General features: G+C 38.0%; 1 protein-coding gene across 2 annotated transcripts; it reads right to left on the bottom strand.

Annotated features, from left to right (window-relative positions):
- Positions 1–452: 452 nt before the first annotated feature.
- On the bottom strand, positions 453–55,208 carry PPP1R21 (protein phosphatase 1 regulatory subunit 21). 2 transcript variants are annotated; one of them, XM_084900881.1, is made up of 22 exons: positions 54,974–55,208; positions 47,576–47,644; positions 44,136–44,282; positions 41,853–41,954; positions 39,742–39,906; positions 39,505–39,563; positions 38,464–38,558; positions 37,757–37,809; positions 35,899–36,048; positions 33,178–33,279; positions 33,005–33,093; positions 29,721–29,857; positions 27,623–27,715; positions 23,881–24,008; positions 19,715–19,867; positions 17,803–17,895; positions 14,725–14,964; positions 11,955–11,987; positions 10,226–10,342; positions 5,057–5,155; positions 3,279–3,407; positions 453–1,164 (listed from the first exon to the last, which is right to left on the bottom strand). In XM_084900881.1, the coding sequence occupies exons 1-22, from the start codon at positions 55,028–55,030 to the stop codon at positions 1,135–1,137; spliced, it is 2,340 nt and encodes a 779-aa protein (XP_084757007.1). In that variant the 5' UTR covers positions 55,031–55,208; the 3' UTR covers positions 453–1,134. The 2 variants fall into 2 exon arrangements, with proteins under 2 accessions (XP_084757007.1, XP_084757008.1); XM_084900882.1 differs by lacking the exon at positions 54,974–55,208 and adding an exon at positions 50,956–51,059.
- Positions 55,209–60,948: the final 5,740 nt, after the last annotated feature.

Here is a 60,948-nt window from a genome sequence, read left to right as displayed (position 1 = left end):
AGGCAAATCATGATAAAGCGTTTTGGAGGGCGATTAGCAACTGCCAAGAGAAGAGGCTCAAGGGAGATGGAGCTGCAGGGAGGGTGGTTGGGAGATAGAGAGGAAGGGGATTCCGGAACATCTCTGCAGGAGATGAGGACTTGGACCAGGGGTGAAAAGGGCCTGTGCAAGCAACTCAGAAGAAAGGAGCAATCAATATATTGAGGGCCGGGGAGTGGATGTACAGGAGAGACACCCCTGAGGTATACACTGAAATAATAACAATGTTTATAAAATAAATTAAGTGGAGGTGAAAGGACTCAGGGTCCCAGCTTGGAGTATGGTTACAAGTACCTCTCAAAGCAAAACTCGAAGCCTTAAAAAAGGATTAGCCATACAATTATGGTAAATTTTGTAAGACCTACTCTAATAGGTTTCAGTTTCCTTTATCAAATTTTCATAGAGACTGGAGGTTTGACATAAGTACGAATTTATTGACATCAATTCCTTAAGCTATTATTCCAACACAGAGAGAGTACTGAAGAGCTGGAGACAATGATAATAAACCCACAAGATCTGAAATGTGCAAGGCCCACTCCCTCCGAGGGAGGGAGGGAGGGAGAGAGAGAGAGCGAGAGCGAGAGCGAGAGCGAGAGCGAGAGAGAGAGAGAAAGAGAGAGAGAGAGAGAAGTCTGTCTTCAAAAAGAATCTGGAAACTGCTTTCAATTATAGCAAGAAGTAATGAGTTTGACAATGTAAGCATTTTATCCAGAAACATATATCTATTCCATAGATACCAAATCGATTACCATATAATTGAGTTTGAAAATATACAAAATATTTGTTGTTCTTACATACTGAAATTAAAACCTAATTTTAAAAAGTGCACAGTAAAAACAGCGTAAGGAAACCTACAATATCCATGGTATGTGTATAGTTTTCCATTTTACTGTCGACATCCAATTCTGTATTTGCCTTACTGGTTACAAATATATTTTAAATGTTTCAAGGCCATGTACAACACTGACTAGTTTACTAGGTCCAACAACGCTCCAGCTTCCGGAAGGCGGCCAGCACTGGACGTGGAGGCGTGGCCCTGCAGCTCCTGCAGCAGTAGCAGCTCTGGAAAGAAGTCACCAACCAGGTATGTGTAAACTACCGACCCTTGTTCTTTTTAGAATTTCCCTGGGGGGAAGGAGGGATAAGAAAAGGAAGGGGGAAAAAATCAACAATAAGGTCACAAACTTCAAGAAAAATATTTCACATAGTTTTAACGACCAAGCTGTCTGGAAGCCATATTTCACTTTGGACAATTTTAGTTTCCAAGAGGAGAGATAACCTTGCATTACAAACTTTTATTCAGTAATCACAAAGTACTCCTTACTTAAGTTTATGAGCTCCATCCCCCTAGGGGCCGAGGACAGGCAAAAAAGAAAGAAAATAGAGTTATCTTGGATTTAGCAAACCTCAAATATTCCTTCTGTTCCGAAGACAAGGGAGTTTATGACTTCATGAAACTGAATAAAAATTTTAGCCTACACGTGTTTCTTTGTTGTTAAAAACAAATACCTTTAAAGGGTCTTAATAGATCAAATGTCAATGATTATCTGTCAAAAGGAAGTGCGGATACTGGTTGGAAACAAGCTAGAGGGGTAGATGTCTTATTCCCAATTCCCTCACAATACAGACATTTGGACTTCCCAGTTTTGCTTTCTGGGAGAAGTTCACTTTTTAGAAAAACATTCTCATTAAATTCCTATACTTAACTATTAAATATAAATACATTCTTTTCATGTAAGTGGGAAATGCTTGCAGAATACAAACAGTAAGAGCAAGATAATCGCAAGCAAATGGTTCCAGGATGTTTACTTGGTATCCAGTAGAGACAATGTCAACTCTGCCATAAGATAATGCCTTGGCAATCTGAATTACTAATGGATAGGGAGAGAAAAAAAGCAATAGGGATCATAGAATAATCAGAGAAAGGTTAACAACATATACTACAACGTGAAGGATCTCTAACTCAGTGTTTTATTAATGACAGGTATTTTAAGGGCTAGACTTAAAAGTTCTGAGAGGAGCTTGAAAATTCCCTAACCTCAAAGGTGGCTGCAAAGAGCTCTACTGTACTCAACAAGAACCCTTCTGCGTTCAGAACCACATGCCTTCCACCACTCTGGAGTCTGAAGTCCCCCTGCTACTTTCTTTCATGTGTAAGGTGCCAAACGGGCTTCCTCATATTACTCACACTAACGTATGTGCTTTCTACTTGACTAGCTATTGCCCTGCTGCAATAGCAAGAGGCCAAAAGGATTAAAGGAGGCATTCCTCAAGAGGACCAACCCCCACCCCCTATATCTCCAAGAGCTCAAGTTTCCTGAAGCACAAGTAACAGGAAAACCGTAATCAAAGCCACATTGGCTGGTTACAGTCATCACGTGATGTCCCAGAAAAGCATCATAGACACTCTGAGGTAGCCAGAGGCCATCACGAAACTACCCTGAGAACACAGACTCTACTACATTACAGTGATGTATTTCCCAAGGAGATGCTAACTAAGCAGAATGCTGCCCTGCACCACCACTAGCAGATGCTAAAGTGATGGTTTGTGCATCTCTATTTCCTACCCAGACCTAGCACATAGCAGGAACTCAGTAACTGCTTGTTACATCACTAAGGGAAGCCGTGAATTTCAAAGAGCACAAGCTGGAGACAGTACCAAGCTGGTGGTAGTACAGTATTGTCTGAGTTACCAAAATGTGCTAAGCATCTGAGATGATGCATGGTAGCAAGCCCTGGACCCCTGAACCCGACCTTTCATGATATGTGGATATGAGTTTCAACATAAAAATAATGCTAATATCCACTTGACCCCAGCCTGGAGGCTCTATGTGAAATTAATTCAAAGAAATATTTTGGAATTAAAAGGACAAGACATTCTTAGGCTATATAGATATAGATGAGAATAAATTTGGTAAAGAGTATTATTCTACAACAGCACCATTTTAGATTCATATAAAAAAGAGCAAGCCCTATCATAAACCTCCAAAGAGTCCCCTGAACTTACATAACAGTAGCAGAAATGCCAAAAAACAAAGGACACAGGGCCTTAGAAGGTCTTCTCTCAACTTAGAACTCAGTCAAAGAAGCTTAATTTTTTTTACTTTTAGATAAAAGGACAAGATATATATTTCTAAATACTTTAAATCTCTTAGCCCTTTCCTCCTGAAATGCACAGCAACGAAATACCTTATATGAAATATTCTATTGTAGAGAGCCTGCCCTCTCCCCTCCCTTACCTTACTGGACATCTTTAGTATGTCAATCTCTTCTCTTTGTTTAGACAGTGTCTCATTCATGCTGCACAGGTGGTCACTCATCATACTTAACTGACCCTCATAACTTCTCTTGGTAGTTGTCAGTTCATCCTAAATGGCAGAGGAACAAAAGAAACAAAAATTCAAAACATCATTAGTCATACCACTCTGGAGCTTTTGTAATTTATTTAAAATTTTTTGGAAAAAGCAACTTATCTATAATAAATGATCTATTATGATCAATTAATATGAAGTTTAAGCCAAAGGCTTAGTAACAAAAGAACAAAGTTAAAAGAAATGGGGAAAACGTTTTTCTCAGTCTTCCAAATGTTCCAAATGTCTTTACAAAAATAAAGGCATACCCTTCTATGCAAAGTATAAAATTGTCACACACACAAAAAGTGAGTTATTGCTCTTTTCAAGTTCCCTAAGGTTTTCCCAAGCCTTTGGTGATGTGAGGAGTCCATCTCTGGCACCATCCCAGAAGTGGATGGTCAGAGCCCTCTAGATAGGATGTTCCTTGAAAGAAGCACTTTCCTCTCTCTTCCCATCTCTCAGGCTCTCTTCAGCCCCTTAAACTCTAATCCTGAGCTCCCAGTTAATCTAATAAACTAATCTGAAACCAGAAGGAAGTGGGTGTTGCTGTGCTAATGTGTTTATTCTTTGCCTGTATCATGTTTATAGTTAATAAAAGTTTTCTGGAAACAAGGGTTTAAAACAAAGCAATAAGGAGAAATATTTTGCAGCCCTACTTTTTGGTTTAGATCAATTTTATGAAACAGTAAAGAGAATAAACAGAGTAAAAATAATGGGACAGGGATTAGTAAGGAGGAAGAGAGAAAGAACAATGGGTAAATAAGTAGTAAAAAAATGCTTTCATATTGACATGTGAATCATACCACCATATAAGTGGAATGAAAACATGAAATATGCTCAGTGCTTCTGTAAATACCAGAATTTTAATCCATAATTAGCAACTTGGACATAAGCAGATAAATATTCTGTTGACTCAGCGAAGGTGGCACTTTGTAACTAAAATATCCCAGCATTTATCATTTTCTTTGCAATTGTGTTGGAAGTTTTGGTAAGTTGAGAAATGTAAAGAAGTTACATGAAGGGTATAGAGAGATATAACTATTTGCGTTAACTATTTCATATACTTCATACTTCATTTAAAGCTGATAATGACAGATAATATTCGGCTAAAAGTGTTGTTTATATAATGAATTATCTTCTTATTTATAAAGTAAAAGTAATTTTACTTACCAAAGAAAGAAATGTTGACTACGAAACTATTTAAAATTAAAATCAAGTCAGAGAAACAAACACCACTACCACTTTTTACCTTACACAAGTAAAATGTTACTTTAAAATGAGTTAGAAACAGCCGAAACCGGTTTGGCTCAATGGATAGAGTGTCGGCCTGCGGACTGAAAGGTCCCAGGTTCAATTCCGGTCAAGGGCATGTACCGTGGTTGCGGCACATCCCCAGTAGGGGGTGTGCAAGAGGCAGCTGGTTGATGATTCTCTCATCGATGTTTCTAACTTTCTATCCCTCTTCCTTCCTCTCTGCAAAAAATCAATAAAATATATTTTAAAAATAAATAAATTAATTAATTAAATAAAATGAGTTAGAAACAAAGTGGTTAGGAAAATATGTGTCTAGAGGTCGAATGCCACTACTTTAGAAAAAATGCTGCCTGAGAACTTTGAATGAAATAAACCTATGAAAACTGCTTCGGTAGTACTTATGAACTCACCTGAAGTCTGCTGATGTTCTGACTGGCCACTTTCATCTCCTCTGTCAGGGTCTCCTTGGACTTTTCAGCCAAGGCCAGTCTTTTAGAGAGTGCTCGGCACTGTTCAATCAGAAAGCATTCCATTATCACAGGGAGCATTTCCCAAAAGCAAATTTACTTCAAACAAGATTATTATAAAAGAATCTCCCAAAGCAAAGCCCTACCTTCCTCCCTTCCTTCCCCAAATATCTGCAGAATACCTACAGGCCTTGTACCAGACACTAGAATACACATAAGGAAGATGTGGCCTGACTCTCGTCATTCTTAAATAACACTAAAAGCATTTATCACTGAATATTGTTTAAATGTAAAAAAATCCAGCAACCCTGAACAAGAAATGGAGATATGGCACCAAGAACCCATATCAGCAATGAAATAAGACATTACTACAGATTCCACAGATTTTTCTAGTGTCAATGGAAATATAAAAGGTGAACTGAGGCAAGCTCCAAGGACCAAAAATTGAGTCTCTTCGGGAACAACAGAGAAACTGCAATTCGGGACATGGAAACTATAGTAAGCTACAGGTGAGTTCACTAAGGATTTGGAGCAAAGAGGTAGTAGGAAGCTACAGTCCAAGCACAAACTTTATTTTCTTGAGGATGGGGAGAAGCTCTTGGTGGAGGTTCATTGATCGAATGTTGTTTTGTTTTCTATAAATCAGATGTTTATGGGAAATCACTCTTTCAGTCTTTAAATTTAGTTTACCTGACACCCATATGAGAGACTCCCCCTTTCATATCATCCAATTCTCTTTTAGAATGAAATCTTTTCACAATAAATATAAATGCACCTTATGAATAAAGAAGGTAATCCAATTTAGATAAATCGAACTAATATCCAAAATTTATTTTCTAAGACAGCCTCAAGAATAAATAGACTAATGTAGTTCCATTTGTTTATTTTGTTTTGTTTTGTTTCCTTTGCCCAAGGAGAGAGATCAGAAAAAATATTGCTAAGGTAACTTTCATCGTTTTAATAAGGAAACGGAATGTCTACTAACTCAAGCTCATCGATGTTTTTTCCTAGCTCTAATCCAACAACCAGTGGTTGCAAAAAACATAACAAGTTTTTACATTTACCCAGGATTCATTTATACTCAGACTGGACAAAAAGGAAGTGGTTATTTCAAACATTATCAATCATGTCTGACCAGGCAATATACATCCTAAGATGCTTTTCTTGTGTCTTAAGTTATTTATTAAAGACCACATTACAGGAACAATAAACGCTTTATAGCCCTGCTCTACAAATTATGCTCTATCCATATATATATATATATATATATATATATATATATATATAAAATAAAAGTGAAGGCAGGAATGTAAAAGTCCCAGTTGCTTTCTTTGTTTTCTTTTTCTTTTCTTTTTTTCTTTTTTTTACCAAACCTAAGCTATCCAGAGTCAGAAGATTAAAAAAAAAATAAATAAATAAAATAAAAATCAATTTCACTCTTTTTTAAGAGGGTCTACCATAAAAGGATCACTAAACTTTCTGATAAGGCCAAAAGACTGTCAAGGAGGATCTATTGAGACACATATGCATGCTGTGTAGACATCTGATGCTCAGAGGAATCATTCCAGTAAAGTCATAGGGGACACCACTTCCTGTTTACAAATGAGGAAAAACTAGGACAATTTAAAAATTCTTGTATCACAATTGTGCTGAAGACATCCACTAAAATAAGCAAGTTTCTGGGAAATAGAACAGCCTCAAAAACCCCCATTCATTTCAGGAAAGCTCAGCCAAACACCCTCTGTTAACCAAACATCTATGTGCTCAAGCACTAACCCTGCAAAAGAGGGAGAGAGTTTTACAAGATGGCTTCATGAAGATAACAATCAAGTCAGGGACACCAGCTCAGAAGTAATTAGGGATCCAAATAAGGACATGACTGTGTGTTGCACTGTGTGACTCAGGTGGCAAGTACTCCAGCAGTTCCCCTGTAAGCCATCCAGTCCGCTGCCCTCCCATTTTCTAGAGCCCTGCAAACTGTCCCTGTTGATCAAACAGGTATGTAATGGTTGTTTGTGAACAACACCGAGAGGCACATCATTTATTTTAGCAGGAAACAAAGAAGCCAGGCAAATGGCCGCCCATCAACTTCTCCATCTCCATAGTTAATGGTGAAAATCACAGTCAGTTCCATTAAAGGATGTCTTTTTTGGTAGTTTTTTTTTTTTTTTTTAAATTTTTACTGTTTCTTTAACAATTACAGCATTATAATTCCCTGTTTAACATCTATAGCTGACCTTTTAATATCAAGTTTCATATTGGAGACCTTACAGGCATTCTTTTTTTTTTTTTTTTAATAAATCTTTATTGTTCCTAGTATTACAAATATTCCTCATTTTTTCCCCCCTCCATTGCTCCCCTCCACCAGGTTCCCACCCCACCCTCTGCCCTTTCCCCACCTCCCATTGTCCTCATCCATAGGTGTACAGTTTATGTTCAGTCTCTTCCCACACCCCCCACTCCCCTTTTCCCCGAGAATCATCAGTTCACTCCCCTTCCATACCTCTAATTCTATTATATTCACCAGTTAATATTGTTCATCAGATTATTTAATTCCCTTGGTTTTTAGATTCACTTGTTGATAGTTACGTATTTGTTGATCATAATTTTTATCTTTATTTACTTTCTCTTCCGAAAGAACCCCCTTCAGCAATTCATATAATTCTGGTTTGGCGGTGATGAACTCCTTTAGCTTTTTTTTATTAGTGAAGCTCTTTATCTGGCCTTCGATTCTGAGTGATAGCTTTGCTGGGTAGAGTATTTTTGGCTGTAGGTTCTTACTATTCATCACCTTGAATATTTCTTGCCATTCCCATCTGGCCTGCATGATTTCTGTTGAGAAATCAGCTGACAATCATATGGGTGCTCCTTTATAGGTAACTACCTGCTTTTCTCTTGCTGCTTTTAATATTCTCTCTTTGTCTTTTGCTCTTGGAATTTTAATGATTATGTGTCTTGGTGTGGTCCTCTTTGGATTCCTTTTGTTTGGGGTTCTGCGGGCTTACGACTTGTAAGTCTAATTCTTTCCCCAGGTGGGGGAAGTATTCTGTCACTATTTCTTCCAGTATTCTTTTGGTATCTTGCTCTCTCTCTTCTTCTGGGATCCCTATAATTCTGATGTTGGTTCGCTTGAAATTATCCCAGAGGTTTCTTACACTATCTTCAACTTTCTCAATTCTCTTATCTTCTTGTTTCTGCAGAGGAGTGTTCTCTGGCTCTTTGTGTTCTAAATCTTTGTCTTGATTCTTGCGATCTTCCAATCTGTTTTTAGGACTCTGTGTAATATTTTTTATTTCAGACAATGTTTTCTTTATTTCTAGTTGATCCCTTTTTATTTCTAGTTGATCCCTTATTATTTCTAGTTGGTCCCTTTTCATATCCTCATAGGTCTCATTTATTTTATCGGCCTTTTTAAGGATATTATTGAAAAGCCTTATAACAGTGGTTTTGAACTCAATATCCATTCTTTTCTTTTCCTCCATCTCCTTCGTGTCCTGCCTCTTGTCTGCATTTTAGTTGTTTACTGATTTGATGGAATAGTTTTGTGTTAGGTGTTCTGATAGAGCCCAGTAGCACAGCCTTCCCAGTACCTGCGGCGGACAGTCTTGGCATAGCCCTTTGTGGGCTATGTGTGCAGTCTTGTTGTTTTAAGCCTTGCTTATCACTGGGAAGCGTTGATCTCCAAGCCAATTGGCTGTGAGGATCAGCAGTGTCTCAGCTAGGAGGGCTTCTGTACTCCGCTTGGATAGGGCAGAGTCTCGGGGTGGCACAGACAATCTTTGGTTCCCTGTCAGTCTCGCCTTAGAAAAGTCCTGTTCGAGGTGAGTCTCGCAAGATTGGTTGCAGGCTCGCGCACCTCTTTGGTAAAGGCACAGACAAGCTTTGGATTCCAGCCAGTCCCTCCTTAGAGAAAGCCAGCCTCTGGGAGAGCTTCTGTGCTCAGCTTGGATGGGGTAGAATCTCGGAGTGGTGCAGACAAGCTTTGTTTTCCCGTCGGCTCCTCCCCAAGTGGCTCCTCCCCAAGTCCCGCAGTAATGGCCGTTGGCTTTACACACCTCTGCGAGATCTCTGCCTGCTGCCTGACAGTCTGGCCTCTCCCTGACTGGGGCCGTCTATTAGAGCAATAGGGTGATTCTGTTTTCCTCTCGAACAAAAAAGCCAGCCGCACGTTAGCTGTGCGCCCTCTCGGCACGCCGGGAGTAAGCCAGTAGCGAACTTGGCCCAGCCCGCCCTCTTCGCACACCGGGAGTAAGCCAACACCTTTTCGCACACACAGTTCTCCGTACCTTCACAGTTTCTGAGGATCTGAGCGCCTTTTCTCTCCTTCCCAGATGGCAGAGCCTCCTCTCAGCTAGCTGTCCGGTGCTTCAGGGCAATGCCTTTCCTGTTTTCCAGTTCTAAATTCAAATTTGTTGTGGTAGGCTGCATTCAGGTGTCTACCCTATGCCGCCATCTTGGTTTCTCCCGGCATTCTTATATTCACTCTACCTTATCATTTGTTTCTTACTTTTTGATAGTGGTAGCTTCTTCCTTCATTTTCTCCCCTTCTAATCTATGAATTGTGTATAATTTTATTGATTATTTTACATAGTATTTTTCCAATTCTCTTTAAAAAATGAATTATTTAGTGAGGAAAGAAGAAACTATAACAAAAAGTAAGATTTCATACTTTTAAAGGTTGAAAAAAAGGTTATATTTTTATCACAGAAACTAATTTCAACAAAATTGGAAAGTACCTTTTAATAAAAGGAAAAAGGCATATTTTATTTTTTAATTTCCCTATATAAAAATTCTTTGGCCAATAGCTGTCTATAACTATCTAAAGCAAGTAATCTATAATAATAATATTCCAAAACATGCATGACCATCAGAAAAGCTACCTATCAGTCTCAATTATATTTTAGTAACTTGGAAATGACAAATCAGTCCTATATTTACTGAAATGAAAATTTTTGGTTGGTATGTAAACCAATCAATACGAACTCCAACCAAATTCATGGATGAATAGATACTGACGTCTCTCTTCTAGTGAACAACAGGAGACCAGGACCGTGACCTAATTCCTGAAAGGGTTAGGAACAATCCACCAAATCTCATTAACTCTCCACTCACCTCAGCATAAAAATGCACCGACTTGCTGTCCGCCAGCTGTAGCTGAGATGTCAGTTCCACTATCCTTGCCATGTAGTGATTTTTAATTAGGTCTTCGCGAGATTCCACATCTGGAACCTAAATAGAGCACACATAACTAAGTAAATGAATGCCAGTGAGATGAAGCAGTTCTAGAAAAAAAATAAATAAACATCACTTTAGGATACAGAAGAGACAATATTTTGTACATTGTCATTTGAAATTTGATGGAGGATCATAGTTTTTTTACCCCACAAAGAAACTTCAGACAGGGCAGGCAAATGAATACTCCAAATTTCCCTTTTTTTTTTTCCCCCCCAAATATATTTTTATTGATTTCAGAGAAGAAGGGAGAGAGTGAGAAATAGAAACATCAAAGATGAAAGAGAATCACTGCTTGGCTGCCTCCTGCATGCCCCACACTGGGGATCGAGCCGGAAACCCAGGCAGATGTCCTGACCAGGAATCAAACCATGACCTCCTGGTTCATAGGACTACACTCAACCTGTCAGCCAACACGGCCAGGCTCCAAATTACTTTTTCAACACCCTACCTATCTCAGAATGAAGCTATGGCTTCAAGAAAACAGAGCAGAAGTGAGGTATTGGGAAGCCCTGGCGCCATGTCCTTCCATCCCTTCATTAACCACAAACCTGACTTTTAAAATTTCCATCTGTCTGATTCCTATGTCCTCTTCTAACTGGAAGAAGGCAAGAAAAAGGGAACATGTATTGAAACCTCTAAAATCTGAACATTCTTGCCCTGACCGGTTTGGCTCAGTGGATAGAGCATCGGCCTGCAGACTGAAGGGTCCCAGGTTCGATTCCGGTCAAGGGCATGTACCTTGGTTGCGGGCACATCCCAGGTAGGGAATGTGCAGGAGGCAGCTGATGGATGTTTCTCTCTCATTGATGTTTCTAACTCTCTATTCCTCTCCTTTCCTCTCTGCAAAAATCAGTAAAATATATATTTTTAAAAATAAAATAAAATCTAAACATTCTTTCCTCCCCAACGTTATCTTAAATCAGGCTCTAATGCTCTTAAAAAGATGCTAACAAATTAAACTATTTCTATAATGAAGTTACGAGCCTTGTCCCAGACTAGTATTTCTTCTAGTTACTCTAGCAATGACACACTATTGGATTCAGTTAAAAAATATATGCAGAGGCTCTAGATTACCCAAAGTACAGAGCCAATAAGGAAAGCAAAGAATTTAACAACTTGAACTATATTTACCAGCTCACCATACTGAGTGGTAAGATGCTTATTTATAAAGTTACATCTTATGATATTTTAAAACTCTAATGTGCAAACCTCTGTGGCAAGCCAAGTCTGACCTGGGTTCACCCACTCAAGGGCTGGACACAGCTAGCAGGCACACTGTCCCTCAAGGCCTGCCCAGTGGGAGGGCTAAAGGCGCTCAGCCTCTCCCAGCATGCCAGCCAGCTAATGGCCACATCTTGTCAAACTGCCAAGTCAAGTCATTCAACGAGACATTAACAAAGCAGGCTGTAATTTGCTGGTGACAGTTAAAATAGAGCCAAAGAGAAAAGCCAAATGGATCCACTGATGGAGGGGGAAACACTGGTTCCAAATTTGCTAGAATGGTCAGAAAACACACTTAGACAAAGCTGATTGTTGTAAGACTTTGTCAACAAACATGCAGCCCAATATTTACTAACAAAACAACATGATGCCAAGCACACTTTACCTCACTGTCAGATGTCCTGGTTAAAATCCCAACCTAGAACACAAGGAAAAGAATTCTTTAGAATAGACTGTTTACATTTCAAACACAATTTAAAACAATGTAATATTTTCTCTTCTCAGTTCATACTTGTAAAGCACACTGGGCCTGGAGTACTAGGTCACTCTTGGATTGTGTTTTACTACAAGGAAGCAGTACCTGCAGACAGGTAACCACATTTGCTATTTCTGCCATGAGGTGGTAAAGAATGTTTATCACTATTTCCTTTAACAAATGCTGAAAACAATAAATTGGGAAGAGACAAGAGCTTCTGACTCCCCTTGTCATTTCTGTGCTTATTTCCAAAGCAGTAGCTGAGATGGTGACCATCATAATAGAATATTTCAAACAGAAAATACACACACACACACACACACACACACACACACACACACAACTGGCTGAAAATTCAAAAGAAGACGAAAGAAATACATGTTTGATACAAGTTGTTATATCAATAAATATTCATTTCATATTTAAATCAATGAAAATGTAATTTTAGACACATTAAAGTGCTGCCAGGCTTTTAAAGCTTGTGTTTTTATGGATTACGACTTCAAAAACAGATAGTCATGCCCTGGCTGGTGTGGCTAAGTGGACAGAGCAATGGTCCTCACACCAAAGAGTCACAGGTTCGATTCCCAGTCAAGGGGACGTATCTATATTGCAGGTTCAATCCCTTACCCTAGTCGTGTCTCTCTCATACTGATGTCTCTCTCTCTCTCAATCCCCAACCTACACACACTCCCTTCCACTCTCTCTAAAAATCAATGGAAAAAATAACCTCAGGTGAGTATAACAAGAAAATAACAACAAAAAAGATAGTCATTATTACTAGATTAAGGTTACTGTTCATGTGCTTGGGCACAATAACTTTAAAAAGCTACTGGAAACACAGTTTCAAAGGATTCTGCTCATCAGAGATGATACCCAATAAACAGTTTTCACAGATTCTAAATAATATCCTCAAGAGTATTACTCTGAAGAGTGCACAGTATATCAACTAAACTGAATGTGTGCTAATGAATATTATGCCCATCTAGCTCTAAAGGGTCTTTTATAAGACTTTTTTTTCTTAAAGAGTCATAAGTTTCTACTCACTGAAGCAGGAGTAGCAATTAGTTTCTCTCTTTCAGTTGAAAACTGTTTACAGTAACACGTCAATCATTTACTTTTATATAATCAAACTAGAGGCCCGGTGCATGAAATTCATGCACAGGGTGTGTCCCTCAGCCCAGCCTGAACCCTTTCCAATCTGGGACCCCTCCAGGGATGTCCAACTACCCATTTAGGCCCAATCCTTGTAGGAGGATTGGGCCTAAAAGGGCAGTTGGACATTCCTCTCATAATCTAGGACTGCTGGCTCCCAAATGCTCACCTGCCTGCCTTCATGATTGCCTCCAACTGCTTCTGCCTGCCAAACTGATCACCCCCTAACCACTCCCCTGCCAGCCTGATTGATGCCTAACTGCCCTCCCCTGCAGGCCTGATCACCCCTAACTACCCTTCCCTTTAGGCCTGATCCCCCCACAACTGCCCTCCCCTGCAGGCCTGGTCTCTCCCCACCCCCCCAAACTGCTCTCCCCTGCAGGCCTGGGTCCCCCCCACAACTGCCCTTCCCTGCAGACCCAGTAACCCCCAACTTCCCTCCTCTGCTGGCCTGATAAGCCCTAATTGCCCTCCCCTGCAGGCCGGGACCTTTCCAACTGCCCTCCCCTGCTGGCCATCTTGTGTCCACATGGAGGCAGCCACCTTTGACCACATGGGGGCAGCCATCTTGTGTGTTGGAGTGATGGTCAATTTGCATGTTATTCTTTTATTAGATACGATATGACTACATTTGGCATCCATTCCACTCTCTGCCCTCACCCTCTCACTCCTGAGTTATGGTTTGAGAATATGGGACTGCACACATAGCTCCTCTGTACAGATGTTTATCCAAGTTCCACAACTTTAGATTGAGAGCAACTAAAGGAAAGGAACAGATTCAATCATACGAAAAAAGAACAAAGGCCAACCATGTCCTGACCGTAAAAGACCATATCCAAAACCATGGAAAATGTGGTGGTAAATGTGGCAATCTCAACTGTACCTTAAATGAGAGGCGAGAATAAGAAAAGCTAAAAAGCAGAAACATAAGGAAGACAGAAAAATGCCGTGTCCTTTAAAAAAAAAAAAAAATTGATTGATTGATTTTAAAGAGGAAGGCAGAGAGAGAGAAACATCAATTTGTTGTTCTACTTATTTATGCATTCATTGGTTGATTCTTGTATGTGCCCAAACCAGGGATCAAACCTGCAATCTTGGCATATGGGCACAGTACTCTAACCAACTTTTTTTGCCAGGGCGAAAAAGCTCTCTCTTTTTATCTATCGTCTCCAGATCATTTTTGGTAGGAACCTGCTACGTGCAGAGGGAAAGACCCTTCTCTCAGCCTGAAATAGTCCTTTCTGGTTGGACTCCTGCTCATTTTTGAAACACACTCATGCTACCTCTTCCGTGAGGTCCTCCCGGAGACCTCCAGAGACTGTCTCTGTGATCCTATAGCACGCTGACACCACAGGTCAAGGCACTGCAGATGCTTTTTTGAAGGAGGCATCTGCTTATCTACCTGCTTTTTCTAAAGCACATGGATTATTCCTATTATAAACAAACATGTAATTTAGATGATTAACACTAAACACTAGGTTAGATCCTTCCCAATTAACATTGTTTTTAAAAAGACAGCACTTACCACACTGGTGCTGTGAACTGCCTCCGGCACAGCCTTAGCTGTTTCTTCCTGGTCTGAAGCATTCGCCACAGAGGCATTTTCCTGGGCCAGCCCAGCCACTTGCCCACTGCTCGTACTCTTCAGCTTATCTGCTATTCGCTGGTTTTCTTTCTCCAACTTGATTTTGGCTAACTGTGCTTCCAACATCCAATGTTCTTTTTCCTGCTCCAGTTTAGAAATCTTCTCCAAACTCTGCTGAACCTAGAAGGCAACAGAGAGTTTTGCACCTTAGAGGATAATGAGGGTAAAATTCAGCAGCCAAAAAAATACTTTACAGAATGTAAACCAAAACTACCCAAGTTTAAAAAAAAAAAAAAGCTTGACCCTGGAGTAAGAAAAGATTCATTCAACAGAATACATAAAGCACATCCATAAATTAAGAAATTGATGCTCAGTGGATAGAGCATCGGCCTGGAAACTGAAAGGTCACAGGTTCGAGTCTGGCCAAGGGCACATGCCTGGATTGCAGGCTTAATTCCCAGCAGGTGTGCAGGAGGCAGCCAACCAATGATTCTCACCCATTATTGATGTTTCTAACTCTCTCTCCCTCTCCTTTCTTCTCTGAAATCAATAAAATATATTTTGAAAAACATAAAGTAAGAAATTGAACTAGAGTAAAATAAAAAATTTCCCTTCATCAGAAGGTATCATTAAGAAAGTAAAAAGGAAAGCCAAAAGGTGGAAGAAGCAGGATGTATCCAATAGAGGACTAATATTCAGAACATATTAAAGCACTTCTACAAATCAATAAGAAAAAGACAGATAACCCCACAGAGAAATAGGATGGGGGGGGGGCACCTAAATAGACATTTGAATAAGACTGCAAACATAAAAAGAAGACATTCAATGTAACGATCAAAGGAAAGCAATTTAAAACCACCCAAATGAATACTAGTAAAATTTAAAGCCAAAAAAAGGTGAAGGGATGAAGCAGCATAAACTGGTAGTTATAGAATAGTCACGGCACTGTAGATTACAGCATAGGGAATACAGTCGATAACACTGTAATAACTATGTATGGGGCCAGATAGGTACTTGAGATATTGGAGACTACTTTATAAAGTATATGATTATCTTATCACTATGCTGTCTGTACATTTGAAGCAAATACAGAATAATACTGAATGTAAATTGTAATGCGGGGGCGGGAGAAAATACAAAGATGGGCATGTTTGTGGAGTAACTGTAATAATCATAAGCATAGTGCTGAGAGAAGTGGAATTTGGGACAAACACTGAAAAAACTGTTTGGCAGGATCTTTTAAAACTGAACATTATCGATGAGCCAGTAATTTCCTTCTAGGTATATACCCAATAGAAATGCATGCGTGTTTACCAAAAGACGTATAAGAATGTTCATAGCAGCACTATGATAGCCAAATACTTGAAACTACTCATAAGCATTAAAAGAATAAATAATATATATCCACACAATATTCAAAAGCAATAAAAAAGGAGAGGTTACAATTATATATAACACAGATGAATACTATAAATATAATGTTGAATGAAAGAAGCCAGATCTGAAAGAGTATATATTACATACTCTTATGTAATAAAAAGTTCAGTATCAGACAACAAACCTAATCTATGAATGCAGGGTAACAGTTATCTTTGGGAGAGAGGAGAATAGCAACTGGAAAGGGACATGAGGAAAGCTTCTGGGGTCCTAGTAACTTTTTTAAGGTATACCTTACAATAAATAAATATTTTTTAAATGTTTATCTAGGTTCTGGTTACATTAATTCATTGTGTATATATTAATAATTTGTATACTTTTCTTTAAGTGTATTATACTTTAATCAGAAGTTTAAAAAGTTAATTCTCAGGGCAAATAAAAGTTTGAGAATTACATCAAATAATTACAGTGGATTCCAAATGCTTTACCAACTATCATGATTGAGCAATCACCACGTACCAGCACTATTCATGGTACTTTCCTCCTGTTATCCCACTGAGGCCTCCTGACAGTCCTACAGTTTTCATTTCTCCAAGAGAACTAAAGCTCCCAACAGCTACACCACCTGCTGAGCCGGCAAATGGCAGAGCCAGGATTTGGGACCCCATCTGTCTTGCTCACAAGTCTGATTATTTTCACTACATCACACTGCCTCCCATTGGTTCATCCTTACAAGACCCTGAAAGGCAGATATTGTCCTCACTTTAGAGAGGCAGGAAGTGAGACCCAAAGTGTTTATCAGACTAGCCTGCAGTTGGTCAGTGGCTGAGTGGGAAAAGCAATAGCTTTGAAGTCACACAATTCTGTCCCTTAGTAGCTACTTTTGGTAAAAGCTGCTTCATTTCTTTGAGCCTTACTTTCTACACATAAAATCTAAAATAAGTTCTATAGGTATTCCACATTTTACTGTTTGTCTCAGGAATTGTTTTTCAGGAATCATTCTATTGTATGTATGAAATTTTTAGCATACAAATATCGAAAAGATAAGTGATATGTGTCCTATGAAAATAAGGTCAGCATAGATAAAATATTGCTGCAAATGAATTTGTGTTGTCTTTAAAATAAACATTTGCAAAACTCAAAGCAAGCCAGTGTTAAAGTGAATAAATCTCTGACAAAAGTTAAACTGCTGTCAGTTTGTACCAACTTGTACGAAGATAATATCTACTACTTCATTCTGCCTCCAATTCGATCAAACAATTGAATATTAAAATTTTTTCATTCCTGCTCATTTAAGAAATAAAACAACTCACTGAGTCTCTAGCCCCTCCCTCCTTTGCCTTGTTATTTCAGACATTTAAATCTAGTACCGAAAGAAAGAATTATCATGGCCAAAGTGTGTTGATACTAGTTTACTGGCAATTATAACACCGATTGAATCAAGATGACTTTAAATATAAAATACAAAGAAATGTCTTTCAATGCATTATGCTTATGGTGCCTTTTAGCATGTGTTAAACAGTTAACTTTACATGTTTACTTTATCGCCTTTTAAATCACCCTGTGTATGTTTAAAACCTTTCCTAAGGGATTTAACATTTATGCTCTTTAACAAGTACCATGATGTTGCAGGTGCCATACCTGTTGTGCGAGGCCTTCTCGGCTTTCCGTAGAGCTAAGAAGGACCCGGCGGTTCGCCAGTGCTTCTTCGTAAGGCACAGACTCCGAGAGGGGCTATGGGAAAGGCAGCATGAAAATGAAAGAAAAAGGTCATATTAGCTTCATGATCCGACATTTACAAATTAGAATGCTAAATGGGGTTTGATAATAAACTCAGATATATGCCAAGATAGACTATTTTCTTTAATACATATGAAAAGAAACCTCTTTTTAAAAAAAGGTAAATAATGAAGGTAAATATTATACCAGTTACAAACTACTATCAAAACCATATTGTCCCGCCAAAACCGGTTTGGCTCAGTGGATAGAGCGGCTTGCAGATTGAGGGGTCCCAGGTTCGATTCTGGTCAAGGGCATGTACCTTGGTTGCAGGCACAACCCCAGTGTGGGGTGTGCAGGAGGTAGCTGATCGATGTTTCTAACTCTCTATCTCTCTCCCTTCCTCTCTATAAAAAATCAATAAAATATATATTTTTTAAAAACACACAACATATTGTCCTGCACCAAAATAGAAAGATAAAGGAACAGGAGAGGCAATCTAGAAATAGACAAAAGCATATATAAAAATATATTATGTGACAAATGTTTCATTTTTAAGTCAATGATGAAAGGGTAGTCAAAATAAATGGTACAAGAACAACCAGCTAATAATTTAGAAAAATATGTAGTTAGATTACTGTATATACTCCTCATATCAAAATAAATAAACTTAAGATGGATTGGAAAGCTCAACCTAAAAATTTAGACCACAAAAATACTAGGGGAAAATATAGGTGACCATCTCAACTTTAAGAAGTACCCTGAGTTTCCAAGATCCCCCTAACTGAGAATCACCATGGTTAAGAAAAAGAATGGTTTGATGACATAAAAATTAAAACTTTTATTTAGAAAAATTAGTACAGCAAACGGAGGGGGAAATATTTATAATATAATAAGAAATGAATATCCTTAATATAGAGAGCTTTCTACCCTAATTAGGAACATTTATTTAAAAACAGATAAATAATTTGGACAGGGAACTGATAGCATATTCATAAATATTTATAAAATTTCATTAATATTTATGAAAGAATGTTCCACTTCAATAATAAGCAAAGAAATGCAAATTAAAATAACAATAAGAAACATCTTCTCTGAGGTTGACAAGTTATTGAATTTGTTAGTTAAATTTACACTCCATTGATCAACTATAAATCGATAATCTCCCTAAAGTGTCAAACTATGAAAATGTGTAAAAACATGAAATATTCATAGACTTTGAGCCAACAATTCCTTTTTTAGGAATTAATCTTAAAGGTATAACTAAAACAATTAGACAAATATAGAAAGATAGGTAGCCATATACATTGTTAAAAGTGTGTTTGTATGTACATGTGAGCGTGTGTATATACACACATTAAAATTTTTTTGGATACAGATATACTCTAGCAAAGTTAAGAGTAGCTAGCTTTGGGTGATAGGATTTGGGGTGACCATAATTGTCTTCATTTACAGCTCTCTCTTCTGATTTCTTTTTGCAATGACTGTATATTCTTATTAGATTCAGATAAAAATTATAAATGTATCCCAAATTATTTTTCTGTTTCTACAAGTTTAAGATTTCCTGAAGTTTGACACTGGCTGCCTCACCCTAAACAGTCTACCAGGTAATGGAGGCATGACTCCAACATGGCCTCTGCATATATCACATATTAGGTTTGGGTGTCTATTATGTCCTCCTCCTCAAATACCCACAACACTCACCAAACATCTGTGCCTCAAAATTGTGTAAAATTTAAACACTGTAGTATGGGTTGCAGAAAAACTCTTGCCATTCTCTGGAATTAATCCTGATTTTTTCCTCTGATTTAAATGTTAGCAGAAGTTCACAAACCTTTCTCAAAACCTTCATGTAGGCAGCAGCTTTTTTCTTGTACTGTAGCATGCATTCGGCGGCAAGAGGACTAATGAATCCACTTGCTACCTTAGGCCCATAGCTCAGTGAAGCAATGAAGTAGTCCACATTATTGCTGAAGAAAGATGCAATCTAAAAGAAGTGCAACAAGAAAATAGATTTTGTTTTCAAAAATATATCTATATCTTTATCTATCTATCTAATTATCTATCTATATAAAAAGCCAGCGACCAGAACACTGCAACGACCAGAAGGACCAGTCGCTATGACACCCACTGCAGCCAGTGAACCAGCGGGATCAGGGGGTGGGGCCGGCTGGCCCACTGCCCACAGCCCCTCCCCACAACAACCCCCACCCCCAATCGGCCCCCTCACTCCAATTGGAAACGGGGCCCACTGGCCAATCACCCACAGCCCCTCCCCTCAACCGGCCTAGCCCTGATTGGCCTATCAAAGTGGGGCAGGGCAAGGCCAGTTGGCCCACCTCCTGCTCTCCCCTCCTCACAACAGGCCCACCCCAATCTTTCTATTGGGGGTGGGCCAACTGGACCCTACCCATGCACAAATTCATGCACTAGGCCTCTAGTCTAATATATATATATATCCATCCTATATAATAAAGATGTAATATGCAAATGGTTGTTATGCCGTGAAGCCTAATGAGTGGATCATGGATCAAAAGGAGGGTGGGACAGCAAGCTACAAGCCAGCGACGGAGGGGGCAGGGCAGCAAGCTATGAGAGGGAGTGGGGGAGAGCTACACAAGGGCAGGGCAGTGGATAGAGAGCTACTGGAGGGTGGCAGCAAGCTACTGGTGCACAGATTCATGCACAGGGCATATACATATAATATATATATGTGTATATATATTAGCTTCCAAGCAAAATTAAAGACACTGAGAATGAAAATGAAATTTCAGCACCTGCCCAAAAGCCCACATTTTTTATTTGAGAATGCGTAGGCAATGATTTATATTTATTAAAAAGACAATGTCAGTATAAATATTGAGACTATCCTTCTGACAGGTCTTAATCTAGATAACTTTTATTCTTCCTAAAAACCAAAACTGATTCTGATTTATTCAGACTATTCCTAGATGATGTTCATGAGCTCTGGATCTCATTAATTCTGCCACTGCTCTCAAAAATAGACATATTTGAATTTATACATTCCCTTTGAATTTTAACTTTAAACATTTCATATTACAACATAACCCATGACATAGGCATCTTAAATATGCACTCTACTTAAATTTAATTCTGTAAATCTCAATCTATATATCACAAATATAATAGAAAAGACTGAAAATTAAGTAGATCATCGTTATTTACTGATTTAACCTTTATTAAATCTATATAAGAAGTCACAAAAATCTGTAACTTTGTTGGGCCATAATTTTGAATCTATAGTGCTATATGAAATTCTAGTATAAATAAAAATGTCTAAAGAAGTTCTTAGCTAGAAAATTTATTCCATTTTTATAAGGAAAAGGGACTTATGAAACAGAGTATTCTACACTGGCAAAAATTGCTCAAAAAGTAGGCAATTACTAATGATTTAAAAGATTATAATTTTCATAAATAATTTACCCTGTCAAATTAAATTCTCTATTAGACATTATTCAAAAAATGAGTATCTAAAACTTTTGAGCTATATGTTTCTTATGCATGACATAGATAATGATATACCCAGTGTTTGCATTTAGGTCATGGTAGTATACAGTGAGATTTATTTACTCTTTCCTATTCTTATGTCTATATTTTCCAAGTGTTCTTTCAAAAGCATGTTATACTTTTTAACTGGGTTTTTAAATAACAAACAAAATTTATTTTAATCAAGTCACATTAGCTACAAATTAAGCTACCATAGACTAACGTTAGTTCAGGTACTTATTATAGTTAAAAAACATTTATAAAAAATTCAGACTGAGCCAAAACCGGTTTAGCTCAGTGGATAGAGCATCTGTCTGCAGACTGAAAAGTCCCAAGTTCGATTCCAGTCAAGGGCATGTACATTGATTGCAGGCACATCCCCGGTAGGGGGTGTGCAGAAGGCAGCTGATGGATGTTTCTCTCTCATTGATGTTTCTAGCTTTCTATCTCTCTCTCTTCCTCTCTGTAAAAAAATCAATAAAATATATATTTTTTTAAAAAAAATTCAGACTGAAAATCAATTACCTTTTTTGAGACAAAACTTTAAAGTTTTAGGCAAGTCAAATCTAAAATAAGCTATGAGTATACAGGTATTTAATATTCCAGAGTTCTCAATAAAACAAAGTGGCAATTGCAGAGACCCTGTAAAATGCCAATATTCTCTTTTTCTGGAATTTGCCTTAATTGAATCAAAGTTAGAATTATCCTCAGAAAGCTTCCAGCATGCCTGTAGATAAAAGTATTAAAGCTGAGGCAGTGGAGATGGCTTTCTGTCTAAGGAATCCTATAGGCACAGATCTATGAATTGACAGAACCTAAAGAAAATACCTTTTAATTATGGCTCAAACTATAGCAAACCTGCACAAAGACAAGTCTGAGTTTGGGAAAAATAATACTGAAGATCTGACATAACCTATGGTCATTTCTGATTAACTTAAATCACTGGAAAAATTTGTTTCTATTATGGTCAACCTGTCAGAAAAATAATGGTATATAAATATAGAGATTAGCATTTCCTTGAGAAATTATGTTGTCTGTTGAAACAAATGGGCTAAGATAGTCCTAAACACAATCCTTTCAGCTTCATGCTAGTACATATGGGGAATTCTCATAAAAATCTTAACCTTTAAAGACATGAATTCTTAGAATGCGACTTCTGCTAAAACTAGGTATCCGAGATAGGATGAGTTTTTAAGAATCTGCACGTTAGCCATCCTATATAAGCCTAATATGCAAATCAACCGAACAATAGAACCACCACCAGGGGGCAAACATGCACTGACCACCAGGGGGCAGACACTTGATGGAGAGCTGCCCCAGGCCAGCCAAGGCAGGTGCCAGTGGGGCCCCCCCATCGCCCCTCCAGTCGCCCCACAAATTCGCCCTGATCGCCAGCCAGGCCCAGGAACCCTATCGTGCATGAATTTTGTGCACTGAGCCTCTAGTTTTAAAATAATACTTAAGTACTTAATGATCCAAATGATCATTATCCAGTATTAAGAGTTCAATGAAAAGACATGTTAAAGGTACTTTAAAAATACTTGTTAAGGTATAAAACCACAGAAGTAGCTTTACCACAAGTATTATCAAAATACAAACAAAAAATTAGAGGGGGCCAAAACCAGTTTGGCTCCGTGGATAGAGCGTCGGCCTGCGGACTAAAAGGTCCCAGGTTCGATTCCGGTCAAGGGCATGTACCTTGGTTGTGGGCACATCCCCAGGAGCGGGTGTGCAAGAGGCAGCTGAATGATGATTCTCTCTCATCGATGTTTTTAACTCTATCCCTCTCTCTTTCTCTCTGTAAAAAAAATCAATATAATATATATTTTTTTAAATTAGAGGGGGAAAAATACCAATTTTTTTCCTCTTTTTATGTACTCCAATTTTTAAATATACCCAATATATTGAGACCATCTACAATCTTTAAATGACCAAATAACTCATTAAAACATAAAGTGTGAGTGATCTCCTTAGTCATGACAAATGCTTAACAAAATAATTACCACATTGGTTTAAATACTGGGTAGGGAGGAGGGAAAGGGAGATAACTTTACTTTACAAAAAGCCTGAGAGTCCAAAATTCTTTCACAGATCAATTTTCCTATGTCACTGAAGGAAGGGAAAAACAAGCATATTTAAATATAGAATTTAATGTCAATATAAACAGAGACATTATGCTAAGTGAAATAAGCCAGAGAAAGATAAATATCACATGATCTCATTCGTATGTGGGATATAATGATCAACGGAATTTGATGAACAAGAATAGATCCAGAGACAAATGGTAAGGGTTGAGGGGAGAGGTTAGAGAACAAGCAAAGGACATGTATACATGCATATTAGCATAACCAATGGACACAGACACTGGGGTGGTGGGGGCTTGGCCGGGATGGGAATGGCTGTGGGGGGTAGGGGGTGTCAATTGGAAAAAAAGAGACATATGTAAAACTTTAGACATATATATACACACACAGAGAGAGAGAGAAAAATTACCTTTCCTGCTCCATTTGTTAATGCCACTACTGATGACAGGATGCAGTCATTCGTTGTTATGAGCTTCTGTGTTGCTGTTGGAAGTTCATGCTCTATTGTTGCTTTTTGACTATAATGTTTGGAAATATCTAAAAAGCAGTTGAATGAAAACCCATTACTACCTTGTACAAGTGGCATATACTGGTAGATAACTAATCTCTTACCTTCTCATATCTATTCTTACAAATTTACTCAAAAATGGTCCTAAATATTAAGATTGTGCTGAATATCAATTAGATCGCAAATCCTCGTGGAAAGAATAGAGAGAAGTGAAGGTCCCTTAATACCATCCTGACATCTCTGTTACAGCCACCAGCTTGTATGTCTATGTCCCTTATTTGGATGTTAGCCCTTATTCTAGTGTTGGGTAAATGACCCTGACAAGCATTTAACCTGATTAAAAACCCTGATTTGATAGTCCAATAAGCAAAAATGAGAATTTATCTTATATTTATATAGCAAACCATGAGCCTTGAAGAGAACAACCAACAGAGGCACAATAATGTCCCACAATCCTTACTAGACCTTCACTAGTTTGCTAGTACACACTTAAGCAATGAAAAATGTCTGCACAGACAAAGGATTGATACTCCAGTGCCTGGCTTCACGTGCTGCCTCCTCCAGTCCAAGAATATTATAGGAAGGTCTGTGGTTAGAAAAGCATAGGAGAGAGGCTTAGATATAAATATGTTAAGACAAACTACAGTACGTGAAACTAGCCAAATAACTAAAGCTTGGAGTTTTCTGGGTCTCTGAGAAATAGAATAATTTTGTCTTGGAAGTAAGGGAAAATGGGAGAATTATTAAGACAACAATGATTCAAAAAGAAGGGTAATTATATTTTTAAATAATAAAGTATTTACTATAAGCCTTCTTTGAATTTTTTTAGAATACTTTCGTTATACAGCATTATCTTTATCAACAAAGCTAAAAATAAATAACACAATATGAAAATTAAATTTTATAGCAGGTGTGTAATCAGAGACTTTAATTTACTGAGAATCAGAAATTTAGTTGATTTCAGACAGTAGATAATTAAGAGAAAACAAGAAAGAAATGGTATTTGAGGTTTAACCTGATATAATTATGATAGTTTAATACAAATACCGCAAATTTTATGAATATTATTTTTACTAAAATTTTAAAACTAGGGTATTATTTTATTTATATATTTTATATACATATATACACATATAAACTTTTAATTTAATATAATTTAAATTTATAGAAAAGTTACAGCCAGTTTTCCCTATTGTTAACACATTACATGACTATAATATAGATGTCACAGCAAAGGAATCAACTAACTAGTACATTACCATTATGTTTAATATATTCTTAAAAATAAATGATTATTCTCTATATATTCAGAAGAGTGAATAAAAATTCTACTGAAATGCTGAACATTTTTTTTGTATACTGAACTTGCTAACCCCTAACATAGACATTTTCTTTCTATACATCACAGAAAGTTTTATTTAATATTTTACAGGAAGTGTACAATGCTATAATACAACTTGGTTGGTAGGCAATCTTAGTTGACTGGTAGGTGATTGAGACACTTATGAAAGATGTACAATACTAAAAACACTTCTATTTGGATCAGTGCTATTAGTTTGATAATAATTCTCCCAATCCAATTGTTTACTCTTTATTCAGTCCAAATATTTTAAATATTTAGGGTGTTCTTTGACATTAAACTTTAACTCCAAAAAGAACAAAGCAATCAGAGATTTTTCTTTTATGTTTCCTATGAGTCTACTCACTTTAGACTTGAGACTAAACATCAACAATTCTCACTTCAAATGTCCCATGTTAAAGGGACAATTCACTCCTATTTTAAATCCATGTAAGGATACACAGTTTTTATAAATCTCTCTCTCTTTTTACTGAGACTAGTCAGCCTGCCTTCCAACTCAGGGCAGAGCAGGAAGGGAAGAGGTTTGAATAAGAATCTCTTAAACACAAAGCTTCTTCTGTTAATGCCAGTTAACACTCACTGTGAGGTTTCATGGGAGATACACAACAGTCCTCCAAGCGAGGTAAAGAGATTTGAAGTGTAAACCTAGCAACAGGACCTCATAATCTTGCCAACCATCCTTCATGTTTCCCAATATTCTCTCTATATATCACGTTCATTTTCAAGGACAGAAATAAGTGGAGGCACAAAGGGAGGCACAAAGGGGAAACCCAGATCTTCCCACAATCTCCATCAGCTCATGCCGAAAAATGACAGCAACATTCTTGGATTCGGACCATTTGGCATCTTCTCAATTTTATATATGAGCAAAAGCATCTTTAGAAAACCTCAGATATTATAGATTAATTAAAATTCAAATAGAATCATGTAAATGAAGCTTTAAGACCCCTCTCACTGGAGAGCTACCCTCCACTGCACTAGCCTCTCCTTTACAGGAATGTTGGAAGAAACCACTAGCAGGAAAAAGTCATAGTATCAGCATAGGAAAATTTAGAAAACAAAACCAAAAAAAACCTCGAGCCACTGAGCCACTTGTGGTTTCAATGGCCTAATTCTAGGTTAAGTAAAATTCTAGATTACAGGACTATAGCTAAGTCTGAGCTTCCCAAACCAAACACTGCACAGAACAAAAGGAACCAGACCCTTAGGTTTTCTATAAACCAGACTAGGTTCTGCAGGGTTGGGATGACTACTGTCACCTGCCACCAAGACTGTCTATTCAAGCTGTGGTTCCTGCAACCAGATTCATCCAACCAGAAGTTGGATAGACTTTTAAAGTTCCTTATAATTGAAGACAAGCCACAGGAAGGACCATTCTCCAGACTGAATGGTAAGGTGGTGCTAGATAATGCGGCTGAGACTAAGAATGATTCCCCGTGCCCTATGTAATATATCAATCTACAGAAAAGCCCCCGAAATACCCATCTTATGCATAATTTTAAGTTTTAAAAAATTATTTCTGTGACACTAGTAATTGGTCACTAACCGTTAACCAAACAGCCCAATGAATAATCTAAGCACCTGAGCCTTTTCCAATAGTCCATAATAATTACTCCGGCCCTCTCCTTCTTTCCCTACCCAACAGTCTTCAAAATGAACAGAAAGAAGGAGGAAACCTCTCAGCCACACAGAACTATAGATTTAAAACTGTCAGCACTCTGAATCACATGCTAAGAAGCATGTGAAATGCTTTTCAGCACACTCTAGTCTCAGAAGCACACAAGCAAGTTTTGAAAAGTGATCAAAGCTTAAAAACAGACCCTCGTTTCTTAAGGCTGTGCTGAACAAAATGGGACTTAAAATTGACACTTAAAAATGCACAGGTTGGCGGAAGGTCAGTGCATTCTTTCTGGGAACCTTAAACCTTGGTTTCCTCAATTCCTTTCATGCTTGGGCTCCAACAAGTAAAATGTATTTTGCTTAATATCCTCTGAACCGCATGTCTGGTTTGATGCAATTCACACACCTGCCTTAAGTCAGTGTAATGTATTTTCAGCTAAAGTACTGTGCACAAGGGTTTCTCTTTAGCACTTTACCTTCAGAAACGAAGCAGATGGGAAAAGCAGACGACAGTGAACTATGCACTTCAATGTAAGCCAAATGCTACTAAAGCCACTATCTGGGGTCTATCAACCTTCACAGCATTTGTTTAATCTCATTCAGGCAGATCTGAGAAAGTGGGATGAAGGTCTTAAGTTTATTTGTGCTCCTTTTCAACCTCACCTTTCATGACATCATGAAGTCCATCCAGAGCAGCACCAACGTTTGTTAAGACGGAACTGAAGTTTGCCCGCAGGAGTCCATCTGGCTCCGTACCTAGGAAACCAAAGTCACAGACCTAAGCATTTTCCCAGAAGACTTAGCCTGAAAAATTGATAGCCCACTATCTCCCCCTACTTTTGGGAAGACAGAGAATGAAGACTGTTTGTGATATGTTGAGAATAATGGCTCTTAAAATCATTGCAGACAAATTCAGATATAACGGCAATAAACATAAAGACATATCTAACTGATCTGCATTCCCCATGTCCACAATTATTTTCAATGGTTAATAATCAAAATTAAATTACTAAGCAGGATTATATCTTTCATGATTCTTCTGGAAAAGAAGGTCTTTGTGAATTTTCACTTTGTTACTCTATAACACTTTTCTCATTTTATTCTTTCCCTACACATTTTTTTTAAAATATGTTGTTATTGATTTTTAGAGAAAAGAAAAGATCTGAATAGACAGGACTCCAAAGAATACGTGCAAGTGGTCAATAAGGGCATGGAAAGATGCTTGGACATCATTTGAAACCACAGAAATGCAAATCAAAACTGCAATAAGATACCACTTTAAAAAGTCGAATAATACTCGATGACTAAAATAAAGTCAAATAATAACAAAAATTGTAAGGATATGGAGAAATCAGAGGATCTGTAGAAATTATACATTGTTGGTGGGAAGATAAATGGTGCAGCCACCTTAGAAAAGAGTCTGGCAATTCCTCCAGCAGTTAAACACAGAGTTACCATATGACCCAATTTCACTCCCAAGTATAATATACCCAAGAGAAGTGAAAAGATATGTCCACTCAAAAACTTGTTCATAATTGTCTATAGCAGTGGTTCTCACCTTCCTAATGCTGTGACCCTTTAATACAGATCTTCATGTTGTGGTGACCCCAACCATAAAATTATTTTCATTGCTACTTCATAACTGTAATTTTGCTACTGTTATGAATCATGATGTAAATATGTGATATGCATATTTACATATCTTAGGCGACCCTGTAAAAGGGTTGTTCGACCCCAAAGGGGTCGTGACCCACAGATTGAGAACTGCTGATCTATATAGCATCATTACCAATAAGAGCCAAAAAGGTAAAAACAAAGCAAATTCCATGGACTTATGAATAAATCAATAAAATGTGGTATAGTCATATATCATAACAAAATGTTATTCTCCAATAAAAAAAAAATGAAAGACCAATAAATACTCAATGTGGATTAATCTTGAAGAAATTACGTTATATAATTCAAAAGAAAGCAGTCAAGATGATCACATATAGTTCGATTTATATAAAATGTTTGGAATAGGTAATTCTAAAGACAGAAAGTAGATTAGTTATTGCTTAGCACTGAGGAGGGGCAGAAGGGGAAATAAAGAGGTGAAGCTAAAGTGTACAGGGTTTCTTCTTAGGGCAATGAAAATATAGGTTGTAGTGATGGTGTATGTATCTGTGAATATACTATAAGCCAATGAACTGTACACTTTAAAGAAATAAGTTGTATGGTACATTAATTATTATATATCACATTAAAGCTGTCACCAAAAAACAACAACAAATCACAGTACCAAAAAAAATCACAGCATTTTTTAAAAAACATCATTTAAACTGAGATCCATTCAATTACCTAAAAATACATTTTTGAAATTAGAACAAAGGGAAACAAATGGCATTTTTACTACTAAACCCCCTATGCTACTTTTTGGAAAGTTATTACAAATTCTTTTGTTTTGTCCGTCTCCATTTTTAAAAGAAGGAAAGGAAGGGAATCAATATGAATGCATATCTTCAATTACATCTTTAATTTAACTTAATAATCACATTTTTTATCACCATTTTATAAATGGAAAACAGGTACAGGAAAGTAAGGTGATTTTCCCCAACTTCATAAATGTGTAAGGGGCTGAGGACTTGAATTTGAGTTTTTCTGATTCCAGATCCTATGCTTGGCTCTCTCACCCCAGCTCACATCTGGCTCATATCTCCCTCCTCTGGCTTCTTGTTCTCTAAGTTCTTCAAGTTGAACCATGAGTGACAAACATACTCACTTGGCAAGGCGAGAAGGCTGACATAAGTCTGCAGCTTCTCAAACACAGCTGTCATCTTTTTCATGTCCTGAGACAGCTCTAGATTCCTGGCTCTTAACGCAGATGTACAAAGAGAAGATTCACATTCTTCTTCTAAACTAGGAATGGGCAGATATTTTAAAGTGAGCATCCTGAACATTTTCAAGTAGCTATAAGAAACCATCTATATTCTCAAACAACTCTACCCAGAGACAAATTTTTTTTTTTTTTTTAATTATCTCGCCGAAACCGGTTTGGCTCAGTGGATAGAGCATCAGTCTGCAGACTGAAAGGTCCCAGGTTCGATTCGGGTCAAGGGCATGTACATTGGTTGCAGGAACATCCCCAGTAGGGGGTGTGCAAGAGGCAGCTAGACGATGTTTCTCTCTCATCGATGTTTCTAGCTCTCTATCCCTCTCCCTTCCTCTCTGTAAAAAAATCAATAAAATATATTTAAACATTTTTTTATCTCATTTATAAGGTTTCTTTTTTTTTTTTTTTTTTTTAATCCTCACTCAAGGATATGTTTTCATTGATTTTTAGAGAGAGAAAAATGAGTGTGAGAGAGAAACATCGATTGTTTGCCTCTCACATGCACTCCAACCAGGAATCAAACTCACAACATAAGTATGTATCCTGACTGGGAATCGAACCCAAACCTCTTGGTATTCAGGACAATGCTCTGAGCCACCAGCCAGGGCTGAGGTTTCATGTTTTATACCATGATATATATATCAGCTTGCTGCAAATGTCAATGGAATAACAGAGGACTAAATAGGAAAAAATAAAGGCGTGTATCCATTATCTTTTCATCCTGAGAGCAGCATGAAAATGCTTCCCTTAAAAATATTTTCTGAACAATATTTCATGGAGTGAATTCCTATGGAGAATTAATCAAATATGAACTAATAGAACTTTTTTAGTATACTAAATTGCAAAAGCCATGCAGATTGGAATAAACAATCCATAGACTCAAATCTAAAAGTAAATGGTTAACATTCATAAACTACATTGTGCCATTTTCAAATTTATATGGTTACTGTAGAAAACTCAATTGTAAATTTTTAAAAATCCTTGTGGATTCCAGCCAATGTGGCTCGGTGGTTGAGCGTTTACACATGCACCAGATGCACTAGGAGGTCACTGGTTCAATTCCCCATCAAGGCACATACCTAGGTTGAGGGCTCGAACCCCAGTATGGCAGGAGGCAGCCAATGGATGTTTTTCTTTCATCAATGTTTCTATCTCTCTCTTTCCCTTTCTCTCTCTCTGAAATCAATAAAATGTTATTTTTTAAAAAAAAGAATAAAATTCCTTGTGGACGCAGCACTTTATAAAAAATGTTGCAGGTGATCAAGAAAATGCTTTTTACACAACTAGATAAATTATTAGCACAGGAATGATCATCATAACACTTTCCTTGACCTTCTACTTTATTTATGGCAGACAGCTTCACTGAATACTAAGCCCATTTACCACTAAAGAATATGTTATCTTGTCAAAGTGATATTTAAACCAAGGACTAAAAATTGCCTAGAAACACAAATACCTGATGAGGGAGGACTAAGAGCATATAAAACAGAACATTCCAAGAACAGAAATCTTAGATCAAGAAATAACTTATCCATTCTTTCTAAAAATGTAATGGTGAAAAAATAATAGAAAATAAAAATGCATAACTGTTTCAAGTAGTAAGTGCCACTTTGCAATAGTTCTAAAACAGATTTTTCTTAAAAATAAGCCAAATCATAATGTTATTTAAATATCTAGAGTCAATTTTCAAAAACAAAATAATTGCATTGAACCATAACATGTAAGGAAATGAAAAGAAACTATACTTAATAATACTTTAACTCCCTGATTCCTAAAATTCTGTCATATGCACAAATCATAGAATTTAGTTACTGACATGCCTTAATAGGTTATAATTAGGAAATAAGATGGCTGTTATTAATTTTTAATTTTTTTAACAACAAAATTTTATATTTTTGAAAAGTTAAAACCTACTTACTACTTTTGTTTTATAAGACCTTACTATTATCACTTGTACATCTTCAAAATCTATAAGTAACTCATTTACATATTTTTAAACCTTATTCTACAATACATGTATGTTCTTCTTTTATGTCCTATTATTCTTTTTTTAATATATTTTTTTATTGATTTCAGAGAGGAAGGGAAAGGGGGAGAGAGAGAGATAGAACATCAATGTTGAGAGAGAATCATTGATCAGCTGCCTCCTGCATGCCCCCAACTGGAGATCAAGTCCACAACTCGGGCATGTGCCCTTGACCAAAATCAAACCCAGGACTCTTTAGTCCACAGGTCGACGCTCTATCCACTGAGCCAAACCAGCCAGGGCTGTCCCATTATTCTTTGATTTTTTTTAAAGGTTAAATCTGAGATAAAAATATTTAGAAACAGAAGTCTTGGTAGTTTTAGGTCATAAGTATCAAAACTTTTAATCAGTATTATCAACTTTCCAGTTACATAAATTATTTTCTCTTGCCTTTCCAAAATATTTAAGGTGGGATAGTTAAGGTTACTAAATGACATATCCTTTAAGGGCTAGAGTAGATTAAGTTTTAGTTTATAACTTAAATAAACTACTAATAAAAAGAAAAATATACAATTTCAAAGAAACCTAAGGACTACAAATCCAAATATAATTAACTATTGTAAACCCCGCCCCAGATATTTACTGCAAAAAATAGTAAGTACCGCCGAAACCGGTTTGGCTCAATGGATAGAGCGTCGGCTTGGGAACTGAAAAGTCCTGAGTTTGATTCCGGTCAAGAGCATGTACCTTGGTTGCAGGCATATCCCCAGTGGGGGGTGTGCAAGAGGCAGCTGATTGATGACTCTCTCATCGATGTTTCTAACTCTCTATCTCTCTCCCTTCCTCCCTGTACAAAATCAATAAAATATATATTTTTTTTAAAATAGTAAGTACCCAAAACTGAAATAGTTTTTGCAATAAATGTGTCATTCATGATCACTGAAAATAAAAATTCATATAGCATTATGTAATGATAGTAGTAACCACAGTACAGAACAACAAAAATCCTAGCTGATGAACTGCAATTTCATTTTCTTAAATATAAGTTTACACTGTCTCTTTTTTCCTGTTTCACAGAAGTCCAACTGGTTGTGGTACAGACAGGTCAGGCAGACACAAGAGGCACATGCTTCTATTTATTAACTCCAGTGCAGGTCAGGTGACACTTCACAATTCCCTAAGCTCCCCAGCCTCGAGGAATAAATACCTTTTTAACTGATAAGGAAGAATCTTCCTAAGAAAACATATGTAAGAGGTTAAATGCTCTGAGAAAGTTTTCAATTTCACAGTTGTCTCCTAAAAGAGAAAAACAATTTTGAGGTTAATAGTTATTTGAGAAAGAGGAGCTCCCACTTCCAGAAGTAAAACAAAGAAAATTACCAGGACAGTCACAGTATCTTCAGTAATACTTTCAAATAAATGAAGCATTCCTTCCTCAAGAGGGCGGACATAGGACGCATTTTCATGAAGGTATTGTGAGAACTAAGTAGAAAGGAAGGAACTGAGTTACATCACTGGAAACTAATGAATACCAACATATTTGTAAATAGACTTACTAACTTACAAGCCTAAAAACTTTTTTGGGGGAAATTTTGCTTTTATACAGAGATGCTCCCTCCAACATTCCCAGGTACTATCCCCAAGTCAACATACCAATATAAAATGAGGACCAAGAAGAGGAATGACAATTAACAACCAGGCAGCCCTCTTCCCTTAACTCCTGCTTCTCTCCATAGGGATCCTTGCTTTAAAAAAAAACTACTATATATATATATTTGAAAATCAAAACTGTGTGACAGATTTCTGTGTTATATACTTCATTTTTTTCTTTTTTTAAATATATTTTATTGATTTTTTACAGAAAGGAAAAGGATAGAGAGCTAGAAACATCAACCAGCTGTCTCCTGCATACCCCCTACCAGGGATGTGCCCACAACCAATGTACATGCCCTTGACTGGAATCGAACCTGGGACCTTTCAGTCCTCAGGCCGAGGATCTACCCACTGAGCCAAACCGGTTTCAGCTATACTTCATTTTTTAACAAGTCTATTGAGTATAGCTTCTTTTACTTTTACTGTATACAATATTCAGGATTATAATTCCAAAAATATAATTATCATCAAAAAGATGATATAAAAACTTTTATAACTGTCACTGATACTTGAATATTTACAAAGGATTAATTCAGCAGGAAGAATAGATTAAGAGAAGATCCTATAGGCATTTAAATAATTTAGAAGCAAAAAGTAAATTTTCACTTATGAAATACTTCATTTACCAAAGTATTATATAATGGCTCAAATTTTGACTTCTCAGTATAAAAAGTCTCATTCTGCAGAAATGGAATTCAGTTGACCCTACCCCAAACTACTCAAACATATGGCCCAGGGAAATTCACTTAGTTATCTTTGGGCTTTGATCTTTAGTGCTATAAAAAAAAATTTAAAAAAACCTCTAAGCTTACAGGTGTAAACAAATACTTTAAGATTCTATAAACAAATATAAACATTCTAGTCATCTTTTAGCAAGTGTTTTTTTAATCTCTTTCAATATTTCAGACTTACTAGAAAATCACATATCATATGTCAAAGCATAAAAGGGAAAATATTGAGAATATATATATATTTTTCAAAGTAATGAAGTGTATCAGACAAAATTCCAATAATGGATAAAGAACCAGGATTGAGTAGAAAACATTTTTGATATTACAGGAACTATAAAAATACATATAATTACACTAAAATGTTGCAGTACTGTTTTCCAGGTCTTCTGACAGCTTTTTCCCACAGTGATATTAAAGACCCTTTCAAAGACCCAAGTTTTAATTTTTATAAACTTCAAAAGACTTGTGGAGTCACACCAAAACTGATGAAAGCCAAGTACCTACTAAAGCTTCTTATATGTAAGGCATAATAACAATGTTGATGGGACCCAATCTTTATTAAGTGCTGTTCTTAGTGCTTTGCATGTATTGTTTCATTTAATCTTCATATACACAGACATACCTGTAAGGTAGGCACTCTTTTTTTTTTTTAATATATTTTATTGAGTTTTTACAGAGAGGAAAGGAGAAAGATAGAGAGTTAGAAATATCGATGAGAGAGAGTCATGGATCAGCTGCCTCTTGCACACCCCCTACTGGGGATATGCCCGCAACCAAGGTACATGCCCTTGACTAGAATCGAACCCGGGACCCTTCAATCCATCCCCAAGCCAACGCTCTATCCATTGAGCCAAACCGGTTTCAGCTAAGGTAGGCACTCTTATCCCCCATGCTAAAGATGAGGACTGAAGCACAGAGAGGCTAAATAAATTGCCCAAGGGGAAAGACTTAGACTGGGACCCCAAAAGTCTGATTATAGTGGCCAAGCCTTTGCTATACTAATGTAAATGGCACATGGGGGATCCGTGGACATAAATACAATACAAACCATGGGAATACTGTGTGGATGAGGCATCAGGTAAGTGGGGAAAATGGCATGACTCATTTCAGGAGGGCACTTAGCAAATGTTTATAGCAAGATCCCTCCACTTCTTTCCTGTGGGGACAGCCCTTAAGATGGCCTGAGGATCTCTGCCTCCTGCTGTTCATGGCTTTGTGTGGCACTATTGCAAAATGTCTCAGGGCTGGCCTCAGTGACAGTGTAATATGGCAGAAGTGATGGTATGTGAAGACATGCACACTCCCTATGCTTTCCTACTCCATGATTTTGTTCATGTTTCCCTCTTCTGGGGGCAAAAATGCCTATACCACTTTTCTCCTTCTATACAAATCATGCTCAGTTTTCAAAGTGCATTCAAATTGCCAAAGATTCATTCCCAGACAACGCCACAGACAGCAATCTTCCCTCCTTAATGACCACATATCGCTTACTGGCCATAAACTCTCACTCATACACTAAGGTCTTTTAGCAACTCCTCTAGTATTTAACTTCTTAAGAATCTCCATGTTTGTCACACTTTATCTTGAAGGGGAAAGACTATGACCAACAGACTCTGCCTTCCATAGTACTTTGCTGATGCACAGAGTGGTATAAAAATAAACATTAAGTTTCCCTGCTTGTTCAGGGCAGACAAAAGATATCTTGAGTTAAGTTTACCTTCTGATTCAATGGAGATATAGTGTCAATGGCAGAATCCACAGGAAAAATCTGAATCCTCTGTTCTGTGTAGGTGTGGAAGTTCAGAAGAGCTGTCACAAGGTCTTGAACAAAAGCCAGGGCCTGCCCAGCAATGTCTCGCATCTTCAGCTTTAAAATGAAAAATCTATAGTTAAGTCAACTCTCAAATTATAATTCTCAAACTACTTTACTAGGTGTACCAATTAATAATGAGAATTGTGTAATCAAAGAAAACATGATAATTTTAAAAGAAACATCAAAAGTGCTGTATTCAAAGTAATGTCCGTCACTAGCTACACATTTCCCCATCTTTCAGGTAATTTGTGGATACTGTCCCAATAGAACTTTTCTTGTTTTGAGGCAAACCATCCAGAGACCCAACTTTCCACTTCTTCATATGTTCGGAAGTGCTACTCAGGAAGTGTGTGTGCCTTCGATTGGAACAAGTGATGATCTGAAGGAACAAGGTCTGGTGAATACAGCGGGTGGGTTAATACTTCCCAGGCAAGATCTTTTAATGTGTCTTAAACAGGTTTTGAAGTGTGTGATGCTGAGTCATCATGAAGCAAAATTACTTTGTTGTGTCTTCTGGCACATTCTGGTCGTTTCACGATCAAAGCATGGTTCAAATTGATTATTTGTTGTCGGGAGGGATCAGTATTAACGTTGGTTTTAGAAGCTCCTAATACACCACACCTTCCTGATCTCACCAAATGAAGAGCATTGTCTTCTTTCCCAAGCGATTTGGCCTTGCAGTCGATGTTGATGGTTGACTTGGATCAACCCATGATTTTGCGCATTAGGGATTCTCAAAATAAATCCACTTTTCATCACCAGTCACAATTTGATGCAAAAAAGACTTCCTTCTGTGCCAATGAAGCAACATTTTACTGATAACTTTTTGGTTTTCCATTTGTCTTTCTTTCAGTTGAACCCATTTTTCTTCCATTAAAATCTTTCCCATTGCTTGTAAAAATCAGAAATTGTTTGCTGAGCAACATTTAATCTTTCTGCAAGTTTTTTTTTTTTTTAGTTTAACACGCATCTTCATCCAATAATGCTTGTAACTTTGGTCTTCAAACTTTTTCGGTCGATCTGGACAGTTTTTGTCTTTCACTTCACTTTTAAAGCGTTTAAACCAGCATTCACAAGTATCTTGAGATGGAGCATGTTCACATAAGCTTCCCAAAGTATTCAGCAGCACTTTTCTTCAAAATAAAGTAATGAATTATAACTTCCCGAAAATGCTCTTTTTTTGGCATGAAATTCGACATTTTTTAAATGTAAAAATATCAATGATGTTAACACCTTCAGCAAATTTGACATCAAATCGCATATATATCACCATATGTATAACTACATCTATTGAAAAAAAATGTGCCTTATTAACCAGTACACCTGTATTAAGCCTGCTTTTGGAAAAAACATTTGAATGCTGGCATAATTATTCCTTAAGTTAATTTATTTGCTCCTACTTGAATTTTAATAGTCCCATCTAAGTAAATGAGAAAGCCACCAGTTTTGGCAAACACACCTCCTCCACTTTGCCTGGACCAATTAATTGCAAGGTCTACCAACCTAGAAGAAAAGTATGGCTTATGAAATTAGAGCATCCCATAATTCAGTTCTAATGCTATACAAGAGAGATGGCAAAAAAAAAAATCTGTTATAAATTCAATAAACAGCAAGTTACACAATTTTTCAAAAACGTTTAAGAAAGTAAAGCAAAAGTTAAACACAATAATTTAGTACACTAAACAGGGGCCCAAATAACTAATTCCTGCTTCTGAAAAGTGTGACATGCACATTACTGAAAAGAAAACATGTACTTCTTTACCTGATGTCGCCTATTGTGGATTGGAACGTTCAGAGCATTATACTGACTATATTCTACAAAACAAAAATAAATATATATTAAATCTTTCATTTTACATTTACAGAAAAACAGCTTAATTGCAAAATAATAAATTATTGCAGCAAAATCAGCTTTACATAAGTATTAAAAATGATCAAAGCCATAATCACAGTATAGGAAAATATGGAATATACACACAATCAGTTGTTTCTAAGATAAAGTAATACCTCTAATATTTTTTTACCTTTAGGATAAAAATTTTAAATCCTATTTTTCTTTTTCTAAGAAATCTTTTTAAAATGTTAAAATCCTTTTAAAACACTATCAAGATTACTTAGGGCTCAGTTGATTTTTACCTTGGTATATGCTAAATATACACAATAAAAAAAAAGTGAATTTCGGTTTTTTCCAAAAAGGCTGACTTTGAAGCAGTTATAAGACAATTTAAAATCTTCCAAAAAAAAAAAAAACAGAGAAAAAGAAGAGAATAGAAAAAAATTAACAAAAAACTTAAAAATAAATAAATTTCCCTATGAAATACGAGGCCTAAAGCTGATGAAAAGAACAAAAGAAAGCAACCTCTGTCAGGCCAATGAAATTTATTGCCAAAAGATAAATTATTTTAATTAGTTAGCTACCACAGAGGGGTTCAAAGTTGCAAATAAAGATAAGCTGTACATAATACCTACTTGTATCATTAAAAGGTACTTTTTCCTTGATGATTGATAAGGATTCCTCTAATCTACCTGACAAATCTTCATGAAGATTCTTTAACTGTAATTGACTGAAAGAAGAAAATACAGAACCACATTATCACCAATCAGACATGGATTCTCATTTGCTTATTACCTCAACAGCTGGTATCAGACTTCCAGAGAATTGTGCCTGACATCTGAGATACTCTAGGTAGTAGAGAATTATTAAAAGATGCAAGATAAGAAAAATACTAAGCCTTAATTCTAAAGCCCCTGGGACTTTCATTCAATGATGTTGAAGTTTAGAAGAATTTGTCATAGTTTCAGTATTTTATACAATTTTGAGTTTATTTCCCCAAGCATAGAGTAATCTTAGAGTCATTGCAACATCACAAATTTTCTCTTTATAACTCATAAATGTTTGCTCAAGTATTATGGTAAAGTTCTTATGTATTATATCATTTTTTTTTTTTACTTTGGCTCAAAATCTGATCACTTTTCTGATTTTGATTCAGTTATGAAGTATACACCTAAACCAAAGCAATGTAATGCTACCAAAGCAACTAAACTAAAAAAAACTCGCTTGACTGATTCTACTGAAACCTAAAATATTATGTCATTTATCAAATAAATGGAGAATGCTCTTACAACCCGTTGATATATAATATTTCAAGATTTAGATATCGCCAACTTAGATCATATATCCTTTATTTTATTCAAAATGGACCATTAAAGTTGGGCACAGTGGTTATTACTCAGTTTTCCTACCTTGGACTCCCTTCAGTGTAGTCTGAAATGGAAAGTATCCAGTCCTTAGTACAGGAGCCCAGAACGTTATCTGCTATGGCCCAAAACATCTGCAGGCTGAGGACTAAGACACTCTACCAAGAATGCATAAGGCCCCAGAGATAACAACTGAAAAGGACCCTGGAGATTACCTACTCCCGCCTCATTTCAAATGTGAGAAAATTAAGACACAGGAGCTGCTAAACCAAAACTCAGGTCTTCTGATTATTACTTCACGTTTCCACATACCAATCTTCTGTTCGTAGTCGACATTCCTTGGCCTCCTTTTCTAGAGCCTGAGATTTTACCTGAATTTTAGAAGAAAAAGAAAAGCAGAAGGGTAAGACTTCAGATGAGAGCACATCTAGGAGACACTAAAGGCAACTCTCACCTTGAGGACTGACTTTATGTTCTATAAAGTACACAACCAACCTACAAAAGCCTGAGCTATATCTTAAAGGGTTCTCACTTTAAGTTCAGGCTTACTTCTAGTTTGGCTTTGTCGTTCTGCAGTTTCTCAATGGTTTCCATGTACTTCCGTGTCAGGCCATCAACCACGGCTTGGTGCTGAGCCGTCTCCGTCTCCAGAGTGGCCAGCCGACTCCTGAGCTCTGCTTCCACATGCTTGTGCTGCTCATCGGCTTCAAAAAACTGAAAAGAAAAGATCATTTTCTCATCTCATAATATCCTAATATATACAAACTAGAGGGCTGGTGCACAAAATTCATGCATGGGGGTGGAAGGGGCCCTCAGCCCGACCTGCACCCTCTTGCAATCCGGGATGCTGCATGCACCAGTGACCATACTTCCCATACAGGTGAAAGGCATCTTGCTGTTGTATGGGCAGCTACATTTTTTTTGCCCTGGTTATAAAAAGTAGTACATAACATAACATGATCCTTCTGAGGCAGTAGAACCATTTTCCCCATCTTATGGATGGAAAAACTGAAGCAGAGAGAAGTTAAGTAATTGACTTTGTCTCACAATTATAAGTGTCAGAATCAGGGCTGACCACAAAATGTGCAAGCCAGAGTCCATTCACGTCATGACTGCATCATCCTGTTTTTTCAGTGTTAGAGTAGTCTTGCCAGGTTTTAATTTTTAAATCTAAGAGAATGTTTCCAATATATAGGATAGGGTCCTTAGGCCTGGCTGGTAATCAGGGCCAATCTGTGGGGCAACCGGTGAGCGGAACGGAAGGATCAGGAGGCCCCCTCTGGTACCCGCCTTGGCTGGTGGTCTGGCGCTGTGCACTGGCCAGCCCAACCCCACCGCTGCCGCTGCCGCTGCCAGTGGCCTCCCTCTGTAGGAGATGACCAGCAGGCGATCAGGGGGCGGCAGCCTCTGCTTGCCAGCTGGTCCCGCCCCCTGATCACCCTGCCACCACCACCAGTTGCCTCCTGCTGGTCAGTGCATGTCATAGCGATCAGTTGTTCCGAAGTTTGGTCAATTTGCGTATTAGGGTTTTATTATATAGGATGAAGAGAAAAACAACAGCAGTGACTATTCATTGAACAACTTCCATATGGCTCCATATGCTCACTATGCAAAACCCACACAAGCATGATCTCACTGAATCCTCATAGTATGTCAGAGGTAGTGTTGTCATTAGCCCTCCTTTATAGATGGGGAAATGAGTTTAAAGGAATTCTATAACTTGTCAAATGTCTCACAGCTAAAATGTGTTAGGAATGAGACTGGAACATAGGAGACCTACTCCAAAGGCTACACCTCCTTCCTCTCAGTCCCATGAATTTATATTTTACTTTCTGGCACACAGATAATTCAACTGCCCAGGGTATAATGTTTCCACTGAGCTAATTTCCATAATTAAATAATCAAAATTCAAATAGATGGTTATTCCTAAAACTGGTAATGCTCTTTTCCTTAATAAAAATCCAATACTAATTAGGAATATTTATCACAAAATGTACTAAAGTCAAAGGTTCATTTTTTTTTTTTTTAACAATGTCAAAGACTGAGAATTAATGTATTATTTATTTTTCACTGTTAGGTTATGATCATCATTTCACACACAAAAAGAAAACCCAGAAGCACAGTTGGATACCCTATGGATACCTTATATGACTCTTATAATATGCTGAATGTCTGGAGGCAAATATTGATTATTCAACATTCCATAGAGACTTGAGGGCCTGCCATGAGTGTGATCTTGTTCTGGGGCTGGGTATACAAAGCCAACATGGTCTATATCCTAACAGCCATTATAGACTAACAGGTGAACATTAATAAATTAAAAGGCAAACACTACTTACTCATAACCCCCCATCTAAATGATCCATCCAATCATTTCCCATATAGAATAAATAGTGCTCAGTATATTTCTATATTGTCAAGTTATAAAGTTATTCTGCAATTCTCTAAACAAATGTATACTTCAAAATACACATCCATATTAAGATATTAGTGAAATGTAAGAAATGAATGGCAGTGACATATTACCTAACAACCATAGGAAACATCAAAACACCCATACATACACAGAACACTCTATCTTGCTTTTTTTTTTTTTTTCATATTCTAGATCATTTGACCCATTTTTAAATTCATATGGAAAAACAGAAAGATCTTCTCACTTGTATGTGCAACCGCTCATTCTCTTCTATCTTCTTTTGCAGATCTTCATCAAAGACACTCTTCTGCTCTTGGCTCAACTGAGAAGAAGTATCTCCACTTTTCTGATGGAAAGAATAAGTTATGTCCACATAACTTTCATCCTTTAGAGAAATATCCTAAGGTACACAGATTCTCTATCACCTTAGTAGCTTGTCTCTTCTACGTGTTCACCATTCTCAAACAATCCTGCAAAAGGTATACAGTCCATCATTTAACTTTTCCTATGTGATACAAGTTGGAACTGTAAATATTGCAGTGGGCAGGAAAGCTTAAAAAAGAGAGAGAAAAAAAAAAACAGATAAGGCTCTCTATTCTTTACAGGTGAATTCAGGAGTATTTCTGCTGGAAAACAGAGAAGACCCAAAGCTAGTAATGTAAATATGCTACTAAGTATCTATATGCTAATAAATATCATTTTGTTTCTTGTTGTTGTTTTGTTTGGAAAATAAAAGTTTTAGCAATTCCATGAGACTCAGTTAAACTCCTATAAGATATTGTAATAAGTTATTTAACATTCACAAAGATAAATTTATACAAAAGTTCACATAAATTTCTAATTAAAAAAAAACAAAGCTATTATAAACAGGAGAAAAAAGCTCAAAGACTATTTAAAATATCTTCCTTTTGCCTTTTTTTTTTTTTAACCAATATTAACTTTTCTACACAGAAGAATAGCGCTATTTAAAAGACCCAATAATGAACATTTGTTTTCATGGAATACAAGAACTGAGGCTATTCAAGGGTCAACCTAACAATGAAACTGTGTTCAGACATCAGTCACCGCTCTTCTCTGCTTTTTTTGAACCCTCACTCCTCACTTTAAATGAAATCACTTACTGATGCAATGTGACCCAATTATTAGGAAACCCTTTGAAAATAGAGTAGCTATATTAAAAATATATTAAATATCCATTGTGTTTGGGACATAGAGGTGCTTAAGAAACTGCTGAATTACATATTCTGTGTCCTTAATGCGTACAGATTTGGATAGGTTTAATTAACATGATTCCAGGAGTGTTACATGCAAACCTCTGCTAAACAGCCCTGGGAAGGGATCTCACTAATATGTGAAGCACATTTCAAGACAATGGCTATTCCTTCCCCAAGGATCTTTCAGATTTTGCAGAGCATGTGCATTTTGACACAGTTTTCCCAAGTGATTCTACTACACACCTTTTTGTTTGCTCTGTTACCATCTGAAAATTACCACTCTAGAAAATTCTTTCATGTCAAGGAAATGCGTATGGAAAGGTACTAACATATAATTATGCGGATTGCCCATCATTTGGCAAATACAGTCCTAGGCACCTTTACATGATCCCATGATCACAACAAGAGTATCACCCCCATTTTGCTGATGGAGAAACTAAAGTTGCAAGACTTAAAAATTTGCCTTAAGTCACAGACTATAAATGGCAGACAAAGAATCCAAGCTTGGGCTTTACTCCAAAGCCGGTGCTCTTCCTGCCATACTGTGCTGCCACAGAATTACTGTGGGTCTTCCTCTTCCCTCCTACAACTCCGTTATTACTGCCTCACAGCCACAATTTGGGGGTACTGTTCCATATATATATATATATATATATATATATATATATATATATATATATATACACATACACACACACACACACACACAACTTAAAGATTTAATCACTAGCCCTAACCCTTAAAAAAAGAAAATAAAGCAACTTCTTAAAGTACCAGATCATCCAACTTATAGCAGTAAGAATCTTTCTTCACCGCATAACCATAAGGGGCAAAGTTTTTTTTACATCTTTGGACAAGAATATCAAATTAGCCTCATAGGAATAAGCAGTAAGAAAAAATCTACAGCAAACTTACAAGCCTAAGGTATGTAACTGCCACTTTCACATGAGCAGTTATACTTTGACAATGCTTCTCATTTTATTTGCCCTACCCTGAGTTAATGGCAACCTGGTATAACTGAAACATAATAATTTTGACCAATATGAGATATTCCTTTCATTTTTCTCAGCCACTGAAATAAAATAAGTGCATGTCTGCTCTTAATAAATTCTTTTAAACTCACATTCATCTGAAAATGCCTCCATTTAGTGTATATTAATAGTAAATATCTGCTTTCTTGACCCGATATCCAGGTGTAATAATGGAACCTTAGAGAATGTGAAGGTGACAAATTCATCTGTTATAAGCAGGATGGCCTACAGATGTCTGTACCTAACAACAAGGCTGCACTACCTTGCTTTTATCTGACTCACCTTGTTTTTCTTGCCTCGGGGTTCACTTAGAGCCAGTTCATCCTGAAGCAGTTCTACCCTCTTGGCAAGCTGCAGATTTCGAAATGTCAAACTGTCCATTTCCTGCTGCAGTTTTCTCAATGATTGATCCTTCATTTTCAGTTGTTCCTACATCAAAGTGAAAACAAACCATTCTTTATAAGTTAGCCCGAAGATTTAAAAATAATGGAAAAAAATTATTCTTGTTTCACCAAAATGTAATCAAAGCCTCTTGCTTTAGGGAATTCAAGTTGTATGTTCACCATTCCAATTCCTATGTTTTTAGCTCTGTTTTGTGGCAAAATCATTTTTTGACCAAACCAAGTAAATATAAAAATAAAGAGGGTCTATACTAAATAACAAGATAGTCATCAACTTAAAGTAAAATATCCATAATTATTTGTTGTCATATAATGTTATATATGTGTCTGGCAGTGAGGAGACACAAAGCCTGAGGCTACAATTTTATAAACTTGAATTTTTAAAGAGACCCTCCAACTCAGCTAATGATGTCCTTTAGTAAACAAGAACAGCCAGAAGTATATTTGTATTCATGTTTCCTATAAATACTCCCTGAATTTAAGTCGATCCAAATGAAGTCTTTTTTTTAAATATATTTTATTGATTTTTTTATAGAGAGGAAGGGAGAGAGATAGAGAGCCAGAAACGTCGATGAGAGAGAAACATTGACCAGCTGCCTCCTACACACCCCCTACTGGGGATGTGCCCGCAACCAATGTACATGCCCTTGACCAGAATCGAACCTGGGACCTTTCAGTCCACATTCCGACGCTCTACCACTGAGCCAAACCGGTTTCGGCCCAAATGAAGTCTTTTTAATACACTTAATTTTATTTTAAACTATTCTGATTTGTCAGAGACAAAAATTATTATTATCCTAACACAAAAATATTTTCAGCTGCTGTTCTATATTAATTTCCTTTTAAGTTTAGTGAAAGTATTGTAGAAACAAAATCTAAATACAACATGTCTTCTGCTGACCATTCTGTAATGTTTATACCATAATAGGGTAAGAAAATGGGGAAAATAGAGAAATATTTAGTTTCATTCTATTTTTTAAAAAATATTACTCAAATTACATTTTATTTATGATGTTCTGACAATGCTATATTCACTGGTAATCAAACACAGATGGCCAGATGCTAATGTATATTTAAAGATCTGTAGTTTTATTACTTTCACGTTAAAACCACTGTAAAGCTAAGAAGAGGTCAAGTTTTAATGAATAGGTGATTTAAGTCTATTGAAACAGCAAACTAAAAACCATAGGCTGGTGCCTGCAGTCTACTGACATTATTTATATGTTGAGAGCAGGCTAGAGTGGTAAAATAATGTGTTTCCAATAAGTAGAAAAATATTGTTCTTTTCTATTGTTTGTTTAGTAGCCCTTTTCCTTTTAATGGTAAACTTAGTTCTACCCCATGTCCAAATTATCATATGGTTCAAATTAAAGAAATTCAAATCAATGAAAGTATATTGTATCCACAACTCATTGAGGCAAAACCAATATAACCAAAAGCCTACTGTAACAAAAGACATCCTAACATTCCCATTGAGTGAACAACAGTCATTCTTATTGTAATTATATAATGATCACTGCACTGAATAGTAAAACAAAAGTAATTTCTTTACATTCTTATAACAAATCACTAGTTGACAAGTGCTCTAACTCCATTTTCCAATCATTAATTTCAGAAGACAGCGCTCCCAACCCCTCTGTAAATCCTAGTTTGTGCAGTGGGGAGGATGACAATGTCATGTGCCCTCACAGAGCTAATGTGAACACTAACTGAGCTCATGGATATAATGTATTTAACAAAATGCCCAACACACAGTGAGTGCTCAGTAAATACTACCTGCAGTCAACACTGCCACAGTCACCACCATCCCCACTACCGCAGAGTTAATCAGGCGTGACCAGCAACAGGAGCGTGTCAAACCAAGCGTGGGCTACAAAGACAAGCTAGGAAGTCCTTTCCCCAGGAACGGGTTTTAAACATCATTAGGAGAGATACTATCATTTCTTCAGTGATTTAGGAAAAATAATAACTTGACTAACAAATTATGACAATAAAGCTTATTTTTAATCTTCTTGACTTGGGCACAGAGAGCTTTGGAAGTATGGGTAAGGCATCCTGAACCATCTCAGCCCTGAGGAGGGGACACTCTCAAAAGACAGCCTTCTCTAGTGGTGTCTAACAATGGCTAAGTAAGAGGACATGCTTCTGAGTCTCAGTTACCTGAATGAAACTAGTGAGGCTAAGTTACTGGTTAGAGGCTACTCCAGAAAGAGGTAAGGGTAAAGGAAATCCTAATCCCTTTGGTCTAAAGAAGGAGCAAGGAAGAGAGCAAAAGAATGAGGTAGGCAGTGTAGAGGTGTGGACAAAAGTAGGTTTACAGTTGTAATACAAATACATAATACAATAATTAATAAATAATAATACAAGAATAAACAGTTTCAGGTGCTCACAACTGTAAACCTACTTTGCCCATGCCTGTGCTTAATTGAAACTCAGGCAAGAAAGAATCCATATCCTAAAATTAAATTATCCAACTAAAAACATCACTAAGCAATATTTATTACATACCAACTAGGATGAGGCAGAAAGAAATTCCTTCTTCTACTACATATTTCTCTTTCAGTTAACAAAGATGCTAATGTTGCCGAAACCGATTTGGCTCAGTGGTGGAGCATTGGTCTGCGGACTGAAAGGTCCCGGGTTCGATTCCGGTCAAAGGCATGTACCTTGGTTGCAGGCACATCCCCAGTAGGGGGTGTGCAAGAGGCAACTGGTTGATGTTTCTCTCTCATTGACATTTCTAGCTCTCTATCTCTCTCCCTTCCTCTCTGTAAAAAATCAATAAAATATATTAAAAAAAACAAAAAAAAAAAACAAAGATGCTAATGTTAAAAAGTATCATCACGCAGTGTCCTGATTAGCACAGGTTATTACTATTAAAAAGTTCAACCCAAAAGCAAGATGGATAGACTAAATGATTCACACTTTCAAATCCATTTATTAGGGAATAACCATATGCTGAATGCTGGGGATATAAATATAAATGTGACATGACCCTCCTCAGAAATCTGTCAGTTATCAAAACAGATAAGAAGCCCTATTAATTCAAATGCTAAATAAAGGCCTTGAGGTATAAGAGAAACGCATTCAAATCAAAGAATACATTTTTAAAATGTTTAGCTAAGGAAATCAAAGCACATAATATTCACACGGAAGGAAGTGAGAAAGTTAAACACACACAAAAAACTGTATTACTCATCACTATTCCTAGTGAATTATTGTCAGAGTTGGGACTTTAACCCACAAAATCAGCTAAATTCCCTAATTTAAGCAACACCAAATACTCACTTAACCTCACAACACAAATATCCTGTTGCATACCTTTAAAGCAGCAGAATTTGCTTGTTCATCCACAACCCCTTTTTTCAGAACCTGATTCTGAGCCCGAAGCTGCAAACAGAATAAGAAATAGTTAATTTTTAATTTAAAGCAATCATTTGTAGCAAAAACAAACCAACAAACAAACAAACAAAAACGCCATTACTTTAGAGGAATCATATCACTGTCTTCTCATGTATATATGAGAACAAAAATATTAGCCCAGAGAGGATAGTAGGAATCACCATTCTGCCACTTTTCAGTGACTCGGCTGCCCATTGATAAAAAACACACAATCTGTGGCAAAATTGAGATTAAATCCCAGCCCCTCAACTTCCGGCACATGGTTCTTTCTAAGAAACCAAGTCACCTCCCTAAATAAAAACTACTACTTTCCTAGAAACTCCGGCACACCATTCATATGTAAAATATATGCAACTGGACCAATTACGGAATAATGAATCTACAGAAGATCAAAGTGTAGGACATCAACATACCCAGCTGGACTCTGTGCCTAATACTGCAAGCATCATTAAGAATGCAAACTTGCTATCGGGCATCAGCTGAGGCAGTTGAACCAAAAGCGACTAAGCAGACTTAATTAAGAAGCAGCTAACATCTGAATGCTCATTACATACCAGCGCTGTCCTAAGTGTTTTGCTTACTTACTTCATTAAACCTCACAACCCTATGAAGTAGGAGCTACAGGGTGGGAAAAAAGTAGGTTTACCGTTGTTCACACGGAAAACAATGCAATAGTTAATAAATAATAATACAAGAATAAACTGTGTTTCATGTTCTCACAACTATAAACCTACTGTCACCCCACCCTGTATATTATCTCCATTTTATAGATGAGTGCTTTCCCAACGCACCGAGGTTGCGGGTTCCTTCTCTGGTCAGAGCGCATAGAAAAAGCAAACAATGAATGCATAAATAAGTAGGACAACAAATGGATGTTTCTCTCTCTCCCTTTCTTCTTCTTTTCCTAAAAATGAATAAAAGTTTTTTTAAAAAGCAGTCCCTGTTTTCAAAGAGCTTATAAATTAAAAGGGAGGATGAAAGATAACTAGCAATCCTAGTATTTTCTGCTTTAAAAAAAAAGAAAAAGAAAAGAAAAAGCAATATAATCATTAAATTCTCTAGAACAGGAATTGGCAACCTAAGGGCCATGGACCAAACTGGCTTTCAGCCAATTTTAAAGTTTTACTGGAACACAGACCCACTCATTATTTACATATTATCGATGATTGCTCTTGAGCTACAATGACAGTGCTCTTGAGCTACAATGACAGACACGAGTAAAGAACTGTGTGGCCAGAAGCCTAAAATATTTGCTATTAGGCTCTTTCCAAAAAAAAGTTTGGGGACCTCTGCTCTAGAAGTTCAGAAGGAAATACCACTTTAATATTGACTTCCATCATGTATTATTTTATTTTTAAAGCAATATCAACATATTCTCGGGTAGAGTGTTATTTAGGTAACAAAATTCAAAAAATAATTTCAAACCCAGTTAGCCAAAAGGCAGCAATACAACTTGGGTATCTAGGTTTCATTTCGTACCCCTGCCCTAATTTTGATCTATGCTATCTTCTTGGTGTGGTATTTAGAAGCTCCTAGTGACTGCTTCAAAGACTAGAGATGAAGCTTGAAGTCCACTGAGCTGTAAGTTTTCTGTAGAACCAGAACTACAGCAATAAAAAAAATGATCATAATGAAAAATTATTTGAATTTTCCTTTTGAAAATATTGTTTGCTAAATTAGTAATTATTCAAACATGGTTTCAATGAAACTGCTTAATAGAAAATGCAGCTTTTAGAAATATTTATCTAAAATCCCTTTCTATTATTTAGTAGGTAGAAAAGGATGACAATGATATACGACATACTCCATTGCTATGTTAATTACACTTTGTGGCATTTGGCATCTTCCTGCATTTCAGCATCAGTGCTGCCACACTTGTGCATACTGAACCAGCAGCCTGCTAAAGGCTCGCACTGCTGTGATCAGTCCGGTCTTTTAGAATTTACTTCTCGCCAGCCTTTTCCACAGTGGGAGGCAAATGCAGATGGTTCCTGTTTTAGAAACAGATATAACATCACCAATGGTCCTCCATTAGGACAGGAAAACAGTCCAGAAGGTGAAGCTGTGCACTAGCTCCTCCATTCCATTCAGCAGAGGAACAGTACCTCTGAATCCCACCTCTGAAGCCCTCTTAGTTGTTTGGCCCCACGTTTGTCATGGTCTTGTAATCTGATTACTCTGAAAGCACAGCCCTTCCTCATTGTGACCAACCAAACTCCAGCAGTTCTTCTAGGAGTTTACTTCCTACTTCTGGTCCTACTTCCCCCATAAATTTTTCCTAACCACTCCCTGTGCTCCCAGTATGGTCCAGTGAGCCTGCCCCTTAGTTCCCTTAGCACTTACTAGTATAGTAACAAGGCACCTCTTATTAAACTGTCCAGTTTTAATTTTACTTTTAAATAGTAAATTTTACATTTATTAATTCATGTGTGATTTATGATTAATTTATTATTTCTCTACTCATCTCTCATCTGCCAACTCAACTGTCTTTATGATAGATAGAGACTACAGTATAATCCCTTGTATCTCCAGACTACAATGAAAGATCAATGCTAGGAATAGAGAAGGCACTCAAATTTTTAAACAATCAAATTAAATACTGTATGCAAACAGTGTTTAAATGTAATGCATTATACGATTATAAGAGACTGTCATTGTTAGCAATCTCTAAGACCCTTCTCCAAATGATTTGAACTTCAAGTTCCTATTGGACACCAAGCAGTCTCAAAATCCTTGAGACTAACTCTTCAATGACCAGTCCTAGGTAACTTTAGACCTGTCCTAGGTAACTGGTTCAGGAACAGCCAAACCTAAATCAGGCTTATCACAAAGCTGTTTTTCCAAGGGCAGAGATAGAGTGGTGATCTCTCTCATGCCACTCTGACAATCTGTATTGAGATAACTGGCCCAATATTCAGGATTTACTATCTACAATCACAAACTGTTGGAAGAGTTTGTGGGGAAAGAGAGACAATCATCTATATGCATTTCTCATTTAATCCTCAACCATCTTCTGTGTCAGAACCACTCTCGCATAGCTATTTTCATACAGTGGGCATTTTAAGACTTATACATGTTGTACAACCCTATAAAAATAATCTTTAAACATATAGCTTTTTTTTCCATTGCAAGTGAATGAGCGCAATAGACAACATGGAGCCCATTCCTAAGCTTTACCAAACCTTCATTTGCAGCTTCAGAATACTAAAGTCATTTGCAGACCCCAGCTACAGCAATTCTAGCCTTGATAATCACTAAAATTCCTTTCAGAGCAGAACCTGAGGCCCCACCTGACTTACCAAACCAGAATCTGCAATTTAGAAAGATCTTCTAAAACTGAGTTCTTCAATGGCACTAGCCACATTCAAGAGCTCAACACCCCCACATGGCTAGTGGTTACCCTACTGTACAGCATGGATGCAGAACATTTTCATTCTTGTGGAAAGTTCCATCGGATAACACTGAATACAAACAACGCTGCCTTCCAATCCAACTTTATAGTCAACCCTATGCATCAGGGTGGGGAAAAGCAAGTTGATATTCGATTTAAATCCAATCCAGCTTCTGAGCCTGTTTCTCTTACAGGAAGAGTTGATTAATCAGGTTTCCAGGCCCCACTATCTGGAAAGCAAACGCACAGAATCACAACTGACCTTCTCCCAATGAGTAGCTCTATACTAACAGCGTAAGTCTGTAAATTTCCTAAAGACAATATCCTGCATAACTAAAAGAAGCATCAATTGCCAAGTAAACTGTTCAAGAAATAATGAATGTCTGGTTTTCCCATTGGTTGCCAATTACCTCGAAAAGAATTTTTAAAAGATGAGACTATCATTCCTTGAGCAACAGTTCTCAAACTCTGGTGTGCATCCAAATCACCAGAGAGATTTGTAACAACACAGACTACTTGGGCCTGACCACCAGTTTCAGATTCAGTGAGTTCAGGTTTGACCAAAAAATTTATTTCTATTTCTAACCCTTTCCCAGATCTAAGGATGCTGATCCAAGGGTTGCACTTTGAGAATTACTGACCCAGACGAACAAAACATGGTACCAGGCAAGAGTGCTCTGCAAAGAAAGCAGATTGAAATTCATGAGATACACCAAAGCCTCAGAAGCATAGCAGGCCATGGAAGAAACACCAAGACATGGTCTTTGATTCTTCAACAGTGAAGCAACTAAGGCTCTGATTAGCTTTCCCTCACATCTCAAAGAAATCTCTGAAAATCAACTTCTATACATCTTTCTCCTCCACTAAACTCTATAAAACCTGAAATTTTATAAGTCTCCAGTGATGCTTCTTAATTGCCCAAACTACTAAGGTCTTAATGTCCACTTTTATGTTGTTTTAGCACCCTATCTGACTCAGCAATTCTCATCTGCTTTAGCCTCGAAGGTTCATCTTTTATCTAACTAAACTCTCAATCTCTTTAGTGGGAGCTCCTCAGACTGTATTTTTCTTCTCAAGAGGAAAGACAATTATGACCATGATTCTTAAGTAAGAAACGAGCTCCTTCCAGGAACACAGGCTGATATCTAATTTATAAAAGAATGAGAAGATTCTGTAAATGTCCTTGGAGTAGGAATCTTGTTTGTTCCTCTCCTGATATGTAGGCTTCCTTCTACAGAATAAGAGGAAATCATTTTTTTTTTCTTTGTAAACTAACTGGATTTCAACATCAGCCCACAATTTCTCCACCAGGGAAGGTAATAAGAAGGTAGAATACCCCTTCCATAGGAACTGGGTTGAAGATAGCATAGATTTTATCTAGAAATTGCTTGGCATTAGAACTGACAGGAAATAAAAAACAAATGAAATCTTTAGACCAAACTCTGTTCTCTGGTGTTCTGAAATTAAATAAAATCTAAAACTGAGTTATTCACATTAAAATTAAAAGGATGAAAAATGGTCTGGTCCAATAGGAGAGAATACCTCAAGTCTGGTAGACCTGTTAGTCTTCTTAGCACCTCCTCTTCCTGTCATGTCCTTCCCAGAGATGTTCCCCAAATAATCTACCTAAAGGGTTCTCCCCTGATTCACTCTTATAGTTCAGCTATCGTCTTTATGGGAATTATTCCAAAAGTCCTGGCCTTTGTCCTGACTTTTAGCCAGTCCATCTCCACTAGAAATTTTCTCCAATTACCCCAACATCAATCACCTCAATCTACTATATGAATAAGATGACTTTAATGTGCCTTCCAGCCCAAAAATTCTATGATTGTATCCAAACTTCATTTCAAATTGGCTGGCCTTTGTGCCCACCCTCCTCTGTCAGTGGCAGTCATGTTCCCTCATCTCAGAACTTCAGGGTCAACCCTCAGTCTTCTTCCCTCACTTACCATGCCCCACAGAATGAATAAGACACAAAGATGAGCCCCTCATACATTCTTCATATCCATCATGAATTTAGTGCTATGCGAAAAGCTGTGACTCAGCAAAGAAGTAAGCTAAAAAGTATTTTTAACCGTTATTCCTAAATCTAGGCCCCCTCTTCATCTCAACTGTCACTATTTTCATTTAATTCTACACATTACTCTCCCTCAAACTATTCCAACAGCCTACAATCTGGTCATCTTTTCACCAATCTTTCCTTACTTAATCCATTCTCCAAATAGTTACCTTTCCTTCCTGAAAGTGATATTATGCCCCTGTTTAAAAACCTCTGATGTTTCTCCACTATTCAAAAACTAAAGTTCAGACTTCTTATCTAACATCCACAACCCTTCGTGATCGGGTCCAAATTACCTCTCCAACCATGTTTCACCATTCTCTGTCATGCAACTTGTTGCATGCTTTCTCGTCCACCAACACAGCCTTTTCCCTTTGCCTGGAATGCTACCACCCTTCCCTCCCTCTTCCCTACTCCCCAATCTCATAACTTCTACCCTCACCCTCCATCTCCTCTGTGCACCCACTGACCTAACGCTTGTCATAGTGTATTATAATTACGTACAATGTTTGAACATTCTATTCAAGGGATCTCCTGAAGCTGGAACTCTGCCTCACTCAACCAACTCTGGCAGTCTGCAGGGGGCACTCAGTAAGTATCTGTTGAATGAAATGGCTTAAATGTCCAAAAGGACAAACTATTTCAAAGTTTTTATTACTTTCTTTGGGAAATTATACAATTTTTCAGCAATGCAGTCATTGCTCGAACATTTCTTGGAACTGCCTTCTGAGGATTGAAACATCTTTCCCCAAAATAACAGAGTCAAGTTTGTGTACTACTGCCATCCTCCACCCATCCCACTTCATCATATGGATTTGTTCCAAGCGACTCTGGCCCTTTCAAACAAGAAAATATTCTTTCAAAGAAAGAAAACTATCATCACTGACACTGTACACAGGCGCTTAGGACAATTTCTAACGGAAATGCCAACAGTAGCACTGCTGGAATAAGTGTGGTATCTCAAAAGGCTCCCCCCATTGGAGGGTGAAAAGACTAGTGCTGTATGTTTAGGCATGGGTTTTATTTTTTTCATTTCACCTTGCTGAATATTTGTTACATGAAATCATAAGAAATAAATGTGCCTCGGTTTCCCCGAATTGTAAAAAGGTGCCTAAGTCTTTCCATTGCCACCATCAATGCTGGGATCATTGGAAACTAAGCTTAATGACTACTACGTCGATTTCCACAGAGGTAAGATTCCGCTTTTATAACTTCATTAGAACATTCTGAAAGCAGAAACGCCCTCCCCAGAAGCAGCCCTTTTCCTAAGAAAGGATTCCATCATTTAGAAGACTTATACACATAAGCACGACAAAAGGCATATTCCAACGTGTACTGAACACCTGCTGGGTGGGTGCCCTGCTCCACTCCAGGTGACTGAGAGGAAAGGACGCAGCCCTGGGATTCAAGCTTTCAAAACCACTTCCACACATCTTGCTAAATCACTGCATATACAGTAACCACCATGCCTGGTGAAGCAGTTTACATGACTCTATTTTCCCTCCCGAATTGAATGGGGGGCAGATATATGGGGAGTAGGAAAATTGAGGAAGCAGCACCCTCCGGCCAGCACCGGAGGCAGAAGGCAGGGTTTCTGTCATCCAGTCCTAAGCCCGCTAGTTCAGTTAAAGGAAGAATCAAACTCCAGCTCCTCCCCGCAGCAGCCCACACGACCCGGACACCGCCCCGCTCCATCTCCTGGGAGCTGCAGGTGGAGGCTCGGGAATCGTGGTCAGATGAGGTGAAGAAGAGAGGGGTGGGGTGCGCTCTCGTGACCCCCTCCGCGGTACCCCCCAGTCCCGACAAGTCAAGGCAACCCGAGGCCGCAGGGCCGGGGGGACCCCTCATCCCCGCCCATGATGGGTACCTTCGAGTACTCCTGAGCCAGCTTCTGGTACTTCCCCTGCAACTCTGCGGAGGCCATGGCCTCCCCCGCCCCGTCCAGGCCAGGCTGCCCAGGCCGTGCAGCCCCGCCTCCCACCCACCAACCCCTACACGCTCCCGTGTATAGGGCTCCGCCAGCGCCTGTCCGCTGGGCCACCACCGCGCCGCCTCCTCCTCCTCCTCCCCCTCCTCCTCCTCCCCCTCCTCCACTTCCGGGTTCGCCCAGAGGCGGGGCGACCGTCGGGAGGCGGGGCCACGTCTTTACGTCACCGCCCCGCCCTCCCGCGCCCGAGCACATGCGCGCGCAGCCTCTCTGGCTCTCCCGGGTTCGGCCCCCCCGGATCGGGGGGCGCCATCTTGACGCATGGTCCAAGATGGCGGCTTCAAAGGGAGACGGCGAGTCCGGAGGGGAAGAGAACGACGGGAGTACACAGACTGGGCGGGGGCCGAGGAGAGGGCGGTGGCTGCGGAGAGCCGAGGACCGGAAGGAGAAACATTCTAAGCCTATTAGGAATTCTGGCCGACCCGCGGTCCCTTTCCCCGGCTGTTTCCCATGGCAACCGTCTGGCATTTGCGGGTTGCAGCTTTGGAGACCTGCTCCCTCCCGGAGAAGGACTTCTGTATTCCGCTGTCTCTGTATCCGGATGTGGTAGCGCCGGACATGCCTTGCATTGTAAACTCTCAGACCTCCCCCACATGGATGACAATTGCTGCTGCCGCCCTCCCCTGCTCGACCACAGACAAGCCTCTACTGTCTTATATTTTGACGTTGGGGATTCTTTGTGTTTTGTCTCTACCCTCACCATCCGCTCCCCGCCCCCCTGCCCCCGCCGGTGCACACCCCATCCGAGCCTCCTTGGGTTGGGCGAAAAGCTGCGAAAAGGTTCAGAGTGCCTCCTGCCACGCGTGCACATAGGGCGGGCGTTACCGACAGCTGGAGAACTGAAACAAGAACTAGTCTGTCTGACATTTATTTTGTGCCACTTGTGCTTGAATTAAAAGCCTGCCTCTGCCCCTTTATTAAATAATGTTTGAGGACCTGTTATATCTTAGATGTTGTTCTAGCGGTGCGTGTATTGCTACGCGGAAATGTCCATTGATAGAGGAATGAAATACACTCAAGAGTATACGTTTGCCATACATTACAACACAGCAGTTAAAACTGGTGATCTAGATCTGTATACATAGCAACATGACAAAGCATTATTTAAAGTCCAATTGCAGTATACTTTAGTATGAACAGATATTTAAAAAGCACTCAGCAGCATTGCTCATGAACACATGAACATGTGTTGAAAATAGAGAAGCAAGAACTGGAAGGGTACACATCAAATTCTGGAAAGTGGCCACTTCTAGTGAGAAACGGAGAAGAGGAATGGAATAGGAGAACAAAGGAGCATAACTATTTTTATTTAATTTTTAAAGTAAATATGACAGGATGTTTACATTTATTATCTAGGTAGTAGATCGAAGGGTGTTGATTATATCAGCCATTAGAATGCTTGACATTTTCTATAATTGAAAAAAAAAATGTTTTTGTGCTTTCCTGGTTTCTTGTTTGGCTATGAATATGCCTGGAATTTTATAGTGAAAGCTGAGCTTGTATGCATTTTGCAGCCACTGTAATGAATAAGAGGATTAAAAAATGTTTTAACATGTTTATATTTTTCTATTTGCTAATTAATAGCCATGTCCTATTATTCAGAACACTTTAAGAACAATAGTTTTATTGCTATTTTTTATAGAGCCACCAAGCAGTGAAATTAAATATTTTATGTATATTTCTGTGGTTTGTAATGTAATGGGATTTTCAGTCATAAAAATAAAATGATTGGAAATCCTATTATAAATATCTCAGAAATAATATTCCAAAGAAAGAATGTGCAACTTTGGCTATAGAGCCTTTTAAGCTCATTTTACTAAATTGAGGAATTTATTTTACATTGCTTAATCTAGTTATTCTGTCAGATACATTATTTTCAAATCCCAGTTGATGTCTGAATACATTAAAGTTAACACTCTCTTCCTCAAAGACGCCATTAAGTGAGTGAAAAGGCAATGCAGAGTGGGAGAAGATGCTTGCCACATATATATCTAACAGAGGTCTCATCTAAGTATATAAAGAGCGCTTACAAATCAGTAAGGAGAAAGGCAACCAAATAGAAAAATGGGCAATAAACTTCAACAGGAATTTCATAAAAGAAGATATACAAATGGCCATTAAATGTACAAAAGGGTGTTCAGTTTCATTAGTAATCAGGAGGAAGTGAAATTAAGACCACAATAAGAAACCATGCACACCCACACAAATAGCTAAAATTAAAAAGACTAGACAAAAAAAAACAACACATAAAAAGATTGACAAGTGTTAGTAAGGATATGGAACAAGAGAAGCTCTCCTAAAATGTAGGTAGGAATGTAAACTGGAACAATCACTTAGGAAAAGAACTTGGTATTTTGACTCACCTGAAAAAGACACATTCATGACCTAGCAAGTCTACTCTTACATACACACTTAAGAAAATGTGTGCACCAGCAATATTTATAGCAGTGTTATTCATAAAAGCCAAAAAAAAAAGTCTATCAACGAAATAAAGATTGAACATTCATATTATGGAATACTAAACAGCAATTTTATAAAACTGAACTACAGCCCCAGTTAGCTACTAGATAAATCTAATTCAAAAGAAAAGAAGCCAGATCCCAAAACAATTACATTGTATGACTTCGTTTATATAACGTTCAAAAAATGTCAGAATTCAACTATAGGGTTTAGAGGTGCGTGCTTGGGTAACAAGACTAGAAAGAAAAATAAGGAAGTGATAACCATAAAGTCAGGAGCTTGATTATGTCTTGGAGGGAAGAGAGGAGTAACTATTGGGCTTCAGAGACGATGGCAATATTTTAATTCTATGCGATAGTTATACAGGTGTTAGCTTTGTGATTATTCCTCATGGGATACACTTTTGCTTTGTGCACTTCTTTGTATGGGTTTTACATTTCACAATAACAAAAAACAATTTTTTAAATCTTGTCTCATAATGCTTTCCAGCAATAGTTGCCAACCTATAAATATAGTATATTTATGGGGAGTGGTGTAACTTAAAGTGGCTTGGAATTATTGTAAATATGCAAGTTCTGTGATGATCATTAAAGCATTTAAAAACATACTGTAGCCCTCAGCTGTTGTGCCTCAGTTGGTTGAGCATTGTCCCAGTGCATGTAAGGGTCACCAGTTCTATTCCCAGTCAAAAGTGGGTTGTGGGTCCAATCTCTGGAGAAATGGGCCAGGCACCGGGGTAGAGGGAGAGGATATCTTTTTTTAAAAAAAAATTTTTTTTTAAACATAGTTTTAGGATTTTCCTTTTTTTAGTTGCAGGTGTCAGAAACTGGCACTAGATTGCACTCAGGGGGGAAATTTACTAGACAGATGCATGGATAGATGACAACAATAAGAAGAAAAGAGGAGCTGCAGGCCCTCAAGTACAGCTTGGACCAAGGATCATGATGCTTCTGCAATGTTCATCCTCTGTCCGTGCTGTCTGAGCCAGGCCACCTCTATTTCTGCTGGGTAGTAAGCACGCAGCCCCCAGGTCCTGAGCCTCTTAGCTCACAATTTTACCTGCAGAGAGCAACTAGGTTGCTTAGTTTCAGTTTGGGGGGAAAAAACAAGGAAGTTCTCTGGTGGCCCATTTGGGGTGAGGTACATCCCTGAGTCAGTCAGTTCTGGCATGAGGTCTCAGTCGCATAGGACAGGGAAGTCCACTGGGAGAACCCCTAGGTGATGACCAGACCGTGAGAGACTAGATGGCAATTTCCTCAGATGAAGGCTTCTGTAGAGGTTAAGCAAAGCTGCAGTGTCCGCCCCCCACTCCCACACTCCCCTGGGAGGGAGAGGACAGCACTCAGAACAAGTGAGCCTTTTCTGAAAGGAGGGGCTGTTGTAAACTAAAAGAAAACTGTTTTGACTGAAAAGACTGGGAAATGACTAACTGACGAATTAGGCTTTCCCTTTCAAATGGAGAGGAGACTGGGGAAAACCAGATCTGACACAGGAAAGGGAAAAGCTGCATTTTCTCTATATATCTAAGCTTAGGATGAGTCAATTATGATCCCACAGCACTAGCAAGAAAAAGTTTTGGAGCGTATTGTTCATACTCCATCCTGAACAATAAAAGATCTGGATAAAACAAGATTTGAGGACTTCCTTGTGCCCGGTGAAGGAATAATGATGGAAAACAACATAACTGTTGACTATTCAATGTTGACAAATTAATAATATATTTTAAATAAGGTGTCTTTTAAACAGAAACACGCCAACAATAATGTATTGATCAGTTGAGTGGGGCTTGCAGGAAACCTACCGCTTATTTTCCCTAGGAGCAATGTTCTTGGCTAATTCAGTGTTTGTTGTGATTTGATAGAACACTACTGCAAATAATAGGAATCAACTATATGTACATAGAGAACAGCATGGAACTTCCCGTGGTTACACAGTCATCAGTTATACCACCGGGGTTACTGAGATGTTGTCAGTCTCTGAGTGAGTATTTCATGGTACAATAGAGTTGTGTGTTTTCCATCTTTACATACATCTGAAAATCAAGAACTTCTTCCAAGCTTCAAAGCCCTGTCTCCTGAAATCATACATTCTACTTCATAATAACCCGTGGTTGTGTAGCAGCTACCACAGTGACGTCAGAAGACCAGCTAGCCCCACCAGCATCTCTCCACTCAACCGGTAAGAGAACCACCGCCCTGGCTCAGTGGTGAAGCATCGACCTATGAGCCAGGAGGTCACCGTTTGATTCTCAGTCAGGGCACATGCCCGAGGTGTGGGCTCGATCCCCAGGGTGAGGCTTGCAGGATGTAGTCAATCAAGGATTCTCTCTCATATTTCATGTTTCTATCTCTCCTTTTCCCTCTCCTTTCCTCTCTGAAATCAATAAAAATATGTTTGTTTGTTTTTTATTTTGTTTTTTAAAAGATAACTAAGTAAAGTTTTTCTCTGGCCTGGTTTCACAATTCCCAAGGCTGGTCACCACTCTTGGATTACTGAGATAATGGACAACAAATAGTGTTTATATTAGAAAAGGGTTAAAGAAGGCAACTTGGTATATTGTCCTTGTTAAATATATAAATATATTTTTAACCCAGTGGGAAATGCCTATCACTCTACCATGAAATTAAAAGAAAGGGGGTGGGGGGGGAGGGGGGAACTTTCCGCCACATGATTTTCTCTTGAGCAGCTAGCTCCAAAGCTCAGGTTTTTGTAGTGATTACTCAGTGAGGCAAAATCTGTAGCTTTGCAAGTTTGAGGAACTCTACTAAAAATAGAAATTCTGGAGTTGGAGGTTTTGCAACGCTTTCCTCCCGGCCGCACCCCCATGCTTTGCCTCTCTCAGCAGCAGCGAGACAGAAGGATGATGGGTTAGGCACAGGGCCCTGACGTCCCTTGCCCAAGTCACGTGGCAGACAATGCAGAAGCAGAACTAGAACCCAGGTCCTGCCCCTCTCCTGCAGGCTGTGTTTTCTCTGTTAAGTGCCTCTTGTGGGAAACCCTTGGCCACGCAGCCTAAGATCAGAAGGTGAATGAGTCCTAGACTAGGGGCAGGATGCCATTGTACGCCTTGATGTTTGTTTGGTTTGTCCCTTCATGAGACAGGCGCCATGAGAGCCGTTGAAAGGGAAAGGGGCGGGAGCAACATGTTAATAATGATCATCTTGGCAACCTATTACACTTTGATATAGAAGAGTTGCATTTTCTTAAGCATGGAGCCTTCTCTTCCTCCCTTCTTCTGCTCGTGCATCCTGATTTTGCCCTTTCTATTGGAGTGTCGTCCTGTAAACTACCTGTAAAATAAAAAAATAATTTTAAAAAAGGATGTGCATGGAAGAACAATGGGTGATAAAACTAGATATGGGAGGACAAGATGTACTGGCTTTTAAGTCTGGCCT

The sequence above is a fragment of the Pipistrellus hanaki genome (assembly GCF_964339955.1).
Source record: "Pipistrellus hanaki genome assembly, chromosome: 12".
NCBI lineage: Eukaryota > Metazoa > Chordata > Mammalia > Chiroptera > Vespertilionidae > Pipistrellus > Pipistrellus hanaki.
This window is presented reverse-complemented; position numbering and strand designations above follow the sequence as displayed.

Excerpts from the sequence above, each read along its gene's own strand:
- PPP1R21 (XM_084900881.1), bottom strand. The coding sequence starts at position 55,030 with ATGGCCTCCGCAGAGTTGCAGGGGAAGTACCAGAAGCTGGCTCAGGAG. Across the intron at positions 41,955-44,135 it reads CCCGAGGCAAGAAAAACAAG|AAAAGTGGAGATACTTCTTC; the intron begins GTGAGTCAGATA and ends TCTTTCCATCAG. Across the intron at positions 14,965-17,802 it reads GAGAAGGCCTCGCACAACAG|GTTCAGCAGAGTTTGGAGAA; the intron begins GTATGGCACCTG and ends GTTGCCTTCTAG.